The sequence below is a fragment of the Chanodichthys erythropterus genome, chromosome 20 (assembly GCF_024489055.1).
Source record: "Chanodichthys erythropterus isolate Z2021 chromosome 20, ASM2448905v1, whole genome shotgun sequence".
NCBI lineage: Eukaryota > Metazoa > Chordata > Actinopteri > Cypriniformes > Xenocyprididae > Chanodichthys > Chanodichthys erythropterus.
This window is the reverse complement of record NC_090240.1, coordinates 1,300,458-1,372,074: the sequence shown is the minus strand read 5'-3', so window position 1 is coordinate 1,372,074 and position 71,617 is coordinate 1,300,458. Positions and strand designations below refer to the sequence as shown.

At 39.7% G+C, this 71,617-nt stretch overlaps 2 protein-coding genes and 1 non-coding gene across 4 annotated transcripts; all 3 read right to left on the bottom strand.

The window, feature by feature from the left end:
- Positions 1-12,284: 12,284 nt before the first annotated feature.
- On the bottom strand, positions 12,285-58,446 carry l3mbtl1 (L3MBTL histone methyl-lysine binding protein 1). Its single transcript, XM_067371034.1, has 22 exons — positions 58,431-58,446; positions 57,292-57,449; positions 56,840-57,006; positions 51,444-51,570; positions 42,035-42,191; positions 41,767-41,890; positions 41,620-41,668; positions 40,798-40,880; positions 40,452-40,556; positions 40,214-40,349; positions 39,665-39,756; positions 39,423-39,574; positions 39,225-39,301; positions 38,784-38,869; positions 37,359-37,469; positions 34,954-35,092; positions 34,755-34,854; positions 34,398-34,592; positions 34,232-34,281; positions 31,101-31,258; positions 14,158-14,220; positions 12,285-13,028 (listed from the first exon to the last, which is right to left on the bottom strand). The coding sequence occupies exons 2-22, from the start codon at positions 57,425-57,427 to the stop codon at positions 12,894-12,896; spliced, it is 2,442 nt and encodes an 813-aa protein (XP_067227135.1). The 5' UTR covers positions 57,428-57,449; positions 58,431-58,446; the 3' UTR covers positions 12,285-12,893.
- Positions 17,424-17,497, bottom strand: trnaa-agc (transfer RNA alanine (anticodon AGC)). The gene has a single exon. It is a non-coding gene; the product is annotated as a tRNA-Ala (tRNA).
- Positions 58,447-59,077: 631 nt separating the features above from the next.
- On the bottom strand, positions 59,078-65,199 carry si:ch211-10d23.5 (uncharacterized protein LOC556599 homolog). 2 transcript variants are annotated; one of them, XM_067371479.1, is made up of 6 exons: positions 65,044-65,199; positions 64,769-64,794; positions 64,304-64,456; positions 64,083-64,205; positions 63,580-63,606; positions 59,078-60,279 (listed from the first exon to the last, which is right to left on the bottom strand). In XM_067371479.1, the coding sequence occupies exons 2-6, from the start codon at positions 64,773-64,775 to the stop codon at positions 59,447-59,449; spliced, it is 1,143 nt and encodes a 380-aa protein (XP_067227580.1). In that variant the 5' UTR covers positions 64,776-64,794; positions 65,044-65,199; the 3' UTR covers positions 59,078-59,446. The 2 variants fall into 2 exon arrangements, with proteins under 2 accessions (XP_067227580.1, XP_067227581.1); XM_067371480.1 differs by having other exon boundaries at positions 64,304-64,383.
- Between the last annotated feature and the right edge of the window lie 6,418 nt (positions 65,200-71,617).

Genomic DNA, 71,617 nt, shown 5'->3' with positions numbered 1-71,617 from the left:
CCTGGCGTTTTATTATTTTTTAATTTAATAATTGTGTCTTTCACCTCCTCTTCTTTAATTGGCTCTACTAATGCTGAGGCTTCATCTGCCGTCAACTTGTCTAATTAAAGATTTTTGAAAAAGTCATGTATTTTTTCTTCTTTCAGTTCTTGATGCTGACCCTTATATAATTGTTCATAATATTTAGCAAAACTATTTGCTACTGCTTTTGGACTCGTTTCGACGTTATTAGAGTGAAATTGTTTAATTTTCGGAATTATTCGACTAGCTTGTGCTTTCTTTAATTGAAATGATAATAACCTACTAGCCTTATTTCCCCATTCGTAGTACTTTCTATCAATAAACCTAAGGGCACCTTCTGCTTTATACGTCAGAATGTCGTCTAACTTGGCTCTACTCTCTTTGAGTTTATTAAGTACTTTTTGTTTTCCACTTTGTTTATGTTCGTTTTCTAATCTCTTATTATCAAACCTCTTATTAAAAAACCTCAACTAGATCCGAGAGATTTAGTAAATTACAGGCCAATCTCGAATCTACCTTTTCTGTCAAAGATACTAGAAAAGGCAGTTTCAACACAACTGTGTTCCTTTTTAGAAAGAAACGGAATCTGTGAGGATTTCCAGTCAGGATTTAGACCATACCATAGTACTGAGACTGCTCTTGTTAGAGTTACAAACGATCTACTCCTACCATCCGATCGTGGCTGTATTTCTCTATTAGTGTTATTAGATCTCAGTGCTGCTTTTGACACTATCGATCATAACATTCTTTTAAAAAGACTTGAAAACTATATTGGCATTAGTGGAATTGCTTTGGCATGGTTCAAATCATACTTATCTGACCGTTATCAGTCTGTGGTAGTTAATGAAGAGATGTCGTATCGATCACAGGTTAAATATGGGGTACCACAAGGCTCAGTATTAGGACCGTTGCTTTTCACTCTGTACATGCTGCCCTTAGGAGAGATAATTAGGAAGCATGGTGTTAGTTTTCACTGCTACGCTGACGATACTCAGCTCTATATTTCCTCGCGCCCTGACGAAACCTACAAATTCACAAAACTAACAGAATGCATAGCTGACATTAAAAACTGGATGACAAGAAATTTCTTATTATTAAATTCAGAAAAAACTGATATCCTAATCTTTGGACCAAAAACTTCCTCACGAAAAAACCTTGAATACTCTCTAACACTTGACGGGTGCTCCATTAAACCTTCGTCCTCAGTTAGGAACCTGGGTGTGCTCTTTGATACCAATCTTTCATTTGAAAGTCATGTTTCTAGTATCTGTAAAACCGCCTTCTTCCATCTAAAAAATATATCTAAATTACGACATATGCTCTTAATGACAAATGCGGAACAGTTGGTTCATGCATTCATGACCTCAAGACTAGATTATTGTAACGCTCTACTGGGTGGTTGTTCTGCTCGGCTTTTAAACAAACTACAGTTGGTCCAAAATGCGGCAGCTAGAGTTCTTACTAGAAAGTATGACCATATTAGCCCAGTTCTGTCAACATTACATTGGCTCCCTATTAAACATCGTATAGATTTTAAAATCTTGCTACTTACTTATAAAGCTCTAAATGGTTTAGCTCCCCAGTACCTAAGTGAGCTCTTAATGCATTATAGTCCTTCACGTTTATTGCGATCTCAGAATTTAGGCCAGTTGATAATACCCAGAATATCAAAATCAACTGAAGGCGGCAGATCCTTTTCCTATTTAGCACCTAAACTCTGGAACAATCTTCCTAGCATTGTTCGGGAAGCAGACACACTCTGTCAGTTTAAATCTAGACTAAAAACACATCTCTTTGCTCTTGCATACACATAACACATTATCAATACATTAACATTTTTCAAATCCGTTAAAGGATTGTTACGCTGCAATAATTAGGTTGGCCGGAACCGAGAACATTTCCTATAACACTAGATATACCTGTACATCAGAATAAGAATGGCATCTACGCTAATATCTGTCTCTCTGCTTATCCTGAGGTTTGCCGGGTGCTGGATCCAGGCCGTATCCAGATCAGATGGAGAACCTGCGTCTGGACCTGACTACAATGTAGCCCAGGAGACAATGGGCCTAAAGATCCAATTCTGGCTGCATCTATAATTCAGATTTTTAATCCCTGTATCCGCTTACATATATTTATATATAATCGATTTTTAATCTCTATAATAAAAATGTACAATTCAGATTTTGATCTCCATATACATTTACATATATATATCTTCCAAGGGGTTTTTTCCCTCCTAGGACTTTTTTCCCAGTGCTAGCACGCTGGGTTTTTCTCCTAGGGGGTTTTTTCCACCCCTGGAAGTCAGCCGACATTGGCTTAATATAGCACCATCTTGTATATGTTACATATTACCACGCTTGTTTGTACAGTTTTAAGCACTTCCCCTTTTTTTTCTGTGCTTCTAATATGTAAAGCTGCTTTGAAACAATTACCAATTGTAAAAGCGCTATATAAATAAATTTGACTTGACTTGATTTCAGTTTCTAATTCCACTTGTTTTTTTAGCCTCTCCTTCTTTAACTTTGATCCTATAGATATTATTTTCCCCCTTATTGTGGCTTTTCCAGCGTCCCATAAAACTGGAGGTGAGACCATTCCATTGTCATTTAAAGCAAAATATTCCTTTATCGCTGACCCTATCTCCTCTCTTATGTTAGCATCTGTCAACAAAGAAACATTAATTCTCCAATACTTCATACGTAGTGTTTCTTTTCAAAGTGACATATCCAACTACTAGCCTTGCATGCATAATACATATATTAAAAAAAGGGGGTAGGAGGGGTCTTCCTTCCACTAATAAACCGAGATCACTTTTTCGTTTTCGTGTCAACTGGCTTTTGACAATGTTGTTGCCTGTGTGCTAAAAAAGCAGAGGAAAAACTTTCTGTTTTTAGTACATTGTTATCGTATAAACATAACCCTAAGTTTGGTTTTGTTCTGTTCCTGTTTGCCTGTGCTCTTAATCCTTGTTTGTTTCTATAGTTGCTGTTCATGCCTTAGTTTGTTTCCATAGTTACTGATTAGTTTCACCTGCATTTGTTTGCCCTGTGTATTTATACCCTGTGTTTTAGTTACTCCTGGTTGGTTCTTATTAATGTATGGTGTCATTATTGTTCCTGAGTTTATTCTAGTGTTTGTTCTGAGTTTGTAAATTTTAATAAAGTTCCCTCCTTTGTCTTCATTGTGTACTACTACCACACAATACGTGACAGAAGAACTGACCCAAACTAAATGGATTTACCAGTAGTTCGCCTGTGATCCTTTGAAGACCAGACACTTTCTGGATTTAGCATTTCATACTCACTGCACTCATTTCATTTTATTGGACTGGACTCAGTTATGGTGGTAAAGACCATAATCCCATATCCCAGTGATGGTCCTCAAGGGAAATTCATGGATTATGTTGAGTAGGTGCTTGTAAGCGTATCCTCTTTCACTGTGGTGGAGACAGATGAAGAGACAGATGGAAGACTATTAAAGACTGTTATTGTTATCTCCTTTGTCTTTATTGTGTGCTGCTACCACACACAGTTGGTGAAAGGAAGATAATTTAATTGGCAGTCTGGAAACAGTAAAATCACATCTCAGTAGGAAATCGATTCCACCCAATTTTCTAAATCTCTGGGAATGCAAAATCAAAAAAAAAAAAAAAAAATAGTTTAATTTTTTTTATTATTATTATTATTTAAAAATTTACCTTGTAATACACCGTTTTCATAATCTTGTATAAATTGTGCTCTTTTAATATAGTGCACACGTTTTCTCCATATAAAATTGAAATTAGATTGGTTAATGGTCTTAATTAATAGCTCTATTAAATGGAGAGACAAGATGCAGGATAGTGTTACAACAGAGACACGGAGGCAGAGGTATAAACAATCCAAGTGAGTTTATTAACAATTAAGCAGAGCACTGGGTTATGGTAGGCAGATAAAGGGTTCTGGAGAGATGAAGGGAATATAATACTGTCCTGATATTGTCTTGCAGATGCAGGTGAAGAGATGAGATGGTAGAAGCTGGCGGAGACACTCACACACAGGCAGGTAAGCACACAAGGAGAACGGGAGACAATGGAGATGGAGGAGACGACTGGAGCAGGTAAGTATGGTGTTTGGAGTCCTTAACCCTCTGGAGTCTGAGGCTGATTTGGGGCCTGGAGAACTTTTGACATGCCCTGACATTTGTGCTTTTTTCAGTTGTTCATAAACATATTAATGGAAAAAGTGTCATTACACTGTATTCAGCACAAACTAGGCTACAATAATATGTGAGGAACATGTATGTACATGTTTGTGTTTTTGAAGGAATAACATTTATGCGTGGTTGTTGAAAAAACAAAAAACTTAAGTCACTGAAATAAGGCCAAAAAAAATATAATAAATCTGTGTTCATAAGACTTTAGGGTATTGGAGGTTGTAGACTAGAGTTTTTGCTTCAAAATTATGTAAAAATTATGCTGCCTACTCCTTCATATAAAACAATATATTGATTTAGTTTTTGTAAGACACTTTTTGCCAAGAAACACAGTATGCGAGGAGGCGTGAATCACCACTGAAAATGGGCCATTCTCACCTGAGAAGACAAAAGAATTGGATAGTAATGAGCTGAAATGACTTGCATATTAATGAGGCATTTCAGTCAGGTAGGCTGTGAAAAAAACCTTCTGTGATGTCTCAAGCTCATTATGATATATGAAACATACAGAAAAATATTATTACAATATAAAGTAATGGTTTTATATTATACTTTAAAATATAATGTATTTCTGTGATGCAAATAGTCTGAATATAGACTTTTAGTTTAAAAGCATGCACATTTGGAGAAATATTGGATTCTCATATGCTTATGTCAATTTTCTATACAGAGGAGTTATATTAATTTAATATTCATTGTCATTACTATGAGCGCTGGTGTTTTCAATTCATCCTTGAAGTCGGAGGGCGCTCTGCTTTTTTAGTCCACAAATTCATCTAAAAGAAGAAGAGGCTATTCCATGAATGGAGTTTCCAATACATACAGCAGCCGGAGGGCGCTAAAGAAACAAAAACTCATCTAAACTTCATCTGTAGGAGACAAGTAAACAGGAAGTAACTGCATGTCTTCTAGAGATCGCTAACCATGACTTTTACATCCAGATAAACACTTTTCAAGACAATAAATACACGATTGATTTAATAAATGCATGTATTGACTGAATTAGCGTCTGAATAGCGCTTGCTCCGTGGGCGTGGCCGCATTAGCAGATAATGAGCTGAATCACGGATTTCTGACATGGCTCTCTTTTCATACAGATTACATAAACAAAGAAGGTTTGTTTTCGATTTGACTTACATGATTTAAAACCTGACATCTTAACGTTTTTTTAGACATAAGTGTAATTTTTTTGTCATTAGTATTCACTAAGTTACAGTTCATTTTCTGAGAACTATCAGATTGGAGTTCGTTCAGAGGGAGAGGAGAAATCACGCATCATGTTAGTTTTCTTTATTTTACAAATAGCACAACATTGTGTTTTTACTCTGAGTGTACACAAATGAAAGAAGATATTCCACAGATTAAAATGGTGTATAACTCTTAATTGTATGTGCAACATTGACGGAGTATTTTGAGTCTCTTTCACACTGATAAGAAAAAAACCACGGTGGTATCGCCGGCGATACCGTCAGACCTCAGAGTGTTAAGGTTAGCATACATGTGTAGTAGTGCAAACAAGACCGGACAGTGAGTGTGTGTGAGTGTGGTGGTCTTGTACTGGTGCTGATTGCGGTGCTGATGAGTCACAGGTGGCGGTGATCAGTATGCTGGTGATTGAGTGCGTGGGTAAGGGAGTGAGGTGGAACCTGACGTGTCTGTGACAGTACCCCCCCTCCCACGGCCCGCTCCTGAGGGCCGCGGACCCCGACGTCGTGGTGGTCTTCCTCTAGGGCGTGGGGCAGGTCTGTCTGGGTGATTGGCGTGGAAGGTCTGTAACAGGATAGGATCAAGGATATCATTCTTGGGAACCCATGAGCGTTCTGCGGGGCCATAGCCTTCCCAGTCGACGAGGTATTCCAGCTGACCACCACAGCGCCGGGAATCCAGGATTTCGTGAACCACGTAAGCTGTGCCGTCCTCCAGGATGAGTGGAAGGGGGGGCTCGGCGGCTGCCACGTCAGGTTCTGTGGAGGGAACAACAGAAGGGTGGTGAGGCTTAAGCAGTGATACGTGGAATGTAGGATGGATTCTACTGTACTGTGCTGGGAGTTGAAGACGGTAGGTGACGGGGTTGATCTGCCGGATGATGGTGAACGGCCCAATGAAGCGGGGACTCAGCTTCTTGCAGGGCAGACGCATCCTGATGTCCCTGGTGGACAGCCAGACCTTCTGCCCCGGTTGGTAGACAGGGGCTTCGGAGTGCCGAAGGTCAGCTGTCATCTTGCGTCTGCGCAGGGCTCTCTGCAGTTGGTGATGAGCTGAGTCCCAAACCCTCTCGCTCTTCCGGAACCAGTAGTCGACTGCGGGGACGTTGGAAGGTTCCCCATCCCAGGGGAACAGTGGGGGTTGGTAGCCGAGTACGCACTGGAAGGGTGTCAGTCCAGTTGTGGCTTGGCGGAGGGAGTTCTGTGCGTACTCGGCCCAACCCAGGTACTGGTTCCAGGAGTTCTGGTGGCCGTGACAGAAGGTACGCAGGAAGCGGCCTATCTCCTGGATCTTGCGTTCCGTCTGCCCGTTCGACTGAGGATGGTATCCAGATGACAGGCTGACGGACACACCCAGGAGGGAGAAGAAGGCTTTCCAGACGTGGGATACGAACTGGGGTCCTCTGTCGGAGACTATATCTTCAGGTATTCCATAATGTCGAAAAACATGATTAAACATCAACTTAGCAGTCGCCATGGCGGTAGGTAGACCCTCCAGGGGTATCAGGCGGCAGGACTTTGAGAAGCGGTCTCCCACCACCAGGATGCAGGTGTTACCGTCAGACTCAGGGAGATCTGTGACGAAGTCCACTCCCAGGTGTGACCAGGGTCTCTCAGGAACGGGCAGAGGTAGGAGCTTGCCGGTGGGAAGATGGCGTGGGCTCTTAGAGATGGCGCACTCCCTGCAGCCCTGCACGTACCTTCTGACATCGTTGGCCATGTTGGGCCACCAGAAGCGTTGTTTGAGCAACGAGAGGGTCTCATTGACCCCCGGGTGACCAGTGCCAAGTGAAGAGTGGGTATTTTGCAGAAGTGGAGTGCGACGTGCCCGTGTGACGTATTGCAAGCCTTGGGGGCAACCCGGCGGAGTGCGTGTGGAGGCATTGGAGGAGGGTATGGTTTCTTCGGACCACTGGATGGGATTCACGAAGATGGACTCCGGCAGGATTGTTTCAGGATCTTCAGGCTTTTCCTCAGGGGAATGGAGGCGAGACAGAGCGTCAGCTTTGGTATTTTTTGAATCAGGGCGGTAGGAGATAGAGAAATTGAACCTTGAGAAAAACATGGCCCAGCGAGCTTGGCGAGGGTTGAGTCTTTTGGCAGCCTTCAGATATTCAAGGTTTTTATGATCAGTGAGAACTTGGAATGGATGAGTAGCCCCCTCCAACCAATGCCTCCACTCCTCGAGGGCAAGCTTGACGGCCAGGAGTTCGCGGTCACCGATGTCGTAATTGACCTCCGCCGGGTTGAGCTTGCGGGAGAAGAAGGCGCATGGATGGAGTCTACTTGGTGTCCCCTGCTGCTGTGATAGTACCGCTCCCACTCCGGTGGTGGAGGCGTCCACTTCCACGACGAATGGGAGCTCTGGATTAGGGTGGACGAGGAGGGGAGCGGTGGTGAAGGCTCTTTTAAGGGTCTCGAAGGCGTTGGTGGCTTGTACTGGCTTGTACTGGTTGTACGCTGGTTACGGAGTAGGTTGGTTAATGGACTGACGATGGTGCTGTAGTTCTTGATAAACCGGCGGTAGAAGTTGGAGAAACCTAGGAAGCGTTGGAGTTCTTTGATTGAAGATGGAGTGGGCCAGGACTGAATGGCGGAGACCTTCCCCTCGTCCATCCGGATGCCACTGTGATCTATTACGTACCCCAGGAATTGGACAGAGGGCTGGTGAAAGGAGCACTTTTCAGCTTTGAGGAAGAGGTGGAATTGCCGTAAGCGTTGGAGGACCTCCGCCACGTGGTGGCGATGTTCGGCCAAGCTCCGGGAGTAGATGAGGATGTCGTCAATATACACCAGAACGAACTTGTGGAGAAACTCCCGGAGCACCTCGTGTATGAAATCCTGGAATACGGAGGGGGCGTTGACCAGGCCATACGGCATGACGAGATATTCGTAGTGTCCGGTGGGCGTGACAAAGGCGGTCTTCCACTCGTCCCCCTCGCGTATCTGGATGAGGTTGTACGCGCTGCGGAGGTCCAGCTTAGTGAACACAGTGGCACCACGGAGATGTTCCAGGGCCGCTGGGACGAGGGGAAGCAGGTAGCGGAATTTAACTGTGATCTTGTTGAGGGCACGGTAATCAATGCAGGGCCTCAAGCCTTCAAGCCGTCCTTCTTCGCCACAAAAAAGAAGCTTGAAGCAGCAGGGGAAGTAGACGGGCGGATGTAACCTTGGTTGAGGGCCTCTTTGATGTATTCCTCCATGGCCTTCTCCTCCGGTATTGACAGGGGGTAAATGCGTCCCCTGGGCACTGGTTCACCCGGTAGCAGATCGATGGCACAGTCCCATGGCCGGTGTGGAGGAAGCTTGGAGGCGCGTTGCGGGCAGAAAACGTCACTGAAGGGGGCGTAGTCCGGGGGAACATCCACGGAGCGTTTCTCAACAGGGCTTTCGATAGAGGTTGCGTTCATGGAGAGAGACTTGGAGAGTGGAGACTTTGGAACAGGAAGCGCTGGGAAGCAATCTGGAAAGCAGTGGTCGCCCCACTTCAGGACTTCGCCCGTGCGCCAAGAGATGGTGGGATTGTGTTGTTCTAGCCACGGACGCCCTAGAACCACGTCAGCGGTGGATTCCTCCAGAACCAGCAGATGTATCTTTTCTGAATGCAGAATACCCACGCAGAGTTGAAGTGGTCCCACACAATGACGGATGTTCTTACGGCTCAGGGGTTTGCCCGTGATGGAGTGGATTTGATAGTTAACCGGAGACGGGGAGATCTTGAGCTTGAGTTGTCGACAGAGGGCGCCTGAGATGAAATTTCCTGCTGACCCTGAGTCGAGGAGCGCCACCACTGGAACAGAGGTATTTGCAGCAGTAAGGATTACAATAGTCGTGAGTGGTTTCATTTTTTGAATGGAGGGGAAAATAGCACTCACCACTGGCCGAGGAGGACGGGTTGGGCATGTGGAGAGAACATGTCCCGGAGATCCACAATATAAGCATAAGTTCAGGGTCAGCCTTCTTTGTCTTTCATGGGAAGTTAGACGTGAATGGTCAATTTGCATTGGTTCGGTGGCTGGTTCTGGGGAGCTGACGGGTTCCGACCGGCGGAGGAGGTTGGTGGCAGGTGACTGGCCCTGGTGCTCGATGAGACACGACTGCATACGAGAACCTACGCGGAGGGCGAGTTGGATGAAGCGTTCAAGTCCCATTGAGTCCTCGTATGCAGCGAGATGCAGCCGCACGTTGGGTTCCAATCCTTGACGGAAAGAGGTGATGAGGGCTTGTTCATTCCATCCGCTGGTGGCGGCTAGCGTTCGGAACTGCAAGGCATAATCATTCACAGAGAGATTTCTTTGCTTTAGATTGTAGAGTTTCTCACCAGTGGAAGAATCCTTCAGAGGTTTCCCGAAGACCTCACGGAAGTGAGAGACGAACGCCGAATATGATTGGACAACAGGGCCTTTCTGAGTCCACAGGGAATCTGCCCATTGCAGGGCCTTACCTTGCAGTTGCGAAATGATGAACGCTATTTTTGCCGTGTCGGAAGTGTAGAGGTGCGGCTGCATCTCCAGGACCAGTTCACATTGAAGAAGGAATCCGCTGCATTCCTCCGCCGATCCTGAGTAGGGCGCCGGTTTGGCCATGGGACTGGCGGTGAATGCTGGAGAAGGAGCGGTGACAGAAGGTGCGGAAGCTGCAGCAGTGGATGGTGATGGTGAGGATGGCTGTGGTGTGAGTGCTCGGCGCAGTGCGTCCACGAGCTCTTGAAACGGGTCGTTGGTGCTCATGCTGTGAAGTTGTTAGGGTCCGTTCTTCTGTTACAACAGAGACACGGAGGCAGAGGTATAAACAATCCAAGTGAGTTTATTAACAATTAAGCAGAACACTGGGTTATGGTAGGCAGATAAAGGGTTCTGGAGAGATGAAGGGAATATAATACTGTCCTGATATTGTCTTGCAGATGCAGGTGAAGAGATGAGATGGTAGAAGCTGGCGGAGACACTCACACACACAGGCAGGTAAGCACACAAGGAGAACGGGAGACAATGGAGATGGAGGAGACGACTGGAGCAGGTAAGTATGGTGTTTAGAGTCCTTAAGGTTAGCATACATGTGTAGTAGTGCAAACGAGACCGGACAGTGAGTGTGTGTGAGTGTGGTGGTCTTGTACTGGTGCTGATTGCGGTGCTGATGAGTCACAGGTGGCGGTGATCAGTATGCTGGTGATTGAGTGCGTGGGTAAGGGAGTGAGGTGGAACCTGACGTGTCTGTGACAGATATATACACCTAGCAAAATTTTCCATTTCCTTCCAAATCCTTTCCAAAAATAGACAAATCCCTTTGCACCCACATATCGGGACTAGCATTCATGTACAGTATGGTAATAATATTTAAGCCTGAAAATTTGGAAAAATAATTACCTATCTCAGTTATTTAAAAAAAAAATATATATATATAAAAATGTGTATGGTCTGCCCATTGACTATCACAATTTCATGTCCAAACACATTTAATCTTTCAATATTTGAATCTGATCAGCCTCTTATGAATCCAATTTGTGTCTCCTCAATAATTTTGAATAAACCAAGTTTCAAGCAATTATTATATGTGGGTTAATAATTTATAGTCATTGTCCCCAGTGTTAACAGCATTTCTCAGAAATCGCTTACTGCACCTTTAATGAAACAATTGAAATAATTGATGATACAGAAATGTTTTCATATATCAAGAATGTTTATTTGTCCACTTTCCTTGCATTACAAAAGAAGAAATTTATTCTTTTTAAAATGCATTTGTACCTTTTCTACAAACTCTAAACTAATTTAGATCTACAGTAAAGTCTGAACCTTGACTCACATTTCTTACAGACAACGTGAAAATTATCTTTTCAGACAGAGAAAGAATATTTAATTTATTATTTGCACCTTTCTAAGTGTCTGGGCAGAAATCGCACCTCTTCCTTTGTTTCCTGTGGCCTTTCTCTACTCATCTACTGCATCTGAAATCACATGTTGTTGCATAGTTGGGGACACTTAATATTCAGTCTACACTGACACTAGTGGATGAGAATTGAACTGAGGTGATGATGACATTACTGTTTACTGCAGAGCTGCTGTATAGATAAAATGAACAAATTTAATAACTGATGATCTTTACAATGGAACTGAATCAACACTGAACTGACTTTAGCTGAACAATGATACTAGAGCTGCTGTACAGCTGAAATGAATTCTGTTTGCATCATTAAATCATTATTTTCCTGTTATCACTGTAAAGCTGCTTTGAAACAATCTGTATTGTATAAAGAGCAATAGATATAAAGGTGACTTGACTTGACTTGACATATACTGGTTGAGTAGGTTCTACATTTGAGAACTTCATGACTGTTAAGCATGCATGTGGGTAGTATGAATATTATCAAGCATGAATGTGTGTATAAATACAGTCTTGAGTGTAGACTGCGGGTCAATTTGACCCCAGTTATGCCTTCTTGGGTTGAGGTAGTGATACAAAAATTATCAAGAAATACGAAAATGACATTAGTATTTTTGAAGAATTGATGGAAAATCAAATAAATGCTTTCACTGATAAAATATTTAAAAAAAAACACAGCCTGACCCCCTTTATGAATTGGGACCCCTGCTTTAAATAGCCACTGTTTAGAAATAGCACAACTCTTCAACAAGCAGCAAGACTTTAGGTATCATTCATGTCCATAGCACAAATGTTTAAACACAGGTTTATATATTTGGAGTTAGGGGTTTTACAAACACCCCTAAACACAAGCAGAAACCAGACTACAGTACTTGAATTAAACATTTATTCATGTTGATGAACTGAACGACATGGTTACTTAACTGTACATTATTAAAATTTCCCATCAGAGAGAGAAACATAGATCACCTAAAAACCTGCCTTGGTTACAATTTACCCCTCTGGATTTTCTATTCATACAAAAATAACAGCACTGACATGACATTCCAAACTCGGTAAAATAGCTCATTTGAAACTATAATAATATTGTTAAAGGTCCCCAAGCAATGGATTTAGTTGGCTCAGATTGCTCATTGTCTAAAGGACTGCTCCCTCTAGTGGCTACTCATGTAAAGTGCATAAACAACATCAGGGTTCTAATAAAGGGGACAGTAGCACCAATCAACTGAAATCTGCCCTGATATTTCTCTGCATCAATTTCACTTGTGTCACCACAACATACTGAGAACAATTGTAGATTACAGTTAACACTCCAAATACAAAAAAAAAAAAAAAAAAAAATCTATCTGAAAAATCCTGCATGGTGGTTTCAGATCAAGTTGTTCTTCATCAGAACGTGTCATTTCGCTTTTGAAATAAAGCAGCATCAAAGCTCAGCTAGGCTGTACTCTCGTGAATAGTTCATCCTGCTCTCGAGTCCGGGTTTTCTCTCTCTCTCTCTGGTGGGTTCAGACGTTAAACACCAAACACGTGATAGATGTCGGATTCTGAATGGATTGTTACGGCATGAGGAGCTTGAAGAATAATTGTTCACTTAAGGCCTTCATCTGTGCTCTTGAACATTAAAATGGCGTTGTGAATCTTCAGCGCTGGTCCTAGCTTTATATTCATGATCTTCACAATATCATTTTGAGTCAGAAGGAGGAAGGCCTCTCCATCGATCATCTGCAGAGAAAAGCGATGCTGTATCAATGACCAGCCTTCACTGCTGTAACAAGAAATGTAACACAACACCACTCAATCATATATTTGAATTAAGTTCATAGTTTGGATTTTATTTAGAAAAGTGCCTGAAATATCATAATACATTTTTTTAAGAAAATGTGAGTGGTGTGTACCCATGTAAAACTCACCAGCAAGATGTTAGCATGTTGGCTGGTTGACAGGCCATTGCTAAACAGTTGCTATGCTATCCAGAAAGTTGTGGCATCTTGCTAGGGTTGTTGCTAGGCTATTCTGGATGGTTGTAAGGCCATTTTATTTAACATCAAGTAAAATTTAATTGAAATTAAATAAACAAAAACAAAAATCTTAAATATCATTGACTTTTTGTTATGAATTTAGTATTTATAAGCTTTAATGACATTCCAAGTATGTTTAAACTTTTTAGTTAAAATAAATACAATTAACATGATATAATAAAGCTAAGATGATGATTAATGTTTTTGATTAGAATAATGATATGATTATTAAAATATTTCATATGAGATAGATGTTGGTTTATTACTGATCTTTATATTTTATGTGAATGGAATTTTTTATGTAAATTTATTCATAACCAACTGAACACTGTTGCTGTCATTTATTTTTTAAATATATAATTTAAATATACATTACATATTTGCATTTCTGATTGTCATCTTTCTAATACAGTTTAAAAATGATATCTTTCTTATGCTAACATTCAGCTGCTTAGAAGTACTTTGCATTTAAAATGCAGTGTCGTTATGTTAATGTGTTCGTGGGGCATTGAGGCACTCAGCTGGTGGCGCCCTAGTTTGCCTATACCTAGAAATGGCCCCAGCACAAACAAACTTTTACGAGCAAAACAAGGTCCATTGTCAGTAGTGTAGTGATGCATAATGCACCGCACACACTTCCAAACCAAGCATATACTGATTTCTATTGAGACGCCTGCATTTCACCTGTGGAAATTCACTGTGAAAAGTTAAATGTGATTGTGCCTTCATATATACATGTAGAAGGCTTTAATAAAAACTACTACATAAAAACTTATGACTCCATTTAACCCAGTTTCATTAATAACTGAAATTATATTAAGCTAATTACTTACTTCATCTTTAAAAATTCGGGCCTGCTCCTCACAACCAATAAGATTATTAACAAATCCAAACACCTGCAAATCAAACAGAGATATAAATTAATAGAGCCATCATTCAAGCTGCTGTTGGTTTGTTGCGTCCAGGGGCAGATTAATGCATAGGCTAACCTAGGTTGCAGCCTAGGGACCTATGTGATCAAGGGGCCTATGTTCAGCAGATTTTACAAATATTATCTTATTAATCAATCTACTTCTACAGTACTAGTAATAACTAGAGTTACTGGGTGGAGGTTTTAAAATAACAGGCAATTGACGAGCGCACAGTGCGCATGACAGATTTTAGAGGCAGTTCTCATGTCGCGTCTAAAATCATGTGGAAAACTCCGGCCATGCCGCTTTCTCTTTCTTTTCAAAGTTGTAAGCAACCATGAGCTGTGCTCTCCATGATGACAAGCAAGTTTCAGCAAAGGATAAATGAGAGCTGTCAATGACTGCCTTATTCGATGCCCATTGTTGCCTGTAAATTTGATAATGCTCAACACAGTTGGATCTGTCAATGCTTTGGCAATGTAAAGCCTTTTTACCATGCCAATACCTTTATCACTGATCGATTTGCTGAGTTTTTCAAACAGGAGGAGAGAGCACAGACCAGATCTCGCACAGAGTCAATATTCTGATTACTTTTATGTAAATGATCAAGCTATTAGCTAGTATAAGTAACAAAATGCTTCCTCTGTGTCCAGATTTGACTGCAATAATAATCCAAAAACTGACACTTCAAATTAACTTAACACATTGACAAATCTCAACAATCTCAAAAAAATATATATATAAAAAAAATCAACAATCTCAACTTTGACAAAAAGAAGTCTCTAATAATGTCTAAATATAGGCTACATCCAAATGCAAAACCTAATACAATTCTGAAAGCAATATACACAGCCTTGTTTATATATTTATATAGGTACAGCCATCTAGAGGTTATACCTTGGTATTACAGGTGATAAATGGTTAAAGGTGCCCTAGAATGCTTTTTCACAAGATGTAATATAAGTCTAAGGTGTCCACTGAATGTGTCTGTGAAGTTTCAGCTCAAAATTGTTACGGATGCTGGTATATCAAACACACGACGAGGAAGAGTAACGTATAATAAGTCTTTACTAGATAATCCACAGGGAGAAACACAGAATCCAGAGTAGAGCATACACCAAACATATCCAAACACAAACGAGACCCGACAAACAACTGAACACAGACAGGAACTTAAATACACTGACACAAACAAGCTAGACAGGTTAACAAGTGGGCGTGGTCCAATGAGTGTCCATGGTGACGGAATGTGGCGGGAAACAGAACAAAGGAACATGTGACAATGCAAACAAACAAACTAAAAGTCCATGTGACTGTGACATTACGCCCCCTCCCGGAAAGGCGCGTCCTCGCGCCGTAAAGTAACATCAAAGGGGAGGGCTGGAGGGGGTTCTGGAGGTGGACGGCCGACCGGGAGGAGGTGAGAAGCAAAAGTCCATGGTGGAGATGGTGGCGGAGTGATCCAGGGTGGAGCCTTGAGCAGAGGCAGATGTTGTGAGCTGACCCAGGCCACAGCTAAGACTGCGTCCCATGGCGGCGGCGCCGGAGGGAGGAGCCATGGAGCGAAGATCATTGGAGCCGCCATGGGGACGACCGGAGGTGACGGCGACACTGATGATGAAGCCCACCGCAAAGCCAGAGAGCCGATGTAGTGGAGGGACCCCGAAGATCTAGGCGGCCGCGACGTAGCCGTTGTGACGATCCCCCGAGATGATGGTAGAGATCCAGAGGGCTGAAGGTGAGCAGGAGCGACCGAGGGCGGAGGTGGAGCCTGAGGGAGAGATGAGCTGGCCGAAGACGAAGGGGTGGAGGGCCGGAGTGTAACGACCGGCCAGTAAGTCCGTGGCGTAGGTGTAGCGATGCCCGACCCAGGTGGAGCCGACGTACTGAGGGAGTCCTGCGAGGCTGAAAGTCCGACGATCTCTGCCGGCATCGAGGGAGGAAGGAGCATAGGCGCAGGAGTTGGGACGCCGGATCGAGGAGGACTGGAGCGTGCAGAGGCAGAGGGCGGAGCCAAGGGCTTCTCACAGCCGTGTTGAGATGACTCCCAGAGGGCCCGAGTTGTAGCCTCACCACTGAGAGGAGGCGCAGAGGGACTGATGGGAGGCATCAATGAAGGGATGACAGGAATAGCTGGGGACTGGGGCAAAAACTGTGGAGCAGAGGAAGGTCCAAAACAAAAAACAGAGTCCAAGGTGTGCTGGAGAGGTAGTGGATGAGGGAGGTTGGGAGGGAATACAGGGCTGGACGGGACCAGCGGGGAGACGGACAGTTCAGGGCTGGACGGGACCAGCGGGGAGACGGACAGTTCAGGGCTGGACGGGACCAGCGGGGAGATGGACAGTTCAGGGCTGGACGGAACCAGCGGGGAGACAGGAACATAGACAGACTCAGGAGATAGAGGGGAAAACAAGACAACCTCTTCAACATCAAAAACAATTCTCTCCAGTGCGGTGGCCGAACACTCACTCTCAGTGGTGGGGGGTTGGGCGGGGCTCGCTTCCATCCCGCCGAACTCCACTAAGACTCCCTCAGCGATGGTTGAGGCAGCCGACTAATAAGTCTTTACTAGATAATCCACAGGGAGAAACACAGAATCCAGAGTAGAGAATGCACCAAACATATCCAAACACAAACGAGACCTGACAAACAACTGAACACAGACAGGAACTTAAATACACTGACACAAACAAGCTAGACAGGTTAACAAGTGGGCGTGGTCCAATGAGTGTCCATGGTGACTGAATGTGGCGGGAAACAGAACAAAGGAACATGTGACAATGCAAACAAACAAACTAAAAGTCCATGTGACTGTGACAAAAATACCCCATAGATTTTTTTTTTTATTAATTTTTGTAACTGCCTATTTTGAGGCATCATTATAAATGCGCCGATTCAGGCTCCTTCCCCTTTAAATCCTCGAGCTCCCCGCCCCCAAGCTCGCGACTCTATAATACATTGCATAAACAAAGTTCACACAGCTAATATAACCCTCAAAATGGATCTTTACAAAATGTTCGTCATGCATGCTGCATGCATGCATCAGATCATGTGAGTATAGTATTTACTTGAATGTTTACATTTGATTCTGAATGAGTTACATTTACATTTACATTTATGCATTTGGCAGACGCTTTTATCCAAAGCGACTTACATTGCATTATACTATACATTTGTATCTGAGTATGTGCATTCCCTGGGATCGAACCCATGACCTTGGCATTGCTAGTGCCATGCTCTAACCACTGAGCTACAGGAAAGCTCGTGGAGGAAAGTTTGGAAAGTTTGATAGTGCTCCATGGCTAACGGGCTAAAGCTAACATTACACACTGTTGGAGAGATTTATAAAGAATGAAGTTGTGTTCATGAATTATGTTTAATAATTGAAGTGTTTAAAAATGAAAATAGCAACGGCTCTTGTCTCCGTCAATACAGTAATAAACGATGGAAACTTTAACCACATTTAACAGTACATTAGCAACATGCTAACAAAACATTTAGAAAGACAATTTACAAATATCACTAAAAATATCATGATATCATGGATCATGTCAGTTATTATTGCTCCATCTGCCATTTTTCGCTATTGTCCTTGCTTGCTTACTTAGTCTGATGATTCAGCAGTGCACAGATCCAGACGTTAATACTGGCTTGTCTAATGCCTTGAACATGAGCTGGTATATGCAAATATTGGGGGCGTACATATTAATGATCCCGACTGTTACGTAACAGTCGGTGTTATGTTGAGATTTGACTGTTCTTTGGAGGTCTTTTAAACAAATGAGATTTACATAAGAAGGAGGAAACAATGGCGTTTGAGACTCACTGTATGTCATTTCCATGTACTGAACTCTTGTTATTCAACTAAGCCGAGGTAAATTCAATTTTCTATTCTATGGCACCTTTAATAATTTAGAGGTAAATATTAGTAAAAATCCCCTTATATAGCCAGTACTTATTTCTGTTTTCTACTATTAAAAACCATAGATTGAATCACCTCACTCGAATAGCCAGTAGCCTATTATTGATATTTATTTTATCCCTAATATTTATGATTATTAGTGATACAGCATACAGTCATGTGAAAAAGTTAGGACGTCCTATTGAATTCCATGGTTTTCTGTATCAGGACATAAACAAAAAATCATTTGGTCCTTGGCAGGTCTTAAAATTTGGAAAATAAAACCTCAGATGAACAACATTACATGCCATATCACACCATTTCATTATTTGTTTAGCAAAAACAAAGCCAAAATGGAAAAGCCATGAGTGACAAACTTAGGACACCCTTACTGTTAACATAAGAATTAAGAGGGTAAGTGGCAGTCAGGCACTGCTAATCAAATGTATTTGATTAATCACCAGCAAGTGTGATCTCCTCTATAAAAGCCGAAGTTTTGTCAGTTTGCTTAACACAATGCAAAGGAGGAAAGAAATCAGCAATGGTCTTAGAAAACCAAATGTTGCTGCCATTAATCTGGGAACGGTTACAAGGCTATTTGAATCCATTTACAGTAAGGAAGATTATTCACAAGTGGAAAACACTCAAAACAGACACTAATCTTCCCATGAGTGGACGTCCCAGCAAATTCACCCCAAGATCAGACCGTGTAATGCTCAGAGAAATTGCAGACAGCCCAAGAACTACAGGTGCATCTCAATAATGTAGTGGAAAAGTTCATTTATTTCAGTAATTCAACTCAAATTGTGGAACTTGTGTATTAAATAAATTCAATGCACACAGACTGAAGTACTTTAAGTCTTTGGTTCTTTTAATTGTGATGATTTTGGCTCACATTTAAAGGTGCCCAAGAACGTTCTTTCACAAGATGTAATATAAGTCTAAGGTGTCTCCTGAATGTGTCTGTGAAGTGTTTTTTTTAATAAATTTTCTTAACTGCCTATTTTGGGGCATCATTAACAATGCACTGATTTACATTGGCGCCGCCCCCTTAAATCACGTGCTCCCTGCCACACCAGCTGTCGACTATATTACAGCGCATTTACAAAGTTCACACAGCTAGTGATGGGAAGTTCGGATCATTTTACTGACTCGGACTTTTGAGTCTCGTTCAACAAAATGAACAAATCTTTTTTCGAGTCATTTCGTTCATTTTAGCAAAATGTAATTAAAATGTTACGTGTTACTTCCCCAACACATCTACTACTTATGCAAACGTTGATCCCACTACAAACAATACAAAACTACAATGCTATAAGATTCAGAAATGATTAATTCATTCTTTACCTGGGTCTTCAGTTTATGACAAGCTGATTAAGCTCACCTCACCTCTTGTCTGACAAGTCTTCGGGTTTAAGTCATTCCTTAATGACGTGACAGGCAGTCCCATGCTAAACCAATGCATTCTGAGCCGGTAAGAGAATTGATTAGTTCATCTCATGAGTCTTTCGGGTTTTTGAGTCGTTCCTTAAACACGTGATAGACCCATACACTAAGCCAATGCATTCTGAGCCGGAAAGAGAATTGATTAGTTCTTTTTATGAGTCTTTCGGGTTTTGAGTCGTTCCTTAATCACTTGACAGACCCATATGCTATTTCTGACATTTCTGTCACTGTTTTTGTTACTGTTTCTTGAGGATCTGTGGTGTGTTATAAATAAATAAAGCCCTGTTATAAATAAAATATTGATTAATTTATCTTTTTGACTGTCTATCTTTAAATAAACACTAGGCTATATAATAATATAATAATCCAAGCCTACAATACAAAGAATTTATAGCCTAGTTTGTTCATTTTTACTCCAATTTTGAGTTTGCTGTTATAATAATTGCTTTTCCTAGTCAGACTTGACATATTAGTCTAATATATGTATAAGAAGATTGCTCAAAAAGGACATAATGACATAAATTAAAAGCAAATAACATTTTGAATTTGAATTATTAATGTTAGTTTAAGACATCAAGGTTATGATAACTTCAGCTTTAACAGTTGTAACACAAACTCAAACAAAACTGGAGAGTTAACGTTATTTACTAATAAATATAATGTGCTTGGGTCACACAGCATAGCGTATGGGTCTGTCACGTGATTAAGGAAGGACTCAAAAACCCGAAAGACTCATAAAAAGAACTAATCAATTCTCTTTCCGGCTCAGAATGCATTGGTAGCGTATGGGTCTGTAACGTGATTAAGGAACGACTCAAAAACCCGAAAGACTCATAAAAAGAACTAATCAATTCTCTTTCCGGCTCAGAATGCATTGGTAGCGTATGGGTCTGTCACGTGATCAAGGAACGACTCAAAACCCGAAAGACTCATGAAATGAACTAATCAATTGAATCATCAGGTGAACTACTACTAGCAGTACAGAACCTGTAGAAGATTGCACATGCGCGACTGAACGAATCACCCCCCCGAGACGACTCGTTCTTCCCGAGTCACATTAAAGATTCATTCAAAATGAACGAATCGTTCAAGAACGACACATCACTACACACAGCTAATATAACCCTCAAATGGATCTTTACAAGATGTTCGTCATGCATGCTGCATGCATGCTTTGATTTTTTTTTTTTTTTTTTTAACCCTTATTTAACCAGGAAAAGACTCACTGAGATCAAAAATCTCTTTCACAGGAGTGCCCTGGCCAAAATGGCAGCAATACAAATAGTTTCATCACAGATTTACATCATACATACAGAATTAAAAACACAGAATTAAAAACAATTACATTTCACTGCATCATCTTCCATTTGCCGGATAACGGTTTTAAATTGGTCTAAAGACAGCCAGTTATTTAACTTCAATTTCGATTGAAGGTGATTCCAATCAAACGGGGCTGCATACACAAAGGCTTTCTTACCAAATTCAGATTTAGCAAATGGAACAAAATAATTAAAACAATTTTGTGAACTTAGGAAATATTTTGTAACAGATTTCTGTTGAAGAAGACAAGAAAGATATGAGGGCAGCATCCCCAATATGGCTTTGTAGATAATTAAGTACCAGTGAATTTTTCTCCTACTAGGCAAAGATGGCCAACCCACTCTGCTGTACAAGGTGCAATGATGAGTTGAAGATTTACAGTTAGATATAAATCTAAGGGCACCATGGTAAACAGCATCTAAAGAAGAAAGAAGATATAATGGAGCAAACTGGTACACTACATCGCCATAATCAAGTACAGATAAAAAAGTGGTAGAAACTAATTGCTTTCAAATGACATACAAAATTTGTTCCTAAAATAGAACCCAAGCTTAATTTTCAGTTTTTTCTTCAGCTGAGTGATGTGAGGACCAAAAGATAAAGCATCGTCAACAATAATTCAAAGATATTTGTACACTTTTACTAATTCAATCTTGGTACCTTGTGGGGTCTGTAGAGAAATTAAATTACCTTCAAGTTTTTTCGAACCTGAGAATACCATATACTTGGTTTTATCACTATTCAGAACAAGTTTTAAACTGGAAAGCCGTGACAGAATAACATCAAAAGCAGACTGAAGTTTATACAGGGCTTGTTGCCCAGAAGAAGCACTACAGTACATAATCGTATCATCTGCGTAAAAATGAAAGTTAACATCTTGAATGTCATAATCGAGACTGTTTATATAAATAGTAAATAACAGAGGCCCCAGCACAGATCCTTGGGGAACACCTTTAACAGTCTCCAGTGAGTCGGATAAATTACATTCAATTTGTACACGTTGGGTTCCTCCACATAAATAATTTTTGAACCAGAGGATAACAGACCTTGATAGACTAACGCTTTTCAATCTATGCAGCAAAATTTCATGATCCACCGTATCAAAAGCTTTTGATAAATCAATAAAAAGAGAGGCACAAAATTCACCATTATCAATTGATCCCACGATATCATTCAAAACTTTCAGGACAGCTGTTGTAGTACTGTGTTTTTTGCAGAATTCAGATTGATTAATAGACAGCACATTGTCTGTATTCAAATAACAAGTTAATTGTTCGCTGATACAACTTTCTAAAATCTTTGTTAAGACACAAAGCTTTGATATTGGTCTATAATTGTTTAATTTCACAGGATCTCCTCCCTTTAACAATGGAACAACAAAAGCTGATTTCCAAATTTCAGGAACGACACCAGAATTTAATGAGAGATTAAAAATGTAAGTTAAAGGGGAAGTAATAATATCTGCAGCTAATTTTAAAAACAGAGGTTCCACACAATCAGGACCTGGTGATTTATTTGTGTCCAATGATCTAAGTTCTTTATAAACATCTGAATTTGTAATTTGTTTAAATCTAAACTCCTGCTTTTTAGAGCGACTTTCTGCATTAATAAAATCTGTATCAGGACATGTAATATCTTGACATTTAAATAGAAAACCGTAAGCAACAAAATGCTTAATAAAACAATTGAGCATTTGCTCTTTATCAGAGATACTAGAAAAATCCGTATTTATACACGAAGGGAACCTAGTGATGATTTTACGGCCTGTTAACAGCTTTATATTCTGCCAAATTTTTTTGGGATTATTTGAGTTAACAGCAAAATAATCAACCTTTTCTGACAGCAACTGTACATTTATTTTGAAGCCGCCTAAAGCAGATCCAGTCAGAGCTTGAGTCAGTTAGTCTAGCTTTGGCCCAAGCAACATCACGCTCATGAATAAGAGCAGATAGGGCTTCAGAAAACCAGGGATTGTCCCTACCTTTGACACGAAATCTTTTAAAAGGGGCATGCTTATTGACAGACGATATGAATCCATCATAAAAATATTTCCAGGCAGACTCAACGTCAGGGATGAGAAAAATCCTATCCCAATTATAATGTGCTACATCGAAAACAAAATCTTGCTCATTAAAATGACAAAAACATCGTCTCGTGATAATACGTGGCTTATGTTTAGGTAGTTTGATATCTCTGACTGTGGCAATGACGCAGTGATCACTAACATCATTGGCAAATACTGACGCTAAAGAGTATTTATGGGGAGCATTAGTGAAGATAAGATCAAGTAATGTGGACTTTTTGTGATCCTTTAAGTTAGGTCTAGTAGGTGTCTCTACTAACTGAAAGAGGTTCAGGGTGTCGCAGATTGTTTTAAAACTATCAGACCCCGACTGAAGCCAATTCATAGTCTCCTAGAAGAACAAGCTCCTTATAGTTTAAAGAAGTCACTGCATGCATCAGAGAGGAAATGGCATCATTACTAGCTGATGGAGGCCTGTAACGTCCTACTATAGTGAGATGTAAAGTATTAGAGACAATGAGGTTAAAAGCTAGTAGTTCGTATTTTTTAACTACAGATTCAGAAAGTAATAGTGTAACTTCATATCTATCCTTCACATAAACAGCTACCCCTCCTCCCCTCTTTGGTCTATCAGCCCTTAAAACAGTGTAACCATCAATTTCTTTACCCGAAACCGTCTTATTAAGCCATGTTTCAGATATTACTAAGACATCAGGGCTTGTATTTTTTGCCCAAATGCGCACCAAGTCCAGCTTTGGAAGCAAGCTTCTCACATTCATATGAATAAAACCCAGGCCTGATCTAGATTTAAAATCAGCAGGAACTTTAAAAGTGAGATCGGAATCATTATAAGGACCAGGGTTTGGTGAAATATTTCCAGATATTAATAACATAAGAATTATAAAACTCCGTCGTCTTACTTTATCACTTACGCTTCTAACAGACGAATTTAAACAAGTGAAGCGGTTAACAATGCAGTACTCATTATTTGTTTGAACAGATGCAGAATCATCATACACCATTTGAGAACGTTAACTTCAATTTGAAATCCCAAAGGGTATGAACATTTGTGTATACACCATAACCTGACCAATTTGTCATTTTTAAAACAACAGGGATTTCATGATATTAAGAGGAGACTGGGTCATACCTGTAACTGTTTCCCTGATTATCAAAACAAATAATACCACCAAAGTTCCGCTGGAACGTGTTGTTTCTGAAATCATGGCCAGAGCTCGTTGCGGCTGTCATCAGTTCTCTTGGCGCTCGTGCACACGCACAGTTTTCACACAGACAATCGAGCGTTTCGGTCTGGTAAAAGCACAAAACAAAATGCACACAACGTGTCCTTGCTCTTGATGTACAATCACAGATGAACACCTTTGGTTTTAATGAGTAAATTTGCCTAAATATTTATTCCTGCCGGTATTTTAGTCTGCGATATCAAAATCACTAAACATTACATAGAATATATAATAGTAGGGGTGTAACGATACGCTCAGGTCACGATACGATACGTATCTCGATACGGAGTTCACGATACGATACGTATCACGATATTTTGAACAAAATGAAACTGAAATTCAAACAAGATTTATTAAAAAAAACATTAACAAATTTCAATAATTGTCTTTGTTGTACACACAAGATCACATTTCAATAAAATAAATAAATATAAAATTTTAATAAAAACCTTCTGTATTCAAATTAACAGTTGAATAGGGCTGTCTGTCACTAAAACTTTTTTTTTTAAATTTAACATGAACTTAGAATTATGAATAGGGGCCGTTCACATATCGCGTCTAAAACGCGTGGAAGGCGCGGTCGCACCGCTTCTCCTTCTTTCCAAAGCGCTTGCGCTCCCGTGGCGTCGGTCGTTGCTATGCAACCTTGAACTGGGCTCTCCAAGAGGATCAGAGGAACAAGAGGATGTTTCTGCAAAGGATAAAAGATTTCTAGCCCTTGCATTAGTTTTACTACGAGATATATTGCTGGAGATAAGATATAAAAACCACCATGTACAGCTATGATCAGCCGTTCGGCTGAGCTTTTGATGTTTTGTTACGGAAAGGCCATAGCTGATCGGTTGATTCTTGTCACACGACCTGCGGTGCGCTTGCGGCATTCTGAGAAGTTGAGAATTGAATGCGCGTCGCGACCGCGTTGATCCCATTATGAGCACGTCTGCCGCGCGGCTACATTTGAAAATAATAACTGACTTGCACGCGGAAAAGACGCAATATGTGAACGGCGCCACAGAACTTAAAGCAAAGCATCGCAAGCGTCTTTTGCTTTTCTGTGAGCACAGCTGTTGCTGTGCACTGCGGTGAAAGAAAGCCACGACTTTTCTCACGCGACCATGCAAGAGACTGACATGACAAAACGTTTAAACCTGCTTGCAAGATTCAATGTGTGCCCGAAACACTTACTGAACTAGAGAGCTGATTGAGACACACCATCTACGAAAAATCGTTACAACCCTTATACTTATAGTAATTTAAAAACGTGGTAGCATTGGATCTGGACAGGAAGGATAACTCTGGGAGTTGGAAGGGGTGTGTCGCGATTCTGCCTTCTCAAATCGCGATACAGGTTCGTGGACCTGCGTATCGCGATTTCGATTTCATATCGCATATCGTTACAGCCCTATATAATAGCAAAAAAAAAAAAATAGTAATAAAAATAAATAAATAATAATAATCAAGAACAATTAAAAAAGCAAGAACAATAGCAGTTAATAAGAATTATTGCTCTTAATGCGGTCTTAATGCTGGACCGTTCTCATTTCGCTCCGCATATGGAACTTGAAGGATTTTTATTTTTTTTTTTTTGCGAAGAGCAAACCAGAATGAAAATATTACATTTATAATCCGTGTGCTCCTAATAGTACTGTGTTTATATATATATATATATATATATATATATATATATATATATATATATATATATATATATATATATGCCTAATGACTGTTTAATGACAATAGCATGCAGTAAGACATTGTGTAAGGGTCTTTCTTTTAATTTTTGATGCATAGAGTAGCCTAAGACTATCCCACGTTTTGAAATTAACTCACTTTAAATTTTCTAATGGTTTTTAAGGATGTTAAAAGGTTATATTATAATGTTATTGTTGTTTTACTTCTTCCTTTCATCTCCGTTTACAAACCGACATTTTATTATTACAGTCACTTTCCAATCCGTCCCTTTGCGCCACCTGGCGGTAGTTTTTTTACACGCGACTGAATTTCAGTTAAAGCAACGGCCCTGCGGTAGCGGTATGCGTGGCGGTAATACCCATTTTGGTTGTCCACCTACTGTATTGCAGCTCAAAGTTACACTCAACATTGTCCGTCAAAAATCCACAGCTATCAGCATTGATAGTAGTAAATTCAAGTCCTTCCTCGCTGATGTGTAATTCAAGGTACTTCAAATCGTCCTAATCCCACGAAACGCTGCCCAGCGCTACGATGCGATAAGAGGGATCCACGCCAACACCAGACCACAATGCGCGGGAGAGACAAAAGAGGATCACCATCAAAACAACAACAGTAGCCAGGTAGCAAATGGACTAAGCCACTTGGGCTATTGTAAAAAAAAAAGCACTTTCCTTTAATGAAGAACTGAAGAGAGACTCGATCCATTAAACCCGATGGGCCTGCGTCTTCCCTTCATTCGGAGTGACAACAAAGCCCAGCGCAGTCGGCAGAGAAGGCCTTCAACACGTCTAGATAAAGTCTCTCACCACTTATAATATAAAAACAGCGATCTTCGGAGCGATCCTCGGAGATAAAAGAACGATCTTCAGAGATAAAAGACAAACTTAAAACAACTTAAAACAGGCGTGTACACACAGACACAGATACACACATGCTGCCATCTTGGATTCGATGGATTATCTGCTTTTCAAATTATGTGATTAAAGTATTTATTTGGATGTTAAAGTTTTATTCTGAGTGAATTTGAGGCTGTCCTCCGTGGCTAACGGCTATTGCTACAATGTTGGAGAGATTTATAAAGAATGAAGTTGTGTTTATGCATTATACAGACTGCAAGTGTTTAAAAAATGAAAATAGCGATGGTTCTTGTTTCCGTGAATACAGTAAGAAACGACGGTAACTTTAACCTCATTTAACAGTACATTAGCAACATGCTAATGGAACTTTTAGAAAGACAATTTACAAATATCAGTAAAAATATAATGCTATCATGGATTATGTCAGTTATTATTGCTCAATCTGCCATTTTTCGCTGTTGTTCTTGCTTACCTAGTCTGATGATTTGGCTGTGTGCAGCTCCAGATGTTAACTGGCTGCCCTTGTCTAATGCCTTTTATAATGTTGGGAACATCATGGGCTGGCATTATGCAAATATTGGGGCGTACACCCCGACTGTTACGTAACAGTCGGTGTTATGTTGAGATTCGCCTGTTCTTTGGAGGCCGTTTAAACAAATGAGATTTATATAAGAAGGAGGAAACAATGGGGTTTGAGACTCACTGTATGTCTTTTCCATGTAATGAACTCTTATTTAACTACTCCAAGGTAAATTCAAGTTTTGAATCAAGGGCACCTTTAACAAAAATCCACCAATTCACTATCTCAATAAATCAGAATACTTCATAAGATCAATAAAAAAAGAGGATATTTTAAACAGAAATTTCAGGCTTCTGAAAAGTATGTTCATTTCTATGCACTCAATACTTGGTTGGGCCTCCTTTTGCATGAATTATTGCATCAATGTGGCGTGGCGTGGAGGCAATCAGCCTGTGGCACTGCTCGGGTGTAATGGAAGCCCAGGTTGCTTTAATAGCGGGCTTCAGTTCATTTGCATTGTTGAGTCTGGTGCCTTTCATCTTCCTCTTGACAATACCTCATAGATTCTCTATGGGGTTCAAGTCCGGCGAGTTTGCTGGCCAATCAAGCACAGTAACACCATGGTCATTGAACCAGCTTTTGGTACCTTTGGCAGTGTGGACAGGTGCCAAATCCTGCTGGAAAATGAAATCAGCATCTCCATAAAGCTTGTCAGCAGAAGGAAGCATGAAGTGCTCAGAAAACACAGTGGACCAACACAGGCAGATGACATGGCAGCTCAAATCATCACTGACTGTGGAAACTTCACACCGGACTTCAAGCAACATGGTTTCTGTGCCTCTCCACTCTTCCTCCAGACTCTGGGACCTTGAGTTCCAAATGAAATGCAAAATTTACTTTCATCTGAAAAGAGGACTTTGGACCACTGAGCAACAGTCCAGTTCTTTTTCTCCTTAGCCCAGGTAAGACGCTTCTGACGTTGTCTTTGGTTCAGAAGTGGCTTGGTATGTGGAATGTGACAGTTGTAGCCCATTTCCTGAAGACGTCTGTGTGCGGTGGCTCTTGGTGCACTGACTCCAGCTTCAGTCCACTCCTTTTGAAGCTCTCCTAAGTTCTTATATTGGCTTCGCCTGACAATCTTCTCAAGTCTGTGGTCATTCCTTTCACTTGTACACCTTTTCCTACCACACTTTTCCCTTCCAGTCAACTTTCCATGAATATGCTTTGACACAGCCAGCTCTTTCAGCAATGACCCGCTGTGGCTTACCCTCATTGTAGAGGGACTTGATGATCGTCTTCTGGACAACTGTCAAGTCAGCAGACTTCCCCATGACTGCTGTTGGGATTACTGACCTAAACGCAGTATTAATACCCTGAGAATGGTAATTTAATATAACTTGAAATTAAATATTCTAATCATTTGAGATACTGATTTTTTTATTTTGATGAGCAGCACGTCATGATCACCAGTTAAGAGTGCCCTGGTTAGCCACTAGAGGGCACTCCGCCCCGGACTATTTTATCACTCTTAGGACTCCATCTCCCATAGCCCTTTGTTCCGGACTCATCACTGCTCATTGCACACAGCTGTCTTCACTTTTGTCATTAGTTTATGCCTATTTATACCTGGTTTGTTTCTGTCAGTGTCATCAAGGTTTTGGTTAATGTTACCTGCACGTCTGAGCACTTTCTCTGGTTTTGTTTTCTTGTTTTCTTGTTTCTTGTGGACTGTTTTTCATGGATTTTGATCCTTTGCTGGCATTGTACAAGTGATGGGAAACCAAGGCTTTCTGAAGCGTTTGAGGCTTTCATCAAATTCTGCCGAAAAAAGGTTCATTACTCGAAGCTTTTAACAGTGCACATTAGCGACATCTGGTGGTCAGACTTGTTTTCTCCACCATATCTAACAAATCATAATTTTGGATGAGCTGTTTAACCCTTATATTCTGTTCGGGGTCTCTGAGACCTGAGCAATAAAACATAATTAATGCATTTTCCTTTTATGCATCAGGTGAAGCGCCATTTTTTTCAAACCAGCTGTCCTGATTTTCCAATACTGCACGACGTTTGAAGCTTCAAACGTCATCAATCATGTGGTATTGTCATTTCGATACAAGCATCGGTACAGTGTGTGATACAATAGTGCTTTGAAAACATTGCCGGAGCATCAGAGCCCCGGTATCAATCGTCCCATCACTACATTGTACTAATCTTTGGTTATTCCTAAATAAAAGCTGCAATTGGATCTTACTTTCAAGTCTCAGAGCACCATGACAAAAACCTTGATCATGTTTAGATCCAGCAGCAGGAGATCCGGCCATCTGCTGGTGCTTGGGAAAGTCAGACCGGTCCCCAAGATCTGACTTCACTTCGTCAGAGAGGTATGGAGGTGCAGGCTTTCACCCAGAAGTTTTGGTCACGGGCAGAGAGGATGAATCACCCTGATGCGGTCCTCAAAGACATTTTCAATCATTGTTTGGATGACCCTCTGCTGCAGTGGGAGATGGATTGGGTAAGGACTTTAAATTTTTGGAATTTTTCCAATTACCTGTACCTCCGCAAGAATGGGAAGGTTCAGATACCTCCAGTGCCAGCTCCAGCCCATGGGTACGCTCCAGCCCGTCGGTCCGCTTCAACCCGTGAGCCCGCTCCAGCCCTTGAGTCCGCTCCAGAGTCTACTCTAACCAAGTATCTGCTTCTGTCCAAGACTCCACTTCAGAGCCTACTCTAGGCAATGAGCCCACTCCAGCTCGTGAGTCTGTTCCAGAGCCCGCTCCAGCCCATGAGTCCGTTCCAGACCCCTGAGCCCTCAGCCGAGATGGCTACCATACCTGAGCTTTTAGAAATTGCAGCACTGGCCGTTGTGGCCACAGCCATTTGGTGTGTGTGGGCTGCGCACACATCAGCTCCAGTCCATGAGCCCGCTCCAGTCCATGAGTTCATACATCTGAGCACATTCTCTGGTTTTGTTTTCTTGTTTCTTGTGGACCGTTTTTCATGGATTTTGATCCTTTGCCTGGCATTGTACTACTCTTTGGTTATCCCTAAATAAAAGCTGCAATTGGATCTTACTTTCAAGTCTCAGAGCACCATTACACAGCAAGCTGTAATCATCAAAATGAAAACAAAAAAGTCTGGAAATATTTTACTTTGTCTAATAAATGAAGAATATATTTAAGTTTTACTTTTTTAATTAAATTACAGAATTGTTCATGATATGCTAATTTATTGAGATGCAATTAAAATGTTAAATTATAAAGTTCAAGACAGTACAATTAGGAAAAAGATGGGTCAAGTATGTTTGGAAGGGTTGCCAAGAGAAAGCCTCTTCTCTCTTAAAAAAAAAAAAAAAAAAATGGTGGCACAGCTTAGGTTTGCAAAGTTGCTTCTGAACAAACCACAAGACTTCTGGAATTCAATTAATTCAATAGCATTCGTGCGCCAAAAGTGAAAATGTAGTTGAGCGTGGCGAAAAAAGAGCTGAGTGTCACCACAAAATCTAAAAGCAAGTGGTCACAGAAGAAGCATTTGAAATGTGTGATAATACCATGTGTAATGCGTCTTGGCTCACCATTTGGGATCAGATCACCGAAAACACATCTTAATACCAGATGGAAACAGGCTTTCTCTCTTGTTCACTCAATTTCCTGGATATTATATATAATTTGAGGGGTATGGGGCCTAGAAATCCCTGAGCCTAGGGACCTGTGTAGACCTTAATCCGCCCCTGGCTGCGTTCAGAGATCATTTTAATATCCGGAAGTTCAGAACTGTGCTGCTGTATTCTTGAGTTTTCAGCTAATTGTATTATTTGATTTGTTCAGTGTTTTATTTCCACACAGATGAATGAAGTGATTACCTCCTCTATAGTCCAGGTAGCTACTTGACTTGCATGAATTCCTGCAACACCAGGCAGTAGTTTGCAGTGCTGCTCCCAGCAGAGAGAGAGGGTTCGATCGGAGTTTGCAGTAAATGCTGTCATGAAGAGAGAAGGGTACATTCCTTCCACTGTCATATCTGAAACACATACACAGTGACAGCATTTACAAACACAAGCATTATGTTGTTATAAATTATGTTTTGATTAAGGTCCATATTCTGGTGAGAGGTTTACATAACTTTTATTCTGAAAAGAGGTTTACATAGTCAACAGCAACTGAAATACTCCTTTTTAAGAAGATGCTTGCACTTGTGACTAGCTATGTTTCAATCCACCTATTTTAATGTACGTTTTGGGATATAGCATAAACAATGCTGGATGGAAATGCCAAGACGTGCATAAATTCTAAAAATGTGCATAAAAAACTTTTGGTCAACTCAGATGAGGCAGATACATGTTTTATCCGATAAGAAAACATGCGCAGAAACTATGATGGAAACACATTTACTGAACAAATTGGTAACACTTTAGATTACAACCCGGAAAGTACTGCGTAATTACAACAAATTTACAGCATAACTTTCAATAATTATAGTGTAACTATACAGTAAGTATGTGTAAGTATAGGGGAACAATATGTGAAGTATTGTGAATAAAGGGGTAACAACCAGGAAAAATAACAAATTATTCATACTTTTAATATTTTATAACTAAGGGGTACGTATGACATAACTAAGGGGTAAATATGACATTACGGGCCGTAAATTAAAGTGGAGCTTGTTACCCTCTTATTTCATGTAGTTACAGGGTAAGTATGACATTACGGGCCGCAAATTAAAGTGGAGCTTGTTACACTCTTGTTTCATGTAGTTACAGGGTAAGTAATTAATAAAAAATAAATAAATAAATAAATAAAAACGCAAACAGTCATAACACTTGGAAAACTTTATTTGAAAAACAACTTATTTCAAAACAGATTTAAAGTTACAACACTTCTTATTTGTTTCTCTTGCTTGGCTTCCTCCTCCTCTTGTTCCTCTTTTTCTTTCTTTCCACTGATGAAACTTAAGAGGGAATCCCATTTGCTATTCTGTATTTAAAAAATACAGAACACCCGGAAATGTGTTCACCGTTTACTCATCTTTTACCCTCATGCCATCTGAGATGTATACGACTTTCCTTCTTCAGATGAACACAAAAAGGATTTTAGGAAAAAAATAAATCATCTGGGAACGCTTTATAATGCAAGCTCACGTGTTCCTAAAAGTCGAAACATCAAACAGCACAAACATCAATAACTACAGTAATCCATACAACCCTAATGGATGAATCGATGTCTTCTGAAGTGAAACAATACGTATTTGTAAGAAAAATACCAAATATCTTCTGCGCGTGCATGCGAGGGTTGAGAGTTCATGCTTACCGTAACTTGAAGCGTGACGTAGGCGTGCCGAGAAACTCACGCAGATGTTGGATGCCGTCAGTTTTTTTTATTATTATTTTTTTAGTAATGCTCACAACAAAATACACAGAATAACGGATAATGAGAATGAGAAACAAACAAGACAGAATAACAGAGACGGCAGTTCTCGCGCGAGTTTCATACGAATCTCCCGCAAGAACGTCATGAAAGCTTCACGTTGCTCATTTCAATGTGCTTCATCGAACGTGAAGTCGACTCTCATGCAGGCGCAGGTGACAGTTGGTCGGAAGCGAAAAGATGAATAGCCTAAACCATGAGAAAATTTCGGGGTGTACTGTATTTTCTTATAATACAGAATAGCAACGGGATTCCTTCTTAAGATTCATCAGCCGAGAAACAAGAGCAGGTGGAAGCCAAGCAAGAAACAACAACAACCAAAAAACGGACAAAACTTGTTACTTTCTGTCAGGACTTTAGAGTTTGAAATTAAAAGTTGATTTAAAAAAATGAATAATAAGTGTTGTAGACCTGTTTTTAATAAAGTTGTTTTTCAAATAAAGGTTTCGGAGTCAGTGATATCAGATTGTTTGCATTTTATTAATTACTTACCCTGTAACTACATGAAATAAGAGGGTAACAAGCACCGCTTTAATTTACGGCCCGTAATGTCATACTTACCCCTTAGTTATATGTCATAAGTACCCCTTAGATATAAAATATTTACAGTATAAATAATTTGTTATTTTCCTGGTTGTTACCCCTTTATTCCCAATACTTTACATATTGTTCCCCTATACTTACACATACTTACTGTATTGTTACACTATAATTATTGAAAGTTATGCTGTAAATTCGTTGTAATTACGCAGTACTTTCCGGGCTGTAATCTAAAGCGTTACCAACAAATTCTTTGATGCGCAACAAAAAAGTTGTGTGACTTTGCAATATGAGATGGTATAACTGGACAAACCAGCGGATTGATCTTGTTGCACAGCATCTGCAATGCTGTTTCATTCTGAAAAACCTTATTAATCCCAGTATAATTACCTCCCAGAATTGTCTTACACGATTGCATTCACAAACACAAGGCATCTGAAAGCAAGATAACATGACCACATTGATTGCTTTTCTTCGGCGTGCTCAGAGGCGCAAGTCATTTGTTATATACTTTATGAAAAAAGACCCACAGTGGCTTCTCCAACTGCAGCAAATTACATTTATCTTAGTGATATTTGGTGTCAGATTATCAAAAAGTTACGATTTTGTTGTCTTTGTCTCGCTGGATGGAAACGGTGCTTTATTCTCAATTGTTTTATGCAATATTCTAATTTTGCACAATAGTTAAATTTGCAACATTGGATGGAAACATAGCTATTGACTATATGCTGTAATCATTGTGCTTCTGCACAATAATTGACTGTATATATCATTTAATTTGGATATTCTGAGTAAGTGTTTTCATGAGCCAAAAATAAGTACAGACACACATATCTGTCAGATTATTAGTAAACAGAATATTGCATTAGTGGATTATGGCAATCTGGTTAACATGTTAACATGATACACACATAAGCAGAATATGACTACATAAATTAAAAATTACTTTGAAATTAAACAGTATTGGATAAATTTTTTTTTGGCAATTTTCAACTTTCAAATATAGTAAATGTAGGAAAGTAAAACTCACTCTGACAATTTCTTTGCTGACTTTTACGATATTTAGGGGGGCGACCAATCCTGGCAACAGCAAAGAAAGGTGATTTTTAATTTATTGTTTACACAACTGCAACATCATTAATATACAAATATGCAGTTATACTTGATTAACACAACAAATGTGAATATTGTCTTACCTGCCATGATATCGTGACTTTTTTGCTCTCTGGCCAAAGACCAGCAGGTTACGTCTGGATCCTTCTGTATCAGAGAGATCCGCCTTAAGCCGGCCCTGGTTCCTCTCAGCCAACGGACAGCCAGATAAACAGTGATGTGCCGTAAAACGCCCAGTCACGTGACCTGACCCGTCACATCCCGGAGTAGGGCACTTTCTGTTTGACAAACAACAGGTCTGTTCTCAAATCTGCAGTCATTTGTTTTCAATAAACTGTTCGTCAACTGCAAGACAATTTAATCAGAAGACAAAAGACACATTGAAAATTTCAGTATTTTTAAAATGTGCACTCTATACTAAAGGCATATGAAAGAATGACCTGTGGTGAAAGCTGTATTTGGAGGTGTTACGTGGCTGAGGCAGACTTTTATAAGACATGGAGAAGTTGGGCTGTCGGGCTGTCAGGTTCTCCCTGGGACCTAAAAGACACATATTACTCTGAATTGACAGAGTATTTGGTACATGAGCATATATGAGTCAGATGAAAGAGGAATGAGATTGATCTGGAGGAATCTCACCAGGTTTCTGGGCAGTGGGTTGGCAGGGTGGAGGTTTGAGCGGGTGTCCTGTGCTTTCACACCAGCCTGCAGGGTGGATATCCGGATGGTCTGAATCCATCCACTCATCATACAAGTGGCTCCAACCATCAAAATGAATCTAAGGACAATAAATGAGGCTAACACACCCTAACAAAAAACGTCACTCTACCACATTCATCCATGCACCACTGAAATGCTCAACAGTAACAGTATGTCTCACAACAGGGGATTCTGTGAGCCTGTTTTTCTCTTGATGTCTTTGCCGGTTGTGTTTTTTCATGTGATTTGGTGTGTTTTTTTCTTTTCATGTCAGTTTCAAACTAATAAAGTTAGTGTAAATTACTGTTTATCATGTGGTTTTGTGTAAGTTAGCATTCTTTTCGGAGGGCTGTTAATTCGTCAACCACTCTGACCGTGAGCCAAATTTACTTGAAAAGCATACTTGTGTAACATGTTTTTAAAGAATAATATACACATTATATTTACTTTTCTTACAAATCTTGTCATTTGGGTAAGAGAAATAAGCTTACTAATATCCACCTTTTTCCAAACGAACCTACTGTGGTCTTGGAGCCTTCCGGTTTGTGGGGAAGTTCCTTTAAAAAAAACTGAAACAAATCATTTCACATCATAAGTTTGAGCTATAAATAAACCTTATCATCAGTTTAACAGAATGAGCTGTAAAATTTCCTTCATGTTCTCATGTTCAGACTTCAAGAGAATAATGTAAGATTTATTTTAACGTGACGCGGTATAACAAGAATATTTGTGGCAAGAGCTCTTTCCAGTCGCTTATTGTTTTCTTTTTTTCTTTTGTATTCTGCTGTAACAGTATGAAAAAAGACAACATATACTGCGCATTTTTGGTCTGCTCTCCTGATTTAATTTACAATTTGTCCCATTAATAATTCTCTGGAATGCACAGAATCTCTTGTTTTTCTCTATAATTCCTCACGTCTCTTTCCAGGTTTGTTTTCACAAGGATGCTTAAAAATGTGATCGTCTCCCCTTTTCGCATTTAATCCCTATTAGCATTGTTTACTAGAATGTTTCTACAGCAGGTAAATACAATATTTATCGTCTGTCAAAATGACGGAAATCACTTTGAAATATTATCACATAATGTCCAGTTAACAAGTATCTTTGATCAAGTCAACGTGTTACATAATACAGACATATGTCACTACATTGATGTTTAACACATCTGTAATATTAGAAATAATTTATATTACTGTGAAAATAATCAGGGGTTATTCATGGTCCGTTGAAAGTACCTTGTTGATGCTTTTACACTTTTTAATGTCATTTTAACGTTCAATGGTTGAAGGGATGAATAGAATAATCTCATTGTACTCAGTTTTTGAAAATGCTTATTATTGCATTCAAAGAGCGAACCTTTTGCTGATTGTTTACTGTTTAACGGAAGTTACTCCCATGATTCGTGCAAAGTGTCATGGAGCATAGGAAAAAGGTGGATATATTCTCTGGAAACATTTCCTACTATTGTACATAATTTTACTTCTCAAAAATCTTTTACAGATTATGTGTTATATTTCTGATGGAAAACAAGGCAACCATAAAGATATTTTGCAGTGTGATTCATTGAGTAAGTGAGCTGTTAGCTTGAGTACCACTATAAATGAATATCATGTGGTATCACAAACACAAACATTTGTTGTGCTGCGGATACTGATAATGCTTCAGCAAAAGTTATTTACAATTTTATTTTAACTTATATTTTTCATACTTTAAATAGCAATTTGCTTTACATACATTACCATTTAAAAGTTTAGGGTCAATAAGATTTTTTTGGAAAGAAATTACTACTTTTATTCAGCAAGGATGCATTTTATTTGATCAACAATTACAGTAAAGACATTTATAATTTTACAAATGATTTCCTTTTCAAATAAATGATGTTCTTTTGAACTTTCTATTCATCAAAGAATCCTGAAAATAAGATCACGGTTTCCACAAGAATATGAAGCAGCACAATTGTTTTCAACATTGATAATAATAAGAAATGTTTCTTGAACAGCAAATCAGCATATTATGATGATTTCTAAAGGATCATGTGATACTGAAGACTGGAGTAATGATGCTGAAAATTCAGCTTTGCATCACAGGAATAAATTACATTTTACAACATATTCACATAGAAAATTTTAAATTGTAAAATTATTTCACTGTTTTTGTTGTATGATCAAATAAATGCAGCTTTGGTGAACAAAAAGACCCCAAACTTCTGAACGGGAGTATATGTTTCTACTGGGATTTTATGGGCCATTAAAAGAAATAAAGATAATGTACTAACTTTTATTTCTATTTTATTTCATTAAAGCAGCATAGCTGTAAGCTGGCATTACAGAAGCAGTCTTTCACACCTTTATTCTGTAACTGTCCACCTCCTGCACCATAGCCACACGGATCAGCCCCGGACACCTCTTATCCACGGCCTCCAACTTCATCTGCACCTGGAAGCTATGGGAAGGACGCTATGGAAACATACAAGAGGAGTCAGCTTTCCTATGTAATCTTGAACCTGGCTTTATTTTGCTGAAGGAAAAGTGATTATAATGGGTTCTATTATAATGACGCTCACAATCCAGTGTAGGCAAATGTCAGCCGTTAAAAGTGCAGTAAGTGATTTCTGAGAAACACTGTTGAAAGTGGATTGGACCGAACAGCAGAACACACATGTAGCCAATCAGCAGTAGGTGGCTGATTGGCTACAAAATAGAACTATATAGAGTCCTTTTCCATTATCCTTAGCTGCGGTATTCAGCCGTGATGGGCGGCCTGCTTTGAACATTCTAATTTTTTCAATGTAAACGCTCTGGGCCCCAGGCAAATACCAGACGACCCAGTCAAGGGCATTCATTAGGGGGCGTTCTAATGCTTTTTCAGACCACAAAAGGAAAATTTAAAAAAAAAAAAAATGTCCCACTTGCACTCAGCCATATACTGTAATGGCAGTGAATAGCAACCTGCGTCAAGCTTTAAAAAAAGATGCAAAAGTATCAGAGAATGATCCCATGACACCCGTGTCATATATTCCACGTGTTCTGGGGGTATACAATAAGGTTTGGTAAAAAACAAAACAAAATTTAATGTATTATTTAATGGAAATCCTGACCTTGGGTCCTTGAGTGTCCCTTATTTTGCAACACTGAAGGTGGCAAACCTAGTTGTTTCTGCTCCATATGTGAGTAACATTGGTTTTGATTTGTTTCACAGAAGCAAGATATGCTGTTGTTGTAATGTTAGCTATATTAACAGGATGGTTTTAAGTGTCATTGAAGCATTATTTTGCTTCTCTTCAGTTATGATAAAGAGGCATCCACTCTTGCATTGTGTGTTTGTGCATTTTAGGGCTGGAGCAATGAAGGTAGGGGTGTGTTTGTTTGGCTTGATTTCAACTATCAACAGTGTTTCTCAGAAACTGCTTACTGCACCTTTAAGTGACTGAATGCCAGTGGGCGGGGCCAATGGTGTGATGATGTATAGCTATTTGTCTTGCTCTGGAGGCAGACACAAACGTATCTGCCTATGTGACATCACAGATCAAGCAATATAGCTGTTTTTGGAGCTTGATTAAATAAATGCTTTGATTATAATGAGGACATTTTAAGCTTTGAAACCTGAAGGATGTTTTAAAGGTACAAAGACCTCTTATATGTCAAAAGAGCAAATTTGATTTCTCATGTCATGACCCCTTTAATGGTTTATTTACTGACAGAGATGTAAATCAAAGATCACATAATAATCTGTTATGTCTGTCTTTTAAATGATTGAGAGATTTAACTCACCACTCTGAATGCTTCAGCAGCGACTGCCGTTGAGCCCGTCTCTTCCAAATATCTCTCCCATGAGAACCTGTCAGGGTCAGGATAATCTATCGGGAGAAGAACACATTGAGCCAGTGTTATATAAAAAGTAGGCTAACAAAATAGGTAGACTTGAGTATTACAGGTACACGTACAGGTACTCTACTTATCTCTTATCTGTTGTATCTTATGCTTATCAAGGCTGCATTTATTTGATCAAACATCCCGAACACAGCCATTTATGCAGCTTACATAAATTTCTGCCATTTTGTAACAAAGTAAAGTTATTAATTTCCCCTCAGAAATAATTACAATTGACTTAAGAATCAATTTTTCCAGAAATCGACTTAATTGGAGTCACAAAGTGTTTCTCCTTTGCCTGTAGGGGCATACAGACTCAGTATGACTGACTCTGTCAGTTACCCTGCGGAGGCGTCAGGGGGAGGCCCCTCTCTTGACACCAGCCAGTGGGATGAATGTATGGGCTGCTGGCATCACACCTACGATGAAGAGGAAACTCAAAACATTACAACTTTATTTTGAATGACAAACCTGTTAATTTCAGGACTTAAGAAATATATACAGTATTATATCAAGACTTGAGGAGTTGCTGTAACTCACCAGTAGTCATACGTGTCATCCCAGTTATCAAAATGAACCAGAAAACGATTGCCCACTTTGTCTGTTACTGTGGCAACACAAATGAGAGAGGGATTCATGCGGTCGACAGCCTCCAACTTCATCCCCACCTCAAACCCACAGTCTGTCTCAGACTGTACAATGAGAAAACAAGGTCTTTGTTCAGACAGAATCCTTTTGTAAGAAATTGCAATAAAGATTCAGTCTGTGGTTTTATGACTTACTTTGATTGAGCTAGAAAACAACTCTTTCGGTGCCGCTTGTGATCTGGTGATTTTTAGGTAGTTGGACCAAGAAAACTCTTCTTCTTTACATCCTGAAAGGGAAGAGTGTTGAATGGTAATAAAGTTAAAAAAAACTTTAACCAAACTGGGACTAGATAGCAATGGAGATACATCATAGATCTTAATTTTTTTAAGGTTTTTGAATTATCATGTTAAAGCAATAAGCCATAATATGCCATGTGTTACAGTGATCTTCCCACATTTTTTAAGGGATTTTCTGAAGTCCCCTTACCATGGTAAAATCACTGTACTCTGGCAAAAAACAGCAATGTTCAATAAATAATGATTAGTATTATTCACAGAAACCTTTCATACCAAGTAATATAGTTCATTAGCCAACTGTAGGTGATACTGTAGAAAAGTAACTTTTGATATTATTATATAATATATAAATATATAATTCAATGCAGAATTTGGTCACTGTGTGAGTATGTATCACCTATTTGACCAAGTGTTCTCATCTGAACAGATTTCAGACTTATAATTCACCTTTTGGAGTGTACAGCTTGTGTCCTGTGCTCTCACACCATCCAGCTGGGTGAATATCAGGGCAGTTGGCATTGACCCAGAAGTCATGGCAGTCAGAATAGCCATCAAAATGAAGGCGTAATCTGAAGCCACACACCTAGAGACAAGCATTTCAAGAGAGTGAGCACTCAGAGTCACCTTTCTCCATGTTGAAATTAGTCTGTCAGAAAGTCAAATGTGAAGAGCTGTCTTGATGTACCTCAGCCACCGTCAGGACGAAATACATAGAGGGATGCTGGGGATCAATGCCTTCTAACTTCATACCCTGTCGGAAGTTGTTCTTAATCATGGGTACCCTTTGGGTCTAGAGCAGTTACATGGATAAACATTAATATTGAAAAAGAAGAAGAAAAATCCACAATTGAACTATTAACTGTTTGTAATCTCTACTTTGTATTGAAGTAAATCAAATGAATGGCCTGTGCTATGATAACACATCACATCACAGCTGCATCATAAAATGTCATTGAAGGAAGGCGTTTTAGATTAAAATCCATAGCAAAGTGGCATTATTCACTTCCTGTCATGAAATAAAGAAATCAAACCTCCTGGAAGAGTCCAGCTGGAGCAGCCACAGCTTTCTGTTGCTCTAGGTACTGTGGCCAGGACCACAACTCCAGTTTAGTCTCTGTTGTACCCACAGAGAGGTGGTACACATTAATATATGCAAAGCACACTGTTTTGATGTAATCTCATTATGTGTTGTTATGTCTATGTAAAGTATGAGTAGTTCAAACACACACTAATATATATATATATATATATATATATATTATTATTATTATTATTTTTTTTTTTTGATAGACACAGATACAAACAATATCAATATGCATGTAAATTTTTTTTCATATATGTCTCAAGACATGAGGCATATTCATCTTTTCAAATCCTCTGTTTAGGTTCATAGTGAATGTGGTCCATTTTGGCATAGAAAATATTTTGGATTCATACCATAGTTTTTCATCCTAAACAATGTTCTTTCATGGTTTAGTTTTAGTTTCATTTGTCTCTAATAACCCTGGTTTATACAAACATTTCACAACCATAATAATTATACCACATTTAAAAATTTGTACATCTCTAATGTTGTATACATATATAAAGGGCTTACATTTTGGAAGCTGTCCATGCATTGGTATCGTTCATATCAGCGTCTATCACTTTACATTTGAATACCTGCAAATACTAATGAGATTGCATTGGTTAAGAACACAAAACCTGCATTTCTGCAGTTTGAGCAACATCGTTGAAGCAGTGATTGACATCTGTGTGAATGCAGAGTGCAATTGTAGAAAATCTAAGTTTAGATTTCTTTAGTGATGATTGCGTAAACAAATTCTGCATTTTCAAGAAGTGTGATGAAGTACCTGCTTTGTTGTGTCTGCCATCAATTTTTAAAGCCTCAACTTTTTCCTCCTTTAATGACAAAAGTGCATTTCATTGCATTAGAACTCCATAAGAAATACAAAAATACACATCAAACACAGCAATTTAATAGATTCAAAGAACTGCACCATTGGTTCAGCATCAGACTCCTCCTCTGATGGGCTGTTGTATTCCCTCCTCTTCCTCTTCTTCATGGGCTTCAACATTTCATGCTCATGATAGTCATCCTGTGTTTCTGCCATCCCTGCAGGACTAAAGCATCCATACAGAAAATGCAGCAAGTACATGACTTTTCAGAATACAAGAAATACAAGAAATCTCACACATAACACATACTGTATTTACAGTATATATTGCATGAGTAGAATAGATATGTATGTCTAATAGTTTATTTACTTTTTAGACATTGGCTCTCCATGTAGGTAAGTCTGTTTAGTCGATGTCTCACTGCACTTGCTATGAACTGGATTGTCTTGAGCTTCCATATGTCCTCTCTGAAGTCTGTCAGCCTCCACAAAGGCAGCCGGCCTGCCATTCCCACCTGCTGAGATGCCTGGAATCAAAAATTACTGTTTGTGATGGTGACATTGGAAAGGCAATTGCTAACAACTTTCAATATTCAATATATGTTAGATATATACTGATTACAGGGTCCAGAATTAGCTTTTTCCACACCAACCAATTAAAAAATGTCACTGGTCACAAAATAATTCTTGGATGTCACTGAACTTTTCATTGGACTACTGTCCTTACAGCTTGAGTAATCAAGTGTAATCTGTAACTCAAGTTTATATCCACTTTTTGCTCTATTCTGTTATCAACAAAGTGTAAAAAAATAATGGTAAATTACTTTGACTATTTGCAAAATTTGCTGACTCCAGCCTGTTTCCATCTAATTGGCCTTTTACTGATAAAAAAATGTATTTTTGTGTATATACTCTAAACCCAGCACTTTTAAAAATGCCAGGTTATGGATGTAACCATGGTTCCCTGAGAAGGGGAACGAGATGCTGGGTTCCTTAGAGCAGTGGTTCTCAAACCTGTCCTGGGGATCCTCCACCACTGCACATTTTGCATGTCACCCTCATCTAACACACCTGATTCAAGTCATCAGCTAATTAGTAGAGACTGCAAGAGTTGAATTGGGTGTGTTAGATGAGGGAGACATGCAAAATGTACAGTGGTGGGGGGTCCCCAGGACAGGTTTGAGAACCACTGCCTTAGAGGGCACTATAGGGATTGCCTCCAGCATGATCGGTGTCTAAAGCATAAGTCTAAACACGATAATGAACCTGACATTTGCAGGCGGCAGCCTATGAAGTCACTACTGGTCAAATGTGAGTATAAAAGGGCACCTGTGAAATATGTCATTCATTTCTTGTCTGAAAGAGATGTGCAGGAATACCTGAAGCATGACAAAAGGACGCAGCCTCTCGTTCCCCTTCTCAGGGAACCATGGTTACATGCATAACCTGAGACTTACCTTTCAAATGGGAACTCACACTGCGACCCCTAGAGGGCGCTATGGGGAAAGAAATACCCACACCACCACACTGAAGGGATGAGTGCCTTATTGGCTGACATAAGTCAAAGACTCAAAGGAGTCCCCATCCCTAAGGTGCATACCAGCATCGAGATTAATTCCTGTTTATTTCCTTTTTAGCCTGAGCTAAAAGGCCCCTTACAGGCAAGCTTCTCAAGAATGGAGGCCTCAACAGGATAACTTTAAAAGAGAGGAAGTCTAATTATGTTCTCTTATTCAGGCCAGCATCCAAGGAGGCTCAGAGAGGAGGCCACAAACAAGAGGCCTAGCAATGCTCTAACACAAGGGCCGTACCATAAAATCTCAGAAAGGAGCTAGCAACTCAGTCTAAATGGTGTAATGATGTAGCGGTTCGAACAGTTATTAATCAATTTATGGATGAAATATGAATATAATAATTCATAAAGCTTTATGAATAAATTATGATTCATATATCGACCCAACGGGGAATTAAACATATATTGTGAATTAATTACAACGAATTATAATCAATTACATATATGATTAGTTCTGGTTTAATAATTATTTAGAGAAACTGTTAGTTTGTCCAGCAAACCGTTGCTTCTCATAGAATATTATGAACGGAGTTAATCTCTGGCCAAGAGAATATTCCTATTATAGCATCAAAGCATAAAACGATCAAAAAACGTTAAAGTGACTTGGTCTTCAGTTGAAAGAACAAACAGAACAATCGAGCGTGAATAACGTTTTAATATATGCAAACTACGAATACACAGGTTATATGTCTAAATATATATACAAGAATATACACACCTATGTACAAGAGTGGAAGTAGAGAAGGAAAGAGAGAAGGCAAGTAGCGAACTTACAAACAGTCCTAAAGCCAGCACGGAAATCAGTTTCATCATCTAAGATTGTTGAAACGGCAGTATACTTGCATTGGTTGTGCATGTCGAATTTCAGTTTAGGGTTGGTGCAGTTCGTTGGCTTCGTCCGTTCCGCGGTTTGAACTGAGGACTTGATAGTGAGTTTTGCTGGAAGATGGCGGTCCCGAAGGTGAGCGCGATGGCTGCGCGTGGTCACCGGAGACGTCCGGGAGGGACGTACGCGAGGTGCTCGTGAAACAATTGGGAGAACACAGGGGGAAGGTGTGTGTCGTTGTTTTTATGGAAACCCAAGCTAACACACCTCCTGAATTGTAGCGGCCAATAGATGCGCAGCACTATTTGGCGGGCAAAGTTCCTTTGTTTGGTCTCCTAGCTGAATTTGCATACTTAATGACTATCAGATCGGATTTCGAGATGGAGTACGTTCTTCACAGTATCATTAAACGCATAGAAAAATGCATTTGTCAGCTACCGGTATGTGACATATCTCAGGTTGGGGGGGTGCTCCTTTTGAAGTCACCAAAGTGAGGAAGTTGGAGATTTCTGTTTACCCTCACGGGTCCACAAAGGTGTCAAGTGGGCTCATCTTATGCCGACTGGTCGTAGCCGACTTAGTGATTAACAAAGCGTTCTGAGAACTCCAAACTTTATTGATAATCCTGATACATGTGCATATGCTACAATGGCCTTCGAAGCTCTCCAGATAGAGGCCTCAATACAGTGACTCTCATAATGAGAGGCAGTCTAGTAACACTCCACACTAAGTTCAGTAGCCAAAGAGGCTCCCAAAGAGCCTAACAACATAGCATACTACCCTACCACCTAGCCGAGCTCTAGGAGCAGAGACCTCAGTATGACGACTCTCTACCAAGAACATCTTGCAAGGATCTTACAACTCGCAATTGCTATCCTAGTGGAGCTCTGGGGAGTGAATGAATTGGAATTAATTAAAAATGCTCGCTCTCCTCCGCACCAGTGGGCACGCACCGTTAATGTGGCACATGTCTGGAGAAAGAGAGAATGCGCACGGAGCTGGAAGAGCTTGAATGAAGCGTGTTTGGCTTTAGATAAAACTACTAGAGGATATACACTGAAATATCATTCATCATGCCGGCTCAACATTGTGATGTCTCTCAGCATTGGCGATGACATCATCAACTGGTCCAATCCTAAGCTACATCCAACTTCCGTCAGGGAGGCCTCATAGAAGGCCAAGCAACTTGACACTAACATAGCAGATGGAGCTCAGGGGAGCAACCAAACAATGGTTGAAAGTACTCCCAACCCAGGTGCACCAGAAGAGGCTCAAGAAAAGAGCCTACAACTTAGTGCTACTGCTGAATTCTTATTACCTGTCTCTTGTAGTCAGTCTCATGAATGCATTATACCTAGTGCATCCAGCTTGCTCGAAGAGAAGACAGCATTCTGCACAAATGCGCATCCCACATTCCTCGAGAGTAGGGACGGGGCAAACTGAGCTTTTCATTGAGAAATCCTTTCAGTGTGCGCATTCTGCTCCCTCAAGGATGCATGTGTTCCTAACTCATGTGCAAACAAAAGGTCTCCTGAAGACAAGAAAGAGGATGACATATTTCACAGGTGCCCTTTTATACCCATGGTCCCACAAGTAGTGATGTCATAGGCTGCTGCCTGCCAATGTCAAGTTCAATGTCGTGTTTAGACTCATGCTTCAGACACCAGTCATGCCGGCGGCATTCTTCATAGCTCTCTAGGGGATGCATTCGGGGTTCCATTCAAAAGGGAACTACAGACAGTTATCTCTTTTTCCATTAATTGCAAAAGCACTTGAGCAAACCAAGTCTTTGCTTTTCTCACACAGAACAACCTCCTAGACAGCAACCAGTCTGGCTTCAAAAGCGGACACTCAACTGAGACTCTCGGTTACTGAAGCTCTGAGACTCGCAAGAGCTGCTTCCAAATTATTAGTAGTCATCTTGCTGGATCTGTCTGCTGCTTTTGACACATTTACTCACCAGATCCTCCTGTCAACCCTCATGACAATGACAATCTCAAGTACTGCACTCCAGTGGTTCAAGTCTTATCTCTCAGGTAGGTTCTTCAAGGTATCTTGGAGGGGTGAGGTGTCTTAGTCGCAACATCTAGCTACTGGGGTGCCTCAGGGCTCAGTGCTTGGACCACTTCTCTTCTCCATCTACATGTCATTACCAGGATCTGTCAATCAGAAACATGGCTTTTCCTATCACTGCTATGCTGATGACACACAACTCTACCTCTCTTTCCAACCGGATAATCTAAGGGTAGCTGCTTGCATCTCAGGCTGCCTAAAAGCCATTTCTTGCTAGATGAAGGACCATCACCTTCAAATCAACCCTGCCAGGACATAACTGCTAATGGTTTCAGCCAAACCAACACTTCATCACAACTTCTCCATTCAGCTAGGCTCATCAACCATAACTCCCTCCAGGACAGCCAAGAACCTTGGAGTTGTGATTGATGATCAGCCAAACTTCACAGACTACATTGCTAGAACTGCATGGTCCAGCAGATTTGCTTTATACAACATTAAGAAAGATCAGGCCCTTCCTATCGGAGCATGCTATACAACATATTGTCCACTTGTTCTATCCAGGCTGGACCAGGCCGTATTTAGAACACATAGGGCCCTGGGCCTATAGCAAACCCAAGGGCCCCCTTCATAGTAGCCTATCTTGGTGCCACAACATTCTCTACCACAGGAATATATATATATATATATATATATATATATATATATATATATATATATATATATATTTTTTTTTTTTTTTTTTTTTTTTTTTTTAAGCCAAGTGACTTGTGCTGGTTATCGCTTTAATAGAGCGCCGAAAGTGTCAAGAGAGTTTGTCACTGCTGTGCTGGACACGGTCTGGCTGCTCACGCGCTGTGAGTACTGGATGTGCATGCGGTTTAATCAGGCAGCTGTTGTTTTTACGGTGTATGGTACTGGAGAGATGAGACGTATACGGATATCCACAGAATAGAGTATTTAATCCAAAAGAAGGAGAGTAACACCATTACACACATTGAATAACAAATAAGAACAGACAAGGAGTGAAGGGATTGAGTCCAATATAAAGGGAGTGCTAACGAGGAAGTCCAGGTGATGATGGTCTGTGAAGATGGGGAAATGACAAGGGAAGTGAGTGCAGGTGTGGAGAACATGAGGATCATGGGAAATGGAGTTCAGGAAGACAAGGGATCTGTGACATTACCCCCCCTCCCAGTAGGCGTGGCCTCAAGCCGTGGATGTAACAACGGGGAGGGGGGGTGGGCGCCCTGGAGACCTCATGCCGGTGCAGTGGAGATCTCCAGGGCGGATCCATGAGCCAAGGCAGGTTAGGAGTCCTGGGCAGCCATGGCGGGTCAGGTACAGCAGGCTGCCACGGTGGGTCAGGTGCAGCGGGCTGCCACGGCGGGTCAGGTGCAGCGGGCTGCCACAGTGGGTCAGGAGACGTGGGCTGCCACGGCAGGTCAGGAGACGTGGGCTGCCATGGCGGGTCAGGTGCAGCGGGCTGCCACGGCGGGTCAGGAGATATGGGCTGCCACGGTGGGTCAGGAGAATTGGGCTGCCATGGAGGTGCTGGAAGCCCACCCACATGTGTGGCGCCCACATGTACCCTACCCACAGGTACCTGCCCCCCCCCAAAAAAAATACTTTAGGAGGTTTAGGGAAGTCTTGGGGAGACCATGGAAAGGATTGGATTTGTGGGCTTGAGTGGGCTCGGAGAGGGCAGGAGCAGGCTCGTGACAGGCTGGAGCGGCTGGCTCGGCGGCGGGAGGAGTGGCAGAGGAGCATGGAGCGGCTGGCTCGGCGGCTGAGACTGGAGATACTGGCTCGGTGGCTGAGACTGGAGATACTGGCTGGGCGGCTGAGACTGGAGATACTGGCTCAGCGGCTGAGACTGGAGATGTTGGCTCGGCGGCTGAGACTGGAGATGCTGGCTCGGCGGCTGAGACTGGAGATACTGGCTCAGCGACTGAGACTGGAGATGTTGGCTCGGCGGCTGAGACTGGAGATGCTGGCTCAGCAGCTGAGACTGGAGATGCTGGCTCGGCGGCTGAGACTGGAGATACTGGCTCGGCGGCTGAGACTGGAGATACTGGCTCGGCAGCTGAGACTGGAGATACTGGCTCGGCGGCTGAGACTGGAGATGCTTGCTCGGCAGCTGAGACTGGAGATGCTGGCTCGTTGGCAGCTACAGGAGCGGCTGGCTTGTTGGCAGCTACTGGAGCAGAGGGCTCGGCGGTGGCGGCTGGAGCAGAGGGCTTGATAAGGGCTGGAGCGGCAGGCTCGGAGAGGGCTGGCTCAGTCAAAAAGTCTATTAACCACCCAGCATTCTCTGGCGACCCATGAACGGCTGGAGCTGATTCTGGGAAGGTAGGTGCTGGCTTGAAGAAGGCTGGAGCGGGCTCAGTGAAGGTTGGGACTGCTGGGTCAGCCCTAAAATCAATGAACCATTCCCCCTCTTGGAAGGCTGGAGGGTGCTCGGTGATAGCTGGAGCAGGCTCATAGGAGATTAGAGCGGGCTCGGCCGAGACTGGAGAGGGCTCAGAGGAGGCTGGAGAGGGCTCTGTGGAGACTTGAGCAGGTTCGGCGCAGGCAGGAGCAAAGGCAGGCTTCTTTTGCCGTCTAGACTTCCTCCTCTTGGGTGGCTTGGGTTGAGGGTTAGGCTGAATCCCTGGTGCACACCCACTGGAGTGATAGGTGGAGGAAGTTGGTGGCTGGTGAACTGGCCCGGCCACCATTGTTTCTGAGGGAGATGGACGAGGGGAATATGATTGCCTGTGAACCTCTTCAATTTCAAATTCGGAACCATTAAGAAATAGAACCAGATTAATAATTTCGACAAGGGAATAGAGGCATTCAGGTTCACAGAAGCGAATCGTATTCTCGTCCAAACCCCTCAGAAAACAGGAATTTAAAACAGCATCGGGCCAGCTCGCCTGAGAATTCAGCTCAGCAAATTCCTCAATGTATTTCTCCAGTGGGCGGCCATCCTGCCTAGCCATTCAGAGCCGATGGTCACTCTTGGCTGGCGTTCAAGATCCTTTGAAGGAATGGGAACAAGGAATAAACCCATCCTCTATGTGGATTTCCGGCGGTTTTGGTCTGTTCTTCTGTTACGGTGTATGGTACTGGAGAGTTGAGACGTATACAGATATCCGCAGAATAGAGTTGTAACGAGGTTAGTAGATGTGGGAAGAAGGAGGCGGGAACCGGCGAACATTCAACGTAACTTTAATTCAAAAATAAACAAAGAACAAAACGAAAGTAATGCCGGCAGACCCTCGCGGACGTCTGCCGGCCACACAAACATAACAAAACCATAACATAAAGTCCAGGCCTGGTCCTCTCTCATCCTTCACTGTAGTCGCTCCTCCTTTTATGCCTCCGGAGCTCCTCCGTGAGAGACTCGAGGCCGGCACGCCTCGCAGGTGATGCTCATTATCACTCGCGTCACCGGCCTCGTGCCGTTCCCTCACGGAGTATTTAATCCAAAAGAAGGAGAGTAACACCATTACACACATTGAATAACAAATAAGAACAGACAAGGAGTGAAGGGAGTGAGTCCAATATAAAGTGAGTGCTAACGAGGAAGTCCAGGTGATGATGGTCTGTGAAGATGGGGAGATGTCGAGGGAAGTGAGTGCAGGTGTGGAGAACAGGAGGATCATGGGAAATGGAGTTCAGGAAGACAAGGGATCTGTGACAGCTGTTTCATCACTTTGCTTTTGTTCTTTGTTTCCCAGGTGCTCTTCTAAAAATAACAGTGCTTAATATGTGGGGGTGTGGTGGGGTTTTGGCCCACCGGCGATCGGCCCACCGGGAAAAGTTCAGTTGCTCCCGATGGCCAGTCATTCTACTCCACAGCCAATTATGGGCCCCCTCCATGCTCAAGCCCTGGAGCTTAGCCCCGCCTAGCCCTATTGTTGCAGCATAGCCTAGTCAAAGTTTAGGGGTAATGTTAAATAGCCATTATAATACAGGAAGAGCTCTATCAGTAGTGAGATATCAAAACCAGCCTTGAAATAACACAGAGATGGCATGCTACATTTGCCATTTTGTCCTTATCAAATGACCTACCAGTGTCAGTTGCACTGCCATTCACAAATCCTCTCCCGAGGCCTTGTGGGATATTAGAGTGTCCACTGTATGCACACTTCAGAATCTTGCCGGAAGAAGTAGGTCCTACTAGGTACTTTTTGCCTACTCTTTTATGAATACTGTGAATTCGGACATGCTGCTTTTGTCACATACTGTTTTTCATCTACTATATAGTGGGGAAGTGTGTGATTTTGATTGCAGCCACTGTCTAAAATAATAGGTCACTGAATCATTCACTCAACCGATTCATTCAAAAACTCATTTAGTATTCATTTAGTAACTAAACACAAAACACAAACTGTGCAAAACAGAAACACTGTGCTTGGAGTCTACTGTAGCTTTGTTTAGTAACCTTTCATTGGCGGAGTAAAAACACACCATATTGTCTCTAAATGAAAGTTACTTAATATTAATTAACTTCATCCCTCGTCTAAAACTCAGCGTGTTGTCTAAAATAAAAGTAAAATACTAAAATAAAAGTTATACTGCTGCGTATTTACACTTAAATTGATACTGGTCTGCGCTTCACTACAGTGTAAATGCATTCACTCTATGCAGTCCAGTGCGTTGCGCAGCTTTTTCACACAGATTTTGATAGTTGGACAGCTAAATAAAACAGGCTGTCTAAGAAGAAGGCTAAGGGATAATTGTGGGTGCAGATGCAAGGTACATTAATATTTCTGAAATAAACAACTAATAATATTTCTCCGGCACCTGTACATTGCCTACAGAGAGGAAAGCCCCGTCTAGGTGCTGCCCAGTATGTTTGTGTCAAGGTATTCCTTAGTCCAGTTGTTTGATGAGTGATAGATTATACTGTATGTAGTTGCAATAAACACTTTAAGAAGCTATACAAATATTGCAGAGGATGATTGTTAAATTCTGTTGCATAGAAATTGAGAACTGATGATGGCACCACATGTGAAAACAAATACTCAACTGTTCCATTTTCTACCACTGAACCTAAAAACGTAAGCCAAAACAAACTAATTAAGTGTACACAGACCATTTTGATGTGCTGAAAAAAAAAATCCTTGGATGGAAACTCGTGTGTTTGGTTGTGGGTCCTAATAAAGAGACTGACCAACTGTTAAGTAGCTCAATTTTATATACTTGTCAAACCCAACTGTTACTCATATTAGGCTTCTGGATAGTGTTAGTTTGGGGCCCTGACTGACTATACTTCCATTTATAAAAAAATTATATAAATTGACAGCCAGACTTCAAAACATCATAAAGCCACGAGCTAAAGATGTAATAATCCAGAGGCATCTAATGAAATATTACCTGATTTTTCACCCTGTTTGAGCTCCAAATCAGCTGATTTTGTCTGAGCTCCTCCGGTGGTCAGGTTAGCAGAGCCTATTTTCCCTTCACTGATCACTTCCAGCGAACCAGTATCACTAACACATAGCTGCAAAGAGTAGAATAGTGTTACTGTTATTCAGTAATAAAAAGGATATACAGTGCCTTCAGGAAGTATTCTCCACACTAAATGATTATGTGTACTGTATATAAAATTCATATTTTTTCCACTCTAGTGATAAAAACACAGGTAACACTTTACAATAAGGTTCATTAGTTAAACATTAGTTAATGCATGGGTAGGCAAGTTCGGTCCTAAAGAGCCGCTGTCCTGCTGAGTTTAGCTCCAACCTTAATCAAACACACCTGAACATGCTAATCAAGCTCTTCAGGATTACTAAGGCTATAAGCAGCTGAAGGTTTTTTTTCAGGGTTGGAGCTAAACTCTGCAGGACAGCGGCTCTCTAGGACCGAACTTGAGTTAATGTATTAACTAACATGAACTAACCATGGGCAATACATTTGTTACTGTATTTACTAATCTTTGTTAATGTTAGTTTATGAAAATACAGTTGTTCATTGTTTGTTCCTGTTAGTTCACAGTGTATTAACTAATGTTAACAAGATTTTAATAATGTATTAGTAAATGTTAAAATTAACATTAACAAAGATTAATAAATGCTGTAGAAATGCAGTTCATTATTAGTTCATGTTAAAGGGGTGGTTAAATGCGATTTTACTTTTTTAACTTTAGTTGGTGTGTAATTTTGCTGCTTGAGCATAAACAGTATCGGAGATATTGTCTTTTAAAGTTTAATGCCTACAAACACGACCCGTTTTGGACTACAACGGGTTGGTGACATCATAAACCCTGCAAAACACGCCCCCGGGAACACGCCAAAAAATGGGCAGGGCCATGTGGCGCAGCATGTGGAAGCGGAAGAGTTGTGTACACCGGATGCGAGTGGCGCGGCGGGGCAAAAGATAAAAGAACCCATTATAATCTGTGATATTTTCTACACTGGATGTGGTGCTGAAGACAGCTTCCAGAATCTAAGTTAAATGCTGGATGGCTATTACTGAATGCACACAGGCTATGAAAGATGAAGCAGCTCCCACTTTAAAAGCAGAAGCTGCTGTTTATCGCCTCCAAACTGTAAGTACGTTTTATTGTTTGTACATGTCTTTTAAACCTATAGTTCTGTTGCTATTTTTGGTTTCATCAAGGACATATACAAAGAGCAACTCGTTTTTGCTTTGCTAGCCAGTTAGCTAAATTCTACGAACACCAACAAACTTCTATGTTCATAGACAAACAGTTGTTCATTCTATAAATTAAAAGCTACCTTTACAAAAATGCGACTACTCAGTCATGTATTCGACTACAGTAAAGCTTTAATCAGGATAAAAATGTATATTGAAAGCTAACAAACAGCAGTGACAGCATCTAAACACTTTGACACAAATACAAAATAAAATATCATTCATAAACGTCCTTTAAAATCCGTGATTGCGATTGACCCTCTTCATCTGTGTCTAATTCGGGCTCAATTTGATACAGCAATATAGACGCCATTATTTACATTTTGACTGAAGCAACGGATGGTAAGGGGCGTGTCGTTTCCGGACGCTTTAGCGAATCACGATACACTGGGCCAGCTACCAATCTGCTAACCAATCTGAGCACATTTCGTATTTCGGAGGGAGTGGCTTCATAGAAGCAGGAAGTCAAACGAGCTGTTCATATGACAGTGGAAACAGAGGTGTAGAATAAAAATAAAATATATGAAAAATACAGCGTTTTCAAAAAAACAAAGCATTAAGACATGTTAAACTGTGCCCCAAGAATCAAGCTTAGAAAAAATTGTAGTTAACTAATGTTAACTACTGAACCTTATTGTAAAGTGTTACCAAAACACCTTTAACAGTAACTAGCCATGACTGAAATTATTCGACTGGTGAGACAGCAACCTCCAGGTTATCTCTTATTATTCTTTTGGATCTGTCTGCAGCTTTCAACATTTTAAATCACAAGATCTATCGTCTCAGACTGCTCACCATGGGAACGGCAGATCCTTCAGGGTATCTTGGAGACGAACAGTGTCTAAATCACGGCTAACCTATGGGGTGCCTCAGGGTTTGGTGTTTGGCCCCCTCCTTTTCTCAATATACTCAATATTACCATCCATTTTAGAAAAGAACTTTTTTCAGTCAAGCATTTTTTTTTTTAAATTTGTGTGCTTCATAATCTTTAATCAAAATAACTTCCCCTCCCTCTCGCAGTGACATCTCTTCTCTAATGACGTGTTTTCTAGCACAAGGACTGGATAGAATACACTAAAAAAAATATTAAAAAAAATTAAAAAAAATAATAATAAAAAAATATTATATATATATATATATATATATATATATATATATATATATATATATATATATATATATATATATATATATATATTTATTGATGCTTTCCGTTTTATTTAAATAATTCCTTGTGATTTACCATCATTGTATCAGGTTTCTTGTTTAAACATGATTGCGATATGTTAAACTGACTTAAAATGGTTACTCTTTGGCTTAACTCTGTGTTTTCATATTGAAAGAATGTTGCAATCAAGTAGCTTGATCAAATATATAGAAAAAGGATTTCCACTTCCCATAATGTTTTGCACAGGGCTGGATGGGGGAGTAAATGTTGAAATAAAGTATTATTTTATGTATTTTTCTTGCAAGATGAGAAAACAGGGAGACTTGTTAATATTAATAATTTTTAAATACCGTTATGTTTGTATTTAAAAGAGTTTTCTGTTATAGCTTATTATAGCTATAAAAAGCTATCATTTTTCACATTTGATTGATTAATTTAGTATCAGATTTTAATAATTTAGGAGGTCATTTCATGTGCAGGATGGGCATTTGATTTATCATTAGAATTATGTTAGAAAAAAACATTCCATATTAATGCATTTTTAGCATTAAATGCTTTGGGGCATTCCTCATTTGCAAGCTGCTTTGCATAAAATCATCAGCTAAATGAATTGATGTATTTAGACATCTTTTAAATGTTATTAAAGAAATTAAAAAGCTAAAAAATAGTGAATTGATATGTATTCACTCTGAGTTTTCAATTCCCTTAATTTGATGAAGTTTTACAGTAATCTTCAGCAATCACACTGAATATGTAAACATGGTTAAATCTTCATTTCAAATACATATCATTGATTTTGTCACATGTGGAGAAAATGTTGTAATCTGATCAGACTAGTGCTTCCTTCTGACAATAATGTTTATTAGCACAAAATACAAACCAGCACCCAAGTACTGTAACATCACCTCTACCATTAAAGGGATAGTTCACACTAAAATGACGTAGAACACGGAAGCTACACTGTAATTACTACATCAACTGCGTAGGAGACTGACATGGAAGAGAAGAGATTGTTGAATAAAGTTGTTATTTTTGTTTTGTTTTGTTTTGTTATGGTGCACAAAAGTATTCTCGTCACATCATAACATTAAAGGTCCTCTAAGCAATCCTGGGTGGAGTAACTTTCTGTTGACGTTCGAAGTGTTGTCAAACAAAACAGAGGCTATAGCTAGACCCTCCCTCCTCCTCCTCCCCTCCCCTCCGTGCTTCCTGAAACAATCATGAACGCGCATTTAAAATCAGTCTTGTCGGTTATTGGCTGGAGCATGTTTCGTGGTCCAGGCTGCACCAGTTTGTTTTGTTGCCGTTTTTGGAGCTTGTGGCGACTACAGAGACCGTGTTTTTTTACAGTGTGTTCAGGGGACAGGCAGCTAGCGGATAGTGAGTTGATGTTTGCTGTATGCAACAAAAAATGTTATGGCCTAAAAACGCTTAGAGGACCTTTAAGGTTGAACCACTGTAGTCATGTGGACTATTTTAACATTGTCCTTAATACCTTTTTGGGCCTTGACAGTGGTAATTAAATTGCTGTCTATGGAGGAGTCAGAGAGCTCTCAGATTTCATCAAAAATATCTTAATTTGTGTTCCGAAGATGAATGAAGGTCTTACAGGTTTGGAACGACATGAAGGTGAGTAATTAATGACAGAATTTTCATTTTTGGGTGAACTAGCCCTTTAAGTTCAAAGTTGGCTGCTCTGTGCTTCAGGGCTGTTTTTTTTAACATGAAGAACTCAAAAGCTTGTTGCCATCAAGATCAACATGGATGGATTTCTCTCCAAGCTTAAGCCGAGTTCAGACTGCACGATTTTCAAAGTAGTCGGGTCATTGTTCTTTTCACACTGCATGATTATCTTGGCCAGCATTCAGTCGCTGCTGTGTTCAAACTGCACGATGGATCGGCGATAGAAGGTTTCACACTCATGACTTTACAATAGGAAGAATCGCTGACAACTCTGTCTGGCACGCAAACTACGTTTCACAACCAAACACACGCGAGATGTGACAAGGAAACAACGCGATATCACGCGTGCAAGACCGGAGTTGTTATTATTATTATTAAAAACAGCAGCCCGCAAAAAGCTTGCAATACGAATTGCCTGTGCGGTGATTTGCAGCGAAAACAAGAAAAAGAAAAGAAAAATAAGGAAATGGTTGGGGAGACTGTGGATTGTGTGTTCTGCAACGAGAGTTGGAGGTAAATAACTTTTCAATGTGCTGCTGTTGCGGATGGTCAAGCAAATGTTTGTGCTTTGTTTCTGTTTGATAGAATTGTAATGTTTATCTGAAACGAAGCCATGCTTGCTGATATTGTGGTCTATAACTCCTCCCCAAACTCTCCGCTGCTCTGTATTTTGCTCTCTCATTGGCTGTTGGTCATCGCCGATGTAGTTTTCAGTCAGAACACTTTTCACACTGCAGGATTTTGAATCGCCCACAGGTCCAGATATTTAGCATGCCAAATATCTCACGGGTGTCGGCGACTTGTCGGCGATTCTCTCAGATCTCGTCTTTGCTCATTCACACTGCGTGATTGTCACTCACGTGAACGAGCACCGATTTGCATGTGATTTCGGGCATTTGTCGGCGATTTCTCAAAACCTGTCGGCGAGCCAAAATCGGGGCTAAAATCGTGCAGTCTGAACTCGGCTTTAGTTAAATTTTGTGTACTAGCATTACACTTGTTGCCCTAGTAAAGGCTACTAAGAAAGGCCGTACAAGACCACTTATGAGATGACTTCACACACTGTGGTACCAGAAGATCCTCCAAGATGCTGATCAGCATGTCACTTCAAACCCATGACTTTCAAGTAATGTTGACTGCAGACAGCTTTTCTAACCACAAATTGCTTTATGGTAGCTTGAAACACTCTTTCCAAATTGGACATTCAAATATTAGGGTAATTAGTTAATGAAATACAGTAGAACAAAGGGTATGTCTTGCTCACCTTCAGATTGCTTCCAGGGAGGATCGCCATTCCCTCCTTCCAGCCCAGAACATGGACAATGGTCCCTCCAACCTGAGCAGGAAGTGATGCAGCCTCCAGTTCACTGCCTTTAATCGCCTTGATTGCATTTTGAGGCAGCTCCACTTTTGGCAATGAGTGAGCAGAAGCTATGAGAAAATACAAGCTTTTTGACTCAAAGAAAATCTGCTCTAAGAGTAGGCCAAAATACTGAGATTTCATGGTCATGCCAGCTTCATCTACAGCTTTTAACTCTTTTATTTGGAGTTCTAAACAATAGTTTAGCAAGGTTTAATTCTGTCAATCAAACTGCAAGAAAATTTAAAATTGGTTTACCTTTTCAGTCATGTTTTAAAAGAGAAAAAATTTTCAATACAATATGTAAAAAAAAAAAATCTTAAGCTTAAATAATTTTTCCTATTCAACATAAGTACCTGGAAAAATTATTGTGGTAGTATCCTGGGGTTTCAGCCGATGAGAGGAACTGTCATTGGAAGCGTGAGAGACGCTGCTTTCAGATGGGACATCTGCATCATGTGGTAGGACATCCAGGTCTGCTTTGGCACTCATAGCAAGACTCTGCTCAGTATCACTAACCAAAGAGAAATTAAGGACATAATGATATTATTTTGTTATTTAGCAATAGTATGTATGGAATGCAGTGTTGGGTAAGTTACCCTAAAAAAGTAATTATCTTCAAAAGTGTAATTAGATTACTGTACTAGTTACTCTTTCTAAAAAATATTGCATTAATATACTAATTACTTCCTAAATCCCATATTAACCTCAAGGATATACATGAAATGGCTATTTAGGAGAATATTTCTATCATTTCTCCACAAAAGTAAAACAGAAACAAGATGATAACAAAGATGAAGCACAAATGATGATTAGACCATTAACTGATGGTGATTATGATGGAGATGCATAATCCATAATCTGACGGTGTTGATCATACATAATCCATAAACTGATGGTGGTAGTGATGACGATGATGAAGCATAAGTGATGGTGTTGATGCTCAACCCATAAACCGATGGAGGTGGTGGTGATGATTATGCATAATGCATAAACTGACGGTGTTGATGCTCAAACCATAAGAGACGGTGGTAAGGATGTGAGGGAAACATCAGTTTCATCAATTCCAATTCAAAAAGCATCATTTCCAGCGCATACTCTCTGCCCCCAAAATATTCTTTACCAATGCAAAATGGCGCTGTGGTCAGTAAACTAAAGTAGGCGAACCATTCATTATTTAATTTCGCTCTTAAAGACTGCTTTATGAGGAGCATCCGATTCCGATGCATTTAGAAGGAAAAGACAGATGCTCTTTGTTGGGATGATCGATATTAATACATATGTTTTATTTTCATGGCAACGTCAGCTTAACTGCTAATTATAAGGGTTTATTTAATAATTTTATAAAGGAAAAATACGATAAAACGCGCGTCATCATAAGTGTCCAGAAATGAATGTAAAGTCAAATCTATATATATATATCTATCGCGTCTTAATAGCATGACATGAATTGTGCGTAATGCGAAGACGATAAGATAAATGAATTTATTCTCACCAGTGCTGGTCTTGCTCGGGAGGAATATGACCTGCGCATGCGCGCATCATAAGCGCACAATCCTTTGATGTTTGAAAGTGTTGCTTTCTACACCACTTCACATGCGATAGTGTGCAGTGTATGAAACACCTCTAGTACTGATATAAGGATTGTTGTATATAACATTAATCTAAAAACATCTTTAAAACACTTTACCTTTTAGTAAAGGATGTTTTCAAAGTTAAAAAAAAAAAAAAAAAATGCCGTAAATATGCTTAATGCATAATGAAAGCCAGACTTTACTCCAATTGAGTAAATTCCTAAATACAAATGAAAGAAAATAAATTTCTATGTCACTGTGACTGGATTACCATATAACAGTCATAATGATCAACTGTATTAATTAAGTGATTGTTACCTGAAAGTGCAAAAGTCAAATTTAAAGACATAATGAGTCGACATGAATGAGAATCAAAGTTGAACTGACAACTTCAATTTTCTCTTAGTGGAAGTTGATTCATGATCCATTCTTCATCCTGATTTTGAACCATCTATGTGGAAGTGAACCAGAAAAATATACTGCATAAAACTTGAGCATCCACTGGGCCTATATTCCTTTAATGTATTTATTATAGACTTAACTGTTCAAATATAGACAAATATGCCGATAAAATATAATAATGAACATAATTCACATATGGTAGTGTTAACTGTTGCATGAAATGATGTCACCTAACTCTCAGCATTTACAGTGCAATACAAGGCCTAGATTTGTAATTTATTTAAATTGCTATTGGACTTGGCCTTGAAAGTATGATGACACATTTTGCTTTAAATTGTGTGTAATTAGATTTAAATCTCATTAGGGTATAATCTATGAGAAAATCTCATAAAAACCTTTTCACCACAAATATAACAGGGAAAAATTGGTTTATATTGGTTAACAAATTATGAGCCAATATAAAGGGTATGGCCAGTGTTTTATTGACTGAAGACACAGAAAATGAGAGTGTAGTTTTGATGGATGAGACCAGTTGCTAGCAGAGGTCATCACCCCCCGGAGACATTTGAACCACATCCTCAGCATCCAGGACCACTTCCTCCAGCACGTCGACACTCTCAGTGTTGATATCTAGGGCATTTTGCAACAATTCAGGACGCTCCTGGAACAACCACCACATAGATAAATACTTGTGGACACAATGGTTTCTTTTGTGTTGACATAGACACTTCCAGTTGCCAGACTTGGTATCAAAAGAGACACGTGTCCTCCCAAACTGACACCATTTGTCCTTAAGGTCAGTGTACACAGAAAAGTAGATGCATCTCTCTGAAAGTTCATGCTCCTCCCAAAAAATAGGGTACACACAATCGACTCCCTCTAAACATGCCCTTGAGTTCATTTCCTGGCACTCTTGTTTCTCCGATTTGGACAGGAGGTGTTTGCCAGTCATTTCCTCCAGAGAGTTGACACACAGTGGTGGAGGGGGAACGTAGTGTCGTGAGTGATTAGTTCTCACAAGGTGCCGGCATTCTTTACCAGGATTTCCTCTCTGGGCCTGCACTTTCATGAAATCCCAGCATTCTTCCAATTCACAAAGCAGAATCTGTAAGGCAAAGGATTTACGGATATGAATGGGCACTCTAGGTCCATGCAGATCCTTGGGTGTAACATAGATTGCATTTTTGGCATCTATGCATAACATGGGCTGTTGGTCATGGCCGTGCTGTAGTCTCTCGTGGCGTCTCAAATTTGATGTGGTAGTAAAGTGAATTCCACACTTTTGGCATGCTGACTTATTGCCTGCTGTCCTGTCTTCATTGTCTGTTTGCAGAGTCTCCAACAGGACTGTTGTAGGTTGTAGCTCAACTGGAAGGGGGAAAACAATTTAGATGAATTGCAATTTTGGAATGGCTGTGTCTGAAACCAGAGTAATGCTAGATGATCAGGTAGTATGTGGAGGTAGGATCGAGACATGTCTAAATCAAACATCCTCTCCGGCATGATGCCTCCATCTGGTCTGTCAACTTCTGTTTTACCCCCCAATTACAAATACATTTATTCAGAAATAAGCATCATGTTGAGTAAGGCACAGTATGAAAGTTTAGCCCCTAGAAGTCGCTTTTTATTATGCTTATATGCCTCTCCTTTTGTTTTGTTGCTTATGTTTATTTTATGATTACAGTTACATTTAATGTTCGCTTCCTTCTTCCCTGAACTTGAACTTTCTTAGAGTTAAGTTTGATCACTTAAAATCACATTATTTTATTTCATTCTAATGAAACAGCCACAAGTGCTGAATTACTACTCATACAAGTCACTTTATCTAACTAATTAAAATTGTGGATGACTTGTGTTGCTAAATGGCATGCAATTAATTTTAAAACACTGTATGGTGGAGAAAATGCTGTATTACAGTTACTACAAATAAAGCTTTCTGATTATTCTACAGCATGTTTGCCACTTGACAGCACTGAGGAGGTGCAAACATGTGACTCACGATAAATCAAGAAAACGAGAGATTCAAACAATAAGACTAACTGTGTTGAGCTATATAACATTGATTTGTTTATCTGTCAATATAAGTATCCAAACAGTTGCTCACCTCTCTAATAAAACACATAATAAAGTGCATGATTTCTATGGAAGTAAAAGTTCAAAACCCGAAATCGAGGGTAACGCGGATATGATGTCATTGACAAGCAACGCAATGACACAGGCCATTACAATGGTTAAAACTGGATTTAAACATTTTTGGAAACATTTGGGATAATGTAAGTACACGGGTCAACAAAAATATAATAGTTTTAGTGCTTTTTGGATATTTTAATAAAAAAATCTTACATATTGTGCCTTTAAATATTTGCTTGGATATCTGTACAAAGAATCTGATCTAGATCATGGGATGTGTACATTATGATGCCTTGGAAGGTGGTCTGAAATCAGTATCCTTAACACGTGTCTATATTGGACGTGACAGTTGTTACGCCAAGCAGCAACAGCTTGAGTCTGTCTACACTGGATGAGACAAAGCAGTTGTTACAAATCCATTTGTTCTTTATGTCTGAAGTTGCGTGAGTGCCTGAAGTACATCACAAACAGAACTGAACATAAGTTTACTGTTGGGGATTTGTCATGTCGCACCGCATCCAGTCAAGACAGCATCTCTGATTATGGGTTCTTTTGTCACGTTCGGTGTAGATGCGGTGTAAGATGGGGGAACATTAGCAAAATGTCATGGGCAAAAAAGGTTCACTGTAGCGATGTATGAAGCACAACTCACACAGAAGTCACTTTCAAACCAAGCAGCATTCTGTTGGACAATGAGGCGAATTTGCATGTTCAACAAAACCCGAATCTGTGTAGGAAAAATTCATGTAACTTTGTAATCTTTAATCAAAATAAATACACCCCCCTCTTGCATCTCTTCTCTTCTCTGATGATGTGTTTACTGGCACGAGGGTGGGGCAACCTGTCGCTCACATGAGATCCACCAATAGCAAACAACAACAACCATTCAATCAATTCCCCATGGACAAAAATCAAGCCCCGCCCTAATTTTGTTCTTGTTCCAGAAGCCGTTTCACTCGGATACACATCACAATATGGAAGAAAAGACTATTCCAACTTTAAAGGTGCCCTAGAACCCTTTTTCACAAGTTGTAATACAAGTCTAAGGTGTCACCTGAATGTGTCTGTGAAGTTTCAGCTCAAAATACCCCATAGATTTTTTATTATTCAAATTTTTAACTGCCTATTTTGGGGCATAATTAAATATGATTCAGTGCGTGTCCCCTTTAAATGCTCGTGCTCCCTGCACCCAAGCTCGCAACTCTATAATACATTGCATAACCAAAGTTCACACAGCTAATATAACCCTCAAAATGGATCTTTACAAAGTGTTCGTTATTATTACATTACTCTGTGCGTTTGCTTGGTGGCTGGTATAAGACAGTTGCAGAAAGCTAGATTTATATTAGAATATCATATTAATAATAGCTGGATGACTTGTGTTGCTAAATGGTATGCAATTAATTTTAAAACACTGTATGGTGGAGAAAATGCTGTATTACAGTTACTACAAATAAAGCTTTCTGATTATTCTACAGCATGTTAGCCACTTGATAGCACTGAGGAGGTGCAAACGTGACTCGCGATAAATCAAGAAAACGAGAGATTCAAACAATAAGACTAACCGTGTTGAGCTATATAACATTGATTTGTTTATCTGTTGATAAAAGTATCCAAACAGTTGCTCACCTGTCTAATAAAACACATAAAGCGTCATTGGTGTTTCCATGATTTCTACGGAAGTAAAAGTTCAAAACCCAAAATCAAGGGTAAACTGGATATGATGTCATTGACAAGCGACGCAATGACACGGGCCGTCATGCATGCATCAGATCATGTAAGTATAGTATTTATTTGGATGTTTACATTTGATTCTGAATGAGTTTCATAGCGCTCTGTGGCAACGGGGCTAATGCTACACTGTTGGAGAGATTTATAAAGAATGAAGTTGTTTATGAATTATACAGACTGCAAGTGTGTAATAATGAAAATAACGACAGCTCTTGTCTCCATGAATACAGTAAGAAACAATGGTAACTTGAACCACATTTAACAGTACATTAGCAACATGCTAATGAAACATTTAGAAAGACAATTTACAAATATCACTAAAAATATCATGATATCATGGATGATGTCAGTTACTATTGCTCCATCTGCCATTTTTTGCTGTTGTCCTTGCTTGCTGACCTGCAAAAATCTGTTGATTCGGCTGTGCAGCTCCAGACGTTAATACTGGCTTGTCTAATGCCTTGAACATGGGCTGGCATATGCAAAAGTAGGGGGCATACATATTAATGATCCCAACTGTTGCGTCACAGTCGGTGTTATATTGAGATTCGCCTGTTCTTCAGAGGTCTTTTGCACAAATCAAATTTACATAAAAAGGAGGAAACAATGGTGTTCGAGACTCACTGTATGTCATTTCCATGTACAGAACTCTAATTATTTACCTATGCTGAGGTAAATTCAATTTTCAGTTCTAGGGCTCCTTTAAGTCACTAATGAACGACTGGGCAGTTTCTGTGGTTTCCGACACAGCCAATAATTCAATCAATGGATAAACGTAATTGAAAATGATTAAATTCCATTTCTCACCTGTTGATTTGTCTGTCATCTCAACACCTGCAATTGCAAGAAACAGATCAGAATTGAAGGATATTTATAACTGCAGGCTTATTACCCAGAAGAAAAGAATGACAAAAACAAAGCATCACAATCAAGGGAGTTATAGTTATACATATAGTGAAGGAAACATTTCTTTCCAGCATACATTTGAACTTCTTCAATAATGTTTCAAAACATCCCAGAATGCAATGATAGAAACAGCGCACAGAGTTTGAACCTAGACAAAGATGCCCAGTTTAGTTGATAAACTTAAATCTTAAAAAGTTAGCTTTTATTCTATAATGTGGACAACACCAATAATGATAAACGACTAGGTCCAAACTTATGCAAACAATAAAGAAACATTTGTATACAATATAATAAAGCTTTGATATTCTTTTTATCTCAAATTATACAATATAATGAGTGAAAGGGCAGTACAGTCCAAACCTCTAAGATAATTCAATAGGAAATGTATTTAAATAAACACAAACCATGGTTGGTAATATGGATTTTGTAATCCTTTGTCCTTTGCAATATTTTTGTGCACATTGGGCAGTGCCAGTGGCTCCTGCCATGGCCTCCATCAGCACAATAACAGGGGATAGAAAACTTCCCTGTCACAAAGAACAGACAGCGTTAGAGCTGAGAATGGGTGTAAAATATTATCTCTGTGCAAGACAACTGTTGTGTTGTTTTTTGTTTGTTTAATTACCAATGCCAGAATCTTTATAATATATGGCGAATCTGAGATGTCTCTTTTTGAGGTGATGTTTAGATGCCGTAACTGGATTCCTACAGTAGAGACAGTCAAGGTCCTTCATCAAATTAAAAAGCTCCTCTTCATCAACAAACACAAATATTCTCTCTGAAAAAAAAAAAAAATGTGACAAAATTATATGAAATGCAAGCTTTATAGAACCCTTTACACTGCATATGGATCACTTGAGATAATGGTAGGGTGACTATACACTAACGTTATATGCTTTCCTGAACTGCTAATGAAATATATTTTGATAATTGTTTATTGGTTGGTGTAGCTGATCAGTTAATGATCATGGCTGTTAATCCAAGAGTTGCAGGATTGAACCCAGCCTATCATGATTCCGATTATAATTTCAGTGGATCTAGTGAACAATCATCTTATTTTAGAAGTTTTTATTAAATGCATTACACTCACCTGTCATGACTATTTACTTCCAGAGCCTAAAAAATATATGTATATAAAATAGAATTAATTACATGTAGCAAGTACCAAAGACTATCCAATAATAATTTAATAAGAACAGAAAGATTTTGAAAGCTTCTTACAGCTTCATCTCAAATTAATACATTATTGATTTTACAGTAGGAACAATAACTATAGCATTTCAGTGTAAACTATGGTTACCATGGTGATATGGTAAGGTAATAAACCGTTTACTAGAACGAATAAACAAAGACATATCTACTGACCTCCCACAAACCGATGCTGTGGATGTAATGCCGTCAAATGTTTGTCAGTTCTCTCGATACAGACTACAGTCTTTAAATATGATATCACACCTTCAAGCGTATCAATCAATCGATCGCAGTTTAAAAAGCTTTTTATTAATGAAAACAAAAATAAAATGGCTGAGTTGTTTGCTTTGCGCACATGTATGACGCACGCCAGATCACGTGACTGTCGCGTTTCGAAAGACGTAAAGCTGTCAACGCTGCGGCTGCTGTAAACTGCACCATCAGGGGCCCGTTTCAATAAGGAGGTTCAACCAACTCAGTTTAAACTTGAACTCTGAGTTGACTTACTCTGAGATGGGAAACTCTGAGTTTTCTGTTTCAGAACAGCTGAATTCCGTTAGTTCAGTCGACTCGGAGTAGGTTGACTGAGTTAAGCGCGTGCACCATGACTATGAAAAGCCATCATCAATGGAGCGCCGATATTACGATTCACCATGGCAACAGCACATGACAAAAGGACGTATGCATACTTCTGAGTCAATGCAAGTTTAATTCTTATCACTGTTAAAATATCAAAGGTGAAAACTGGTAGTGTTATTGTCGTAAATTATTGAACTAATATTCATTTTCATGGTATCCCACATGCAAAAAAAGAAGAAAAATAATAATAATTTAACTGGATGCAATAATAAGAGTGTAAATGATTTTATCATTATTAAACACTCGTTAGTCAAGTTACTTCCACTTTTAGAACATTTTCTTCATTTTTATTGAAAATAAATGCCTTTCTTATGTGATGGGAAAAGGGAGAATAGCGAGCTCGGCAGAAGGCAGATTCAAACCCAGTCAATTGCATCACAAGTTAATTCTCCGCACCCATCACACTACTGCCTACACCACTGCAGCAACAAAATAGTATGACAATTTTAACCTGGTCTGACATTGGGGGGGTGGAGATACTGTAAATTTGCACTTAGTAATAGAACTCCGAATAATCTTGTTTTCCGTTTGCATTAAGATTATTTTTATTACCACACTGGCAGATATTGCTAATTTTACTTAAGTAAAATGCACTTAATTTAGATCCCCACAGGAAACAAGACTAAATAATTTTCTTATATGCAAAATCCATCTTGATTTAAGAATTTTTAGATATTTGTACTTGAAATACTCAGTACGAAAAGCATTTTTGCAGCGTGAATGAATGTGTGAACTATTTAAACATCACTAGCACTTTAAAAAAGGGGAGGGGACTGAAGGAAACTCTGGGTTTACCGAAGAAAACCTGCTCCCGACCAGGTTAGGTTCACAGAGTAAGTTACTATGGTAACTGACTCTGAGTAGAAGTTACCTCTCTTTCAGAAACGGGCTTGACTTAACCTGCTTTCTCATTTTGACATACCTCCCATTCTGAAACGGAAAACCCAGAGTTTTCCTCATTTCAGGGTTAACATACTCAGATGTTGGGGATAAACAGTTTAGGACCCTTGAAACCAGACATGTTGAATAAAGACCTGGGGCCCGTTTCAATAAGGAGGTTCAACCAACTCTGAGTTGAAACTTGAACTCTGAGTTGACTTACTCTGAGATGGGAAACTCGAGTTTTCTGTTTCAGAACAGCTGAATTGAGTTAGTTCAGTCAACTCTGAGTAGGTTGACTTTGAGTTAAGCGTGTGCACCATGACTATGAAAAGCCATCATAAATGGAGCTCCGATATTACGATTCACCATGGCAACAGCACCTGACAAAATGACATCCGCATACTTCGGAGTCAATGCAAGTTTAATTCTCATCACTTATAATATCAAATGTGAAACCTAGCAGAACGGTAAGTTATTTAACTAATATTTATTTTCATGGTATCCCACATGCAAAAAAAGTAGAAGAAAAAAAATAATGCAGGATGCAATATTAAGAGTGTAAATGATTTTATCGTTATTAAACACTCGTTAGGCAATGACTTCCACTTTTAGAAAATTTTCTTCATTTTTATTGGAAATAAATGCCTTTCTCATGTGATGTGATGGGAAAAGGGAGAACAGCAAACTTGGCAAAAGGCAGATTCTAATCCAGTCAATCGCATCAAGTTAATTGTCCGCACCCAACACGCTATTGCCCACTGGAGCCACTAGAACATGGGACAATTTTAAGAGTGGAGCTACTGTAAATTTGCACTCAGTAATACCCAGGTGAAAAAAAGTATACTTGAGTGCATTAAAAAATACTTAAATACAAGCAAGTACATTTGTAGCACATTCTTTATTTTGGTCCTAAATAAAAGTGTCAAAGTTATACACTAATTCAATGTATATCTGTACTTTAGTGTACTTTTCCAAGTGCAGTGAAGTACTACTGAATACCACTACTACTTCAATACTTCAGTGGATTCCATAATCCACCCCTTCACAGAGTTTTTACTTAACCTTCTTTCTGAAACGGGCCCCTGCTGACTATGACAGAGGCATTGTTTTTGTTTTGAATTTATTTAAAAATGATGCTATTATACTGGAATATGAAGAATTTATGACTTTGTATAATCTTTCTTTGCCAGCTAGAACTTTCAATTCTGTCATCAAAGCTTTGTCTCCAACATACATTTATTTAAAACATACCTTTGCTTTAACGAGAGGAAAACAATTATGCCCAAACTTTTATTGGATGGTATTTGTCTTCTCGCAAAGGGCACCTTCACTTTCGCGATTAAAGGGTCAGGGGCTCAAGCACCCTCAGTGCTTATAGAGGCTTGAATATTTTACCAAGTTCTGGATTAAGTTGAGGAGGATTCTCATAAAAACTGTTTTCGGCTTTTATCAAGGTGAATGAAAAATACAGTGGCATGAAAAAGTATGTGAACCCCTTGCAGAATCTGTGAAAATGAGAATTATTTTAATAAAATAAGAGGGATAAAAAAAAAAAAAAAAGTGTTATTTGTTTAGTACTGTCCTAAATAAGATATTTTACATAAAATATGTTTGCATTTAGTTCACAAGACAAAACAATAGCTGAATTTATTAAAATAACCCCATTCATAAGTATGTGAACCATTGATTCTCAATACTGTGTGTGGTTACCTGATGATCCACGACTGTTTTTATGTTTTGTGATGGTTGTTCATGAGTCTCTTGTTTGTCCTGAGCAGTTAAACTGAGCTCTGTTCTTCAGAAAAATCCTCCAGCTCCTGCAGATTCATCAGTTTTCAAGCATTTTTGCATATTTGAACCCTTTCCAGCAGTGACTGTAGGATTTTGAGATCTGTGTTTTCATACTGAGGACAACTGAGGGACTCAAACACAACTATTAAAAAAGGTTCAAACATTCACTGATGCTCCAGAAGGAAACACGATGCATTAAGAGTCGGGGTGAGAAAACTGGGAAAAAAAAAAAAAAAAAAAAAATCACATTATGAAATAAATGTTTTTCTCAAAAACAAGTTGGCCACAATTATTGGAACCCCTAGAGTAAAATATCTCTGAAATATATCCCCATTCATATTTACATCTTTTTTTTAGCACACCAAGGGTGATCATGAACATGCAATTGTGCAGCCATGACTTCCTGTTCCACAGGAGTATAAAAATGAAGAAACACAGCACAAAGGCCAAATTCCCTTAATCATTCATTACAATGAGTAAAACCAAAGAATGTAGTTCTGATGCTTCACAAAATAGAAAGTGGCTGTAAGAAAATAGATAAAGCACTGAAAATGCCATTTTCCACTATATCAGGGCAATAATTAAGAAGTTCCAATCAACTAAAAATGTTACAAATCTGCCTGGAAGAGGACATGTGTCCAAATCGTCCTAATGCGCAGCAAGGAGCAAAGTTTGAGTGGCCAAGGACTCTCCAAGGATCACAGCTGGAGAATTGCAGAGATTAGTTGAGTCTTGAGTCTCAGAAAGCCTAAAAAAATTATCAAACAGCACCTACATCCCCACAAGTTGTTCAGGAGGGTTTCAAGAAATATCCTCTGCTCTCATCCAGAAACAATTTCAGCATATTCAGTTGTCAGACAAGACTGGAACTTCAAACGGGACCGGCTTCTTTGGTCAGATGAAACTAAAAAAAGAGCTCTTTTTAAGTTTAAGTTATTAATCCCACAAGGGGCAATTCTAGTAGGGTAGTAGCATCATATAGCAGACACAATGTACAGAAAATAAGTAAATAAAGAAGTAAAAAACTTAACCCAACATGCTTCAGAAATAAATTCATATAAAAAAAAAAAAACCCCACTAATTAAAACTTTAAATTGCAGAGATGAATAGCCTCTGGAACAAAAGTAAAAAAGTTTTTAGTTTAGTATCAAAGATAGTTACAAGATACTTATACTCATGTACCCTTTCATTTTCTGTTCCGTAAAAGTACAGAGGTTTCACCTTCGAGGCATTTTTCCTGAAATCAATTACCATCTCTTTCATTTTACTAATGTTCAGTTGTAATTCAGCTTTTTTACACCACTCAAAAAACTCATTGTGATCCTTACTGTCATCACATTCTGCACTAGTTAACAAGGATAGAAAAACTGTGTCATCAGCATATTTAACTACGTGACAGTTATTCTTAGTGCTGCGACATTCATTTGTATAAAGAATAAAGAAAATGGAAGACAGTACACATCCCTGAGGAGATCCAACTGATGTAACAAGCATATCTGACAGCACTCCATTCAACATGACTCTTTGCTGTCTACATGGCAAAAAATATAAGATCCATAAAACCAAAACATGACTTAAATCAAATTCACATACAAGTTTCTTTGCTAAAATGACAGGATTCATTGTGTTGAACGCAGAGAAGAAATCAATAAACAACATTCTAGCAAATGTGCCTCCCTTCTCTAGATATTGGTGTATGGTATTTAGGAGAAAAAGTTTTTAGTACTTTTAGTGCGATAGGATCTAGCTTATGACCCATTACTGTGATAAGTTGTAACTTGACTTCCCTCTCTAAGGCTTTCATGGCTAAAGACATTAATGCAATGGGCCGAAAATCATTTAAGGAATGTGACTTTTCTTGCTTAGGAACAGGTATCATATTAGATGTTTTCCATAAGCAAGGAACTACAGCTTGGTCCAGGGATGCTTGAAACAGAGTGTGAAACAACACTGAGCTGCTCTGTACAGTATTTAAGTGTTCTCCCACGGATACAGTCTGGACCAGGCGCTTTATTAATGGGTGTAGCTTTCAGCTGCTTCACTACATTAAGAGGATGCATAATCAAGGAATTAGAGGGATTTAATTTTTGTTTAAAAGATCAGTACTTGTATTGTGCTTCTCAAAATGAGTAAAAAAAAATAAAAAATCAGGTCATTGACCAATAAGTTACCATCATCGTTCTTATTTAACACTGTTCCTTGCTTAGGTATCCCGATATCCGCCATATTCCTAATCCCATGCAAGACAGCCCTCATATCACCTTGAACAAATTTATTTTCTATTTTATTTTTATAATTTAATTTAGCACACCTGATTGTTCTTTTAACCTCCTTATTGATAATTTTTTTTCTCCTCATTGGACCATGCCAAAAATATTCTTTTCTTTATGTTGAGAACATTTTTTAAGCTTTTTAGTTACCCACGGTTTGTTGTTTGGAAACAAAATCAGACTTTTAGTGGGTATAATAGACTCAACACAAAAATGTATGTAACTGGATACCACAAGAACCTGATCATTCAAGTCCAAACTATCACTTAAAAACAAGTCACAGTTCGTAAGCTTGAAGCAACTTTGCAGCTCTCCGATGCTTGTCAGTCCAGTTCTTAAGGGTCTTTTTTTGTCTTTCTGCATGCCGTACAACTGGCGTGTATGCCGAAGCCAAGAGAATTGTGTTATGATCGGCTGACCCCAGCGGAGGCAGGGGAACAGACTTATAAGCACCTTGAATCAGACCATAGCACCTGTCCAAAATCTTGTCCGCACGCGTTGCACATGAGATGTACAGGTAGTATCCTTTTAAAACATTTTCCAATTGGCACTGATTAAAATCACCTAAAATAAATTTAGGAGAATGTGGAGATTTGGCTAGATCTAGTTTGTTCAAAGTTTTCATCAGCACTTCTGTGGCTATATCCATTTTTGCACGAGGATGAATATACACAACAAGAAAGTAAAGTTGGGGAAACTCATGTGGTAGATAAAAAGGATGAGCGGAGAGAGCAAGCAATTCAATTTTGGAAGAGCATATTTTTTGAACAAACACATTGTTGCACCAGCTCTCCTTAATGTACACACAAACTCCACCAACATGCTTTCCCCCTGTGATCTCTTTATCTCTATCCAACCATACAGGTCCAGAGTATCCACTGAGCCGTAGATGGTCGTCATTGACCAGATCATGCAGCCACGTTTCTGTTAGCACCACCATGCAGCGAGTTTCTGTGCTCATGAAGGAAAGCCACATTGCCATGTAGCTCACCCATCTTGTGTCGAAGGGAGCACACATTACTCAGTATGATAGGCAGCGGGGTATATCTGTGATACACCTGTGCTTAACTCCTCCATGCTTACCCCTTTTCCTTTTGGTCCTCCTCACCGAAGAGTGGGATTAATAATCATGGATTCTATCAAATATCAACAGATAAAAATAATCA

What these genes read in the sequence shown, in the direction of transcription:
- si:ch211-10d23.5 (XM_067371479.1), bottom strand. An exon ending in TTATAAAGATTCTGGCATTG is followed by an intron (nt 64,206 to 64,303) that starts GTAATTAAACAA and finishes TCTTTGTGACAG; the next exon opens with GGAAGTTTTCTATCCCCTGT. An exon ending in GATGACAGACAAATCAACAG is followed by an intron (nt 60,280 to 63,579) that starts GTGAGAAATGGA and finishes TCCCCCTTCCAG; the next exon opens with TTGAGCTACAACCTACAACA.
- l3mbtl1 (XM_067371034.1), bottom strand. Translation starts at nt 57,427, where the DNA reads ATGAGTGCCAAAGCAGACCTGGATGTCCTACCACATGATGCAGATGTC. An exon ending in GGAGAGCCAATGTCTAAAAA is followed by an intron (nt 41,891 to 42,034) that starts GTAAATAAACTA and finishes TGGATGCTTTAG; the next exon opens with TCCTGCAGGGATGGCAGAAA. An exon ending in CAGCTGGACTCTTCCAGGAG is followed by an intron (nt 40,557 to 40,797) that starts GTTTGATTTCTT and finishes TAACTGCTCTAG; the next exon opens with ACCCAAAGGGTACCCATGAT.